The sequence below is a fragment of the Lactuca saligna genome, chromosome 7 (assembly GCF_052625555.1).
Source record: "Lactuca saligna cultivar CGN05327 chromosome 7, ASM5262555v1, whole genome shotgun sequence".
Taxonomy (NCBI): Eukaryota; Viridiplantae; Streptophyta; class Magnoliopsida; order Asterales; family Asteraceae; genus Lactuca; species Lactuca saligna.
In genome coordinates, this window is record NC_136423.1 from 121,164,360 (window position 1) to 121,236,448 (window position 72,089).

At 40.5% G+C, this 72,089-nt stretch overlaps 1 protein-coding gene across 1 annotated transcript; it reads left to right on the forward strand.

Annotated features, from left to right (window-relative positions):
* The first annotated feature begins 32,597 nt into the window (after positions 1-32,597).
* On the forward strand, positions 32,598-36,770 carry LOC145005747 (acyl-CoA). Its single transcript, XM_078964856.1, has 12 exons — positions 32,598-32,829; positions 33,334-33,480; positions 33,601-33,783; positions 33,945-34,027; positions 34,132-34,330; positions 34,432-34,553; positions 34,638-34,704; positions 34,767-34,817; positions 34,944-34,996; positions 35,245-35,455; positions 35,605-35,775; positions 36,452-36,770. Exons 1-12 carry the CDS (start codon positions 32,767-32,769, stop codon positions 36,509-36,511), a joined length of 1,410 nt encoding a protein of 469 aa, XP_078820982.1. The 5' UTR covers positions 32,598-32,766; the 3' UTR covers positions 36,512-36,770.
* The last annotated feature ends 35,319 nt before the right edge of the window (positions 36,771-72,089 follow it).

The following is a 72,089-nucleotide window of genomic DNA, read 5'->3' on the forward strand; positions in this document are numbered from 1 at the left end:
GCTACTCCCATGCTTCCAACTACTCACAAGCAACCAATCCTCGTCGAACTTTGGATTGTCCTTTGATAGTTGTTTAATTATTTTAGTCAAAACCAATTCTAGTCCCTTTTCCCTCTAAATGCGCTAGACACTTGGAAAATTTTAGAATGGTCAAACATTAAAGCATTTGCAATCGATCCTATAGTCGAAGCATATGGGACACGATGCACAATGTTTTATTTGCTATGTTCTCAAAATTCGAATTGTGAAAAGGAATTCCGTAATCACAATCAAAATTTTAAGAACACACTATGTACCTTTGACTAAATTTATTAACATTTCTCAACCTAAGCCTTTAGATTTGAAATGAAGCATAATATTCTCTCCCTTAATTATAGCAAAACAACTTTACAACCCTTACGACTCTGCAAGGTATAACTCTTATTTTTCTATAATTAATATTGCCAACTTGCAATACTTTCCATAATAATCATACAATCATAACTTTTATGCTCCCACTATCATGATGATTACTATAAAACATAACACTTATGCTTCCACTAGCTTCGACATGTATTCATAAACATCTTAACTTTCAGAAAGACAATACCTATTGAATTTCTTAAGTCCATGTTTCTAATACTTAGTGCTTTGATAATCTTTTATCAAGGCTTCTTGAACTTATACACCTTTGCCTTAGATAGTTCATATGTGTGTCTTAACAATTAAGACTAATTGCCAAACCTCACAATTCAAATTATGGAAAGGGATACCGTAACCATAATCGAATTCGAGAATGCAATTTTACAATCACTATCTTCTTAAAATCTTTCTTAGTGAAAGCATTTCCTCACAATCATTTTTATGAAGGAGGAAATCTTATGACACTTAGATTTAAACGGTGTATGTGTTCCTATCCATGTGAATTTGTTAAAACCAAAGTTTACGACAAATTCAAACTCATATGGACCAAACTTTCTTAATCTTGATTTCTTGCCTTATGATAGTACAGCTGCCCACCATGTCTTCCAAGTAGTTAAGCATCTCACCTTTTCCTATCAATGTACCTTTCATTGATTAAGGTGCCTTGCCTTTTATGTGTTCAAAATGAGAACTCATAGGACTCACATGCATAATTAACTCAATTGGAACAACACAGAATCAAAATATTCTCAACACGATAGGTTGTAAACCTCAACTCGTGTGCTAGTGATGATCGATAAGGTTTATTTGATTTGTTCTTGAAACCTTTCAAGACCATTAAGACTCCCACTGACTCCTTGACATATAAGATTCTCTTGTCAGTAAACATTTGTTGACAACCAAATATTCAAGAGTTATTGTAGCTTTTATCAGAACACTTCATAAATTGGTCCAAGTTGGTCTTTGTCTTATTCAAGACATCACAACTTTCCACATTTTATCAATGTTATAAACCTTTAATACTTTTCACTCATTGCCACAATCTTAACTTTAAGACTTGTTATTGGAACGAAGTATGATAGACTTCTTGATTTCTCCATTTCTTCAATTCTTGATTCCTCTTCTCAAACATACAATTGTACTAAGACTTACTTAGAGGATCAATTGAGATATGGTTCTTAATCATAAAGACCTATCATAAAGCATAAAAGGTACTCTCCCTTCTTCTTAGAATGGAGAAACTTTTATCTTTCTGCCTACTTGATTCTTATTCATTTTTCTATTGATTTAAACCCTTATAATCAATTCCGAATCATACTTAATCTTGTAAGTGTAATCATATTTACTAAGCCTTTAGTAAATCATGATGAATATCTTTGTTACTCTTATGGTGAACTTGATCAACACACAACTTTGTGTACTTGATCTCCTAGTCCTTCACTAGACACTTTGTCAACGAATTTGTCTAATTTCCAAATATGAAATTTCTCATTCATCATGTAACCAAGTTGCGTGATTCCAAATTTCTGTTCAATTGAAACTTTGGGCGATGAGAAACTCTCCCTATTTGGTATATTCTCGACATTTCCATAAATAGCATAACTAAGAATCATATCCATTCGTTGTAGAAATATGCAAACATCAATTTTCATAACGATTTCATTGCAAGGAAGTAAACAAATAAATAAGTCAAAATTTATATTATTTATACAAGCAGCGGAAAAACATTTGTCCTTACATTGCAAAATCTATTGAAAACTATGTAAAAGGAAAATTTCTAACAACTCTATCATAACTATCTAAGCTCAAAATCCAATCTTCAAGTCCATGCGATCGAGATCCATCTCTTGTGATTAGATTCATCTTGCTCTCTTATCAAGCTTCCTTTCTTTTCACCGATCCTTCAAAACATTCAAATGCAATCTTATCACATCATGTATTAAGATTCAATGAATAGGAACTTAACGGAGTTAGATAGTGGATTTTACCTGAAGCGTAGTCATACTTTTGACTCTCCCATCTCTTAGATCTCTTAGGTAAATAGGGTAACTTCGTCTCCAATGCCCCTTCTCTTGGCAATAAAGCAAATTGACTCTTTTAGAACAACACATGGAACTACTTTAGACATCGCCTTTCTCTTGTGATTAAACTTTTCGATCATTGCATGTCTTTCATTGCCATTGTCTATATCCATAGAGGTCTTGAAGGCAGATTCACCAATCAACTTTGCTTTTCTATTGCGCCAAACCATTGCTGATTCAGCAGCAATAAGCATATAGGTGAGATCAATAACGGTCACGTCATGGTTCATCATATAGTACTCTCTTACGAACTCACTATACGAGTTAGGAAGTGACTGAAGAACCCAATCAAGAGCCATCTCTTCACCGACAACGAATCCCATCATTGTTAACCTATCAATGTGTGACTTCATCCCTAAGACGTGTGCAAACACCGACCTTCCTTCCTTATGTTTACTTGCCAAAAGGGCTTGAGTGATATTGAACCTTTCAATTTTACAATCTTGTGGGTTAGGGAGAATAATTGGAGGAGGAGGAGGAAGTGAAGCATGATTTCTTGTTCCTCGATCGAATCGTGGAATATCATCTTCATGTGGAATGCTTGTTCCACGGGATTTGGGAAGACCATAGTTGTCAAACTTTGACATCTACAAAACGGGAGAAAACAAATTCAAGTTAATTGATCGATTGAGTCCTTAGTAAATCACCCAAATGAGATACTAAGGCTAGAACCCAACACAATACGCTACAACCTAGAAGAGGGATGCCGTAATCTAGTTGCAGAATATGTGAAGGTAAGTGAATGACGATTCACTAATTTCCACCATGAAAAACGAAAAAGAAATTTAAGTTTTAAATCTATGAAAACTCCTAGATCCTTTGAGATTCATTGAACATTTCAATGGCATATTTAAATCTCGATATGCCCCTCTTGTTTGTGACTTGGATGCCGAGGATCACAAAGCGGGTGTGAATAACCATGCAAACTTACATGGTGCCCTCACATGTTACAATCACCTATTCGATGTGCCGGTAAACCACACACGCTCCACCGAACTATGACAAACATTGAGTCACCCTTTGCAATCTTTGCTTAAAACCATTTAGTGTGCCGGTAAACCACACACGCTCCACTAACGTCTTCGCAAGGGCACAAGTGTAATTTCATGGAATTGCATCAATTCACTTTTGCCAAAGTAACTAAGATTGGGAATTAGAAAAACATTTAGTTACTTTAGTAATTCATTATACTTATAATGGAAGGTTTCGTCCTATCCTACCCGTTCGGCTAATGACCCTCCACTAGTCAAGAGTGCGGTGGGTAAGAGTGGATACCCATTCAATCGCCATTTTATAGGCAATTTCCTTAAACAACCCTTATAGACCAGCTTCGTGAATGAGGCCTACTAACGGTAAGACTGACTTTTACTCATACATATATATAATGTTAGACTTTTAATGTTATATATAGTATAGGGTGCATTTTACACTTTTAAAATACTATGTGGTTAACTTTAACAATTACACTTTTAATTCAATTAAATGGTTAACCTAAAATTTTATGGATTTATTAAATCTCTTTTAATTATACTCCTTAATTAATTAATAAAACCATAAGGGTGTATTTGAACTTTTCAAAACATTACTAGGGTTTTAGAATTTAACATTCCTAATTAACTCTTAATCAACTTTAAATTCCAAAACTTGAGGGCAAGTTTTGAAACATTTCAAAAACATTAGGGTTTCAATTATTTAAATTTCAAAACAACAAAACCTTTGTGTTCAAATTTAAACTATAAAACCTAAAGGGTAAAATATGAAACTTTTCATAACAACAAGGATCAAATAACAAATAATCTAAACTAACATTTAATTACATAATTATCCATATTTGATTTGTTTAATGATTTCTTGCAAAACAATTTATCAATTTACTCAAAATAATTAATCAATTATCTTATAAGGAAACAATTATCTTATTAATTGATAAATATCTTCAATTAGATCAAAAATATAGTCAAATATATCATATAATCGGATTAATATTGATCTAACATGATAAGTTAACTATCCATATGCAAAAACAACAAGAAATCCCGAGATAAGTACTATCTGACGAGTTGACTCGTCGAGTCACCCTGGACTCGGCGAGTTCAGTTGTGGACTCGGCGAGTCCAGCCTCTAGAACACCAAAAAATCGAATTTTTTAGATATACAATGCATCAATACAATTGAAACCATCCTAGGCTTTGATACCACTGATGGGTTTTGGTCATAAGACATCCTATGTGCTCATACAAACCCTAATGCTTGGATCTAGGTTTCTCTATTGTACATGCTTTGAATCCAAGACTATAAACCCTATTTCTAGCATTCAAGTAATCATATTAATATGTAATTAGGTTTAAGATCATACCTTGATTGTTATGTAACAATAGCAATCCCAATTCCTCCTTGAATTGACTTTGGAATGCTTAGAGTCACAAGTGTCACTCCTCTAAAGGCTTACAAACACCAAGAGCAAATGGAGAAGGTATAAAGAGAGAGGAAAGAGGTTAGAATTCGTCCTTGGGACTCCTTGGGAAGGGATACACGAATTCATGAGCCTTAGGGTCTTTATATAGGTGTAGAGATAGGGTTTCAGTCATTTTCCTTATCTAGTTGCTTATCATAGTCGAATTCTAAGGCATTATCTCCTTAAATTCGTTCACCCTATATATAAGATAATCCTTACCTTATTTTGTAACTATCACATAATTACAAATCAGCCCCTCTAGTTTAATAAATTACACTTGATCACAAACTTAATTCCTAATTAATTATTGACCAATATTAATTAAAAAAATATGATTTATCCTTTAATATATTATTCTTATAACATATTAATAAATCATATTATCCTCTATCTCTCTCTATATATTTCTCCAATCAAGTTGCTTTGGTGAAGGAAACCCAAAAGGACCATGCACCATCGGGTCAAGTACATACCAAAATAGTTATGGACTTAGACACTAATCCAACACACATAACATGTATCACATAATCTATTTAGCATGGTTGGGCATGACTGCCCCTTCGGCCCTACCGACCGGTAACCTGGGGACTATCTCCCCTACTATCACTAGCACGTAGCATCACATCATACAAACACATAAACATAACACAGGTAGGAGCAACCCTAAATATATATCACATAGAAAATCATCTAATCATACAATTCCTACTAGCGGGACGGCATTGTGGCCTTAAACCCACTGCTACTAGAAGGTAACTCACCTCGAAGTAGCTGCTGAAAGTCTGCTTGTTGAGCGCCTGACTGCTGAACCGGAACTCCCCGGCTACAATTTCCATAAACACTAAGTCAAATACTGATAACTAATCTTAGGGTAAAATAACTATTTTACCCCAGGATCGAAGTCAACTTTCTGGTTGACCGGACTCGCCGAGTTGGCTCGCCAACTCGCCGAGTCCCTTCCATCTGTTCTAGTTTTATACTCGTTTCTACTCGTCGAGCTTAGCGAAGACTCGACGCGTTCTTCTTCGATACACACATACTGAGTCCAAGTTCATCCGACTTGTCGAGTTGAAGAACAACTCGTCGAGTCTAAGGCAATCTTCATCGGACTCGCCGAGTTGCTCATTCAACTCGCCGAGTTCACTACTATCTTCATAGGACTCGCCGAGTCCAACGTTCTACTCGGCGAGTTCATTCAGTACTTTTTCCATATAGACCTGATTTGAGCCATGCAGTGGCTCCAAACCACAGATCCAGGCTTCTAGGGCATGCTAATCACGTAAAGTTGCAAACTTTACGTGCATGCATGTCTTTAGGAGCTTCAAATGTCCAAACTAAGCTCTTAATGGGGTTCTAAGCTCAAGAGGGACCTTAATCACAAATATGACTGAAACTTAACACTTCTAGAAGGTAATGAGAGTCCATATATGAAGTATAACCCAACCATAAGGTTTCTCTACAAAGGATTTGGGGTTTTAGGGCTTAAAAGCAACAATTTAGGGACAAACAAGATCTAATAGATCAATAATCAAGATGGAAACTTTATTACCAGAATGGATGACCACAAACAAATGTGTTATGGATCTAAGTCCCCTTTCTTTGACCTCTTCAACCTCTCCCTTCTTCCACTTGCTCCAGTGTGCACCAAAAGTCCCTTCACAAGGCAACAATCACTCAAACTTACCAATGGAGGCTAGGGTTTCGATAAGGAATGATGTGAGGGTGATAGGGGTTGAGATGGGGCTATAAGGACATTTAAATAGGGTGCAAACCCTAAGGATTAGGGTCTCCTCCTGATTGGCCTACTCGCCGAGTCCAGGCGTGGACTCGCCGTGTAGATCACTTAAAGCTCGCATCTAACTCGACATCTACTCGGCGAGTTAGGGCTACAACTCGCCGAGTAGCTCTTCCAAAAAGAAACATTTAATCAAAATAAATACGTACCAGGAACGGGGTGTTACATTACGCGTCATGGAGCAGGAGGTTCATGGTCTGGATCAGGATCAGGATCAGGATCAGGCTTGGGTGTGGGATCCAAGCTGGTTGATGATAGGCTACGCGACTTAATCGCATCTGAGATCACGAGAGGTATCCTTGAGGAGACCCTAGTCATTTTCGGGTCGAACAAGGAGGGGATCATTGATCTGATGTAGAATCGCCTCCGGACATTCAGGAGTGACTTGGCATCTAGTCAGTCAGGGATGTGTACACTGTCGTTCAATAAGTTCAGGGGGAATGGTGAGCCAAAATTTCATGGGGTGGATGATCCTATTGCTGCTAGGAGATGGATCGTAGACATCAAGTTTGCACAGTTTATGAGCTTCTAACTGAAAGCTTTGACGGTTCGATTTGATGCGGGTTGTTTTAGAGACAAAGCTAGGGATTGGTGGGATTCGTTTGGTGACTCACTGGGAGCCCCAACTATCGAGGCTATGATTTGGTCGGACTTCGTGACCAGGTTTTAGGTTGAGTTTGCGCTAGCTGTGGAGCTTCAGTAGTTGGTCAGGGAGTTTCTTGACATAAGAGAGACCACACAGTCAGTAGAGGATATCACCACCAAGCTCCGAGAGAGGACCTTGTTGGCACCTCGGTATGCAGGGGATAAGGAGATGCGGAAGACTCGCTATCCTGACATGTTGATGGCTGATATTCAGGAGCATGTCAACTACTCTGCTTGTCCGAACCTGGAGTCCATGTTTGCTAGAGTGAGGGATAAGGAGATTGATTTAGAGCACCTCTGGAAGAGGAAGGCAGAGACGGAACAAGTTACTGGGGTTTTGGGGAAGAAACCCAAAGGATCCGATGCTAGGTCGAAGGGCAAGCCGGGCCAGAGCCGCTGCAGGAAATGCAGCAGGCCACACGAGCGAGCTTGTAGAGCGGGATCATCGGGTTGCTACAAGTGGAGCAAGATGGGGCACTTTAGCAGGGATTGTACTTCCTCCGCCCCCACTATTCAGACATCAGACCTGATTTGCTTTCATTGCAATCATAGGATCATAAAAAGGCCAATTGCCCTAGGTTGACAGCAACAACAATACCAGTGATGGCGCCAAATCCATTGACTACTCTGGTTACGGATGGCCAGTAGGTCCAGTCAAAGGCTCCAGTGGTGAGGAGCCGAGCTTTCCAGTTGACAGCCGAGGAGGCACGCATCGCACCCTATGTGGTGACGGGTATGATTTCTTCTCTCTAGCTTTTATTATATGTCTTTTGTGATATTTATGTATATGTTTCATGTGTGGTTTAAGATCGTTCCATTTGAACAAAATCTCAGTGCAGGTGTTGTTTGATTCGGGGGCTACCCGATCATTTGTCTCTCTTGCACTTAGCAAGAGGTTCACAAAGTCTTCGGGCATGTTGGATTTCCCTCTAGAGGTTGAGATTGCGGACGACCAATCAATGCGAGCATCAGAGGTTTTCATGGATTGTGTTTTGAGGTTGTTCGAAGAGCGCTACTTGGTAGACCTGGTTCTCATACCATTGCGATGAAACAAGGTTATTATAGACACAGATTGGTTGAGCCCCAATGGGGCAGGGATCAACTGTGCGCAACAGTTGGTCCGGGCTAGGACCTTAAGTGGGGGAGAGCTAGTGATTCAGGGCGGTGTATGTGGTTCGTGTTTCCTGCACTTTCTCTCTTATCCTAATTGACCAATAATTTTTTTTTCTAGTTTTTTATTAAATTGTATATAAACTAAAAGTTATTAGAAGATATTAAACTTTATGGTTTTTAATTCCTTACTAAATAGTATAATATTTATATAAAACATATTTTTAAAATTCAAAAAAAATGAAAGATAGTAATTTCCTAGGTTTTAAAGAGCAATATAAAAATAAAATGATGCCACATAAAAATAAAAATTAGATGATATATAAGCCTTTGGTCTTAAAAGGTAGACTAAATTGAAAAAATGGTTCATGTGTTATGTCGAAAATTGTATGGGGGCTATTTTCAGATGGAAGAGAGAGAGAGAGAGAGAGAGAGAGAGAGATAGAAAGAGAGAGAGAGAGAGAGAGAGAGGTAGAACACGAGATTGTGGGGGTAGAGAAGAGGATAGGGTTAGTTTTTACCTCAAGACCTATTGAAGCAAGAACTAGGTTGAATGCCAAGACCTATTGACACACAACACAACATGCGATAAGAGACCTGTCTTACGTGAGAAATAGAGCAAATTACAACAAGTTCAAGTGATATTTTATTCATAGAAATTAGCCATATATTTAGTTGATAGGATCCATGAGTTACAAAGGTGAAAAAGCTCATCATTTAAAGCCAAGAGTCACAAAAAGTGAAAAGGCTCATCATCAAGAGCCATGAGTTACAAAAGTGAAAAAGCTCATCATTAAGAGCTTTTAGTTAACTAGTTCATTAACTACTAGCTAATAACTACTAGAAACTCGCAAAAACTTTTCAATTTTCGTCCATGCTACACACAAGACTATGAAATGGTTCAAATTTCTTCCATGATCACCAACAAGTCCAAAAAAACATGGTTACAACTTCCATTTAGCCAAAACAAATCGGCTCACCCATTTCAAGCCCAAATCCATGAAATCAAGCACACTCCAAAGCCCAAATTAGTAAAGACCACCTCCTTGGCAAGTAATCCATTTTTAATTGGGCTATATAGTTCCAAACATATATCATCTCCTCCCCTTTTGAAGGAATTGACCTCAATTCCGCAAGGCCGTCATCATCAAGATACGGGGAGAGATCTCCGACGTTGAAAGTTGCGTGCACTCCGTATTCTGCCGGTAGTTCCACCTTGTAGGCATTATCGTTCACACATGCGACTATCTTGTAAGGACTGTCTGCTCGGGGCATTAACTTGTTCTTGCACTTTTTGAGGAACCGTTATTTCATCAGATGAACCCAAACCAAATCGCATTCCGAAAATATATGAGCCTTTCTATTCTTAATTGACTCCTGCTTGTAAGAGGCATTAATGGCTTCGATACGATCACAAACCTGAGCGTGTAGCTTCATCATGGACTTCAGTGATAGTTTCGTTTTTATTACTTATTTTCATAGTTTATTTTTAGTTAAAACCATCTCATTTTAGTTAATCTTCATGCATATTTTCTCTTTTTATTATTTTTCTCCTTTACCGGGTGCTTTCCAGTCTTTTGAGCTTATTTGCAGGATTTATCAAAAACTTTTTATTATTAGGGGCATGGAAGGAGTGCAGGAATGCTGAAGGCTTGCAATTTGTTTATGGACTAGAAGTGGTGCATTGGGCTTGGTGTCAACATAAACAAGAAAGCGCGTTAGACTTCAATTTCGGGCGGGACGACGAGAATTCGAGTTATAGAAGATTAAAGGAGCATTGGAGCATCTTGTAAAAGCTTTGGAATAGCAAACTTGGGCTATCAAGAACTTGTACAAATAGGTTGGAGCATAAATTAGAATATTGGATTGGATGGTATTTGTAATGGGCCAATGAATGATTTCAGCATGACCCACGCAGTCCACATGAAGAGTAAAAAAGTGATTCGGGTTTCGACTTTTTGACTCTATTTGTGGAAAGTTGGTGGGTGGCTTTTAGCAACTTTTTGAATCTAGAAATGACCTCCTTTTACTGTAGATTTGAAGCATTTTTGCATTATGAACACTTGGAAGAAAAACCCATTTTTGCTCTCAAGAAGGCTGTGGAAGAATTGGATGATTTAGAAGATTGGTGTAATTTCTTTCCATCTTGCAACTAGAATAATCTTTGATACCATTAAACTACATTGTATTTCTTTTATCTTGGCCATGCTTGGCTAAATTCTCATTTGGTTGATTAGGGTTTAACCCATGGATGATTAGTTGCTTTGAAGACTCATTATTATCTTATGTTTGAAGTTTATGGAAATGTTATCTAGTTAAACATCTTTCTGTGTTTATTTATCTTTGATCATGAGCTTAGATGAGTGAATGTTTATTTTTGTTGACTAATTTATTGGTTAAGTGATGGACCCTCAAATCAGTAAGCAACGAATGGTTTATATGCTTGTTTTCATTTCATTTAGACCATGGAAATGTTTCCTCCGTAATGATAATGTAAGCATTTGATTATCTTTTGGACTTGGTGACTCTTAGAACTTAAATCTAATTGATTTTCACAATATTATATGCTTCATTGATTTTGTGACTTAAATTAAGGGAATGTGTCAGAGCTCCTATAACCATTTTAACATCAAAGAAGGGTTGAGGCAATTTGTGCTTATAAATTGCTATAGCCAAGCTAAACACATTTACAAGATTTACTCTATTTAGTCTAATGATAAGTCAACCTTATCATCCATGTGGTGTATCCCAAAATCAACAAGTTTCACTTTAGTGAATTTAATCAAATCTTTTACTAGTTTACTTTTCATATTTATATTCTAGCTAGTTTTAATTTTGTCAAACAATCAAAAAGATTTAACCCCCCTTTTTTTGCACCTTTACTTTTGTTTTATAAGTACTTGAACAAGTGATATATATAGGGATTGAAATTGAACCAATCTCCGTGGATACGATCCCTTTACCACTATACACTATTTTAGTGTGTAATATTTAGGGTATTAATTTTGTTGGCCTCGACAACCACCATTCAGTTTGGCATCTGCATCTTTATGGACTAACTCTTCCTTGGACAAAGGGATTAGATTCAATGGTAAGTAAGGATTCACACCATAAACAACCTCGAAGGGAGAATGACATGTTGCGTAGGTAGGCGAACGGTTGTAAGCAAACTCAGTGTGCGCTAATTTCACATCTCAATCTTTCTGCGTCTTGTTCACCAACCCGTGCAATAAAGTGCCTAAGGTTCAGTTCGTGACGTTGGTCTGGCCGTCCGTCTGTGGGTGGTGTGATGTGATGAATAAAAGCTTTGTCCCGACTTTCCTCCATAATTTGTTTCAAAAGTAACTCAAGAATTTGGAGTCACGATAAAAAACTATTGTTTTAGGAATCCCATGCAGCCAGACGATCTCCCGGTGGTATAAATCAACAACCATACTTGCATCATCAGTTATGTAACAAGCAATAAAATGGGCTATTTTCGAGAATCGGTCCACTACTACCATAATTACATCTTTACCCCTTTTGAGTTCGGGGCAGGGCCACAATAAAGTCCATGGATACGTCCTCCCAGAGATGAACTGGGACGGTAAGGGAGTATATAAGCCCGATTTGAATGGACTTTTAGCCAAGCGACACATCACACACTTGCTCACGATATTAGTTACATCTCTCAACATCTTGGGCCAAAATAAGTGTTCTTTCAGCACCTCTAAAGTCCCGACTACTCCAAAGTGCCCTGCTAATCCACCCCCGTGCGCCTCACGAATCAACAACTCCCTGATAAGGTGTTTCGGGATGCAAATACGGTTCCCTTTAAATAGGAATCCATCCTGCACCAAGTATTCTCCATGTGAACCGCTAATACATTTTACAAATACATCACCAAAAGTTGCATCGTTTACATAATAGTCTTTCAACGCTTCGAAGCCTAGCAAACAAACATCAACTATAGCTTGTAAATCGTAACGTTGAGATAGTGCAACCACCACCACGTTACTTTTGCCATTTTTGTACTTTGAGGAAAAGTGGAAGGACTGTAAGAACTCAACTTACTTGGCATGTCTCAGGCTCAACTTTTGCTGACTATTGATATACTTCAGTGACTCGTGATTTGAATGCAAAACAAAATGGTTAGCACATAAACAATGGCTCTAATGCTCCAGAGCCCGCATAATGGCATAAAACTCCTTATCGTAGGTGCAATAGTTCAAACGAGCTCCCCCCAATTTCTCCGAGAAGTAAGGAATGGGTTGCTTGGCCTGGATCAACACGACACCGATACCCACCCTGCTTATGTCACACTCTACTTCAAAAGGTTGGGAAAAACCGGGTAGGGCCAAAATAGGAGCAGAACAAAATCGCTCTATAATCGCCTCGGATGCCTTTTGGGCATCTGCTCCCCACACGAAGGAACCTTTCTTCAAATAATTGGTAATTGAACTCGTCATCATACTAAAGTTATGAATGAAACGATGGTAAAAGGATGCCAAACTATGGAATGATCAAACGTCGCTGATGGTTTTGGGGACCAGTCACGTCTTGATGGCGTTGATCTTGGCTTGTTCCACCTATACGCCCGCTTTGAACACCACATACCTCAAGAACATCACCTCGTCCACGAAGAATGAGCATTTCTCCATTTTTCCATAGAGTTTTGGGCTTTTAGGGTCTCGAAAACTTGTTTTAAATGACTCCCATGCTCCTCACGACTCGTGCTATACACCAATATGTCATCTAGATAAACCACCACAAACCTGCCAATAAAACATTTAAAAACTTCATTCATTAGTCTCATAAAACGTGCTCGGGGCGTTCGTGAGGCTAAAAGGCATCACGGTCCATTCGTAAAGGCTATGCTTTGTTTTGAACGTCGGCTTCCATTCGTCCCCTTTACATACTCGGATTTGATGGTACCCACTTCGTAAGTTGATTTTCGAAAATACAACCGACCTGTGAAATTCATCTAACATGTCGTCGAGTCGGGGAATCGGGAAACGATACTTGATGGTGATGTTGTTGACCGCCCTACTGTCCATACACATCCTCCACGTTCCATCTTTATTGGGTACAAGCAATACCGGTACGACACATGGACTAAGGTTTTCTCGAACATATCCTCGGGCCACGAGCTCATCAACTTGACTTTGCAACTCCTTCGTCTCTTTGGGATTGCACCAATAGGCCACCTTGTTTAGTAATGGAGCTCCTGGGATGAGATCGATCTGGTGTTCGATGCCACGAATCGGCGGCATGCTCGGTGGTAAATCGTTAGGGAACATGTCTTTAAGCCCTTGTAAGAATTTAGCCTCATCATCATAGAGAGAAGTTCCCACCTCACCATCTTTAGCTACCATTAGGTCCACCATGCCACTATCATCAATCGTCTTTTCAACCTCCCGTTCAGTGGCGAAAATCGCAAGATTCAGTTTCTTTCCTTTAGTATTTACCGACCGGATGTCTTGCGATGACATGGGTTTTAGTATGATTTTTTTGTTGTTATGTTTCAATTCATATTCATTGCTCCGCCCTCTATGAGTCACATCTCGATCGTATTGCCAAGGACGACCCAAAAGTACGTGGCGAGAATCCATAGGAACCACGTCACAAAGGATATAATCTTTATACAAGCCCATCGTTAATCCTACCATTATCTGCTTTGTTACTTTTATATTTTTATTGTCATCTAGCCAATAGAGTGCATAAGGTTTAGGATGGTTCATTGTGACCAGTCCCAGTTTTGCCACCATTTCGCTTGATGCCACATTAGTACAACTACCACCATCCACTATTACACTGCACCATTTGTCATTTACAATACATTTAGTATGAAACAATTGAGTTCTTTTGTCGGTCTCTTCGTGTGTCACCTTTGCTTGTAATGCCCGAAGGACCAACAACGTGTCATAGACGGGACTTTGTAGCTTTCATTCTCACCTTCAACTTTGTCTTTTTTCATTCTTCTAGCAACTGGTCCTGGAATTCCATCGCTTCTCGTAACGTCACGACTCGTTCATTTGGGCATGAACTTTGGAAATGCCCGAAACCTTTGCCCTTGTAGCACCGCAACTTGGACAAACTAGTCTCATTGGAATCTTTAGAAGGAGTCGTGGTTTTGGGAACTCCGGAAGAACTACCCCCGACAAAAGGATTGACGGTTGCATTCTCGGGTTTAGCCCAAGACTTAGATTTCCCGAAGTCGGATCGAGGGCTGTCGGTTTTTGTAACAACATAAGTTTTCAAAACAAAATTTTCATTTCATAAAACATGCTTCAACCAAATGAAGCCATAAAAATCCAATGTATCATATCATAATACAAAACATCTCAAATCCCAAGATCATAAAATAAATCCTCCGTCAGTGTGTATAGATCACGCCGGTGCCTTCCCACGGTCCTTGCTAGTACCTGAAACACATAACACAACAACTGTAAGCATAAATGCTTAGTGAGTTCCCCAAATAACTAACTACACGCACATACGCCCTTCCAGGCCATGACCTTCCGGTCCTACCAACGTCGACCTTCCGGTCCACATCACAATGCCTTTCGGCCCATAACATAACGCCTTCCGGCCCATATCAAGCATAACATACATAGCACATACAAACAGTTAACTTAATCATATACAATGCATACTTCTAATAACATACCCGACCTTCCGGTCACACATAAATACCCTTCTGGGTACAGTATAGTGAGAAGACTCACCTCTGATATCTCGGTAACTCACTGACTCGGTAGGAATGCGATCTAGCCTCCGCGTAAACACATAAGGCAAATATTCCCATAAATATAATTGTACTCTGACCTTTCTTAACATCCTCAGAAGGGTAAAAGACCATTTTACCCATCTTCTAACTCAAAGGCATCGCTACTGAGCAAACCCAAAAAGTCAACCAAAGTCAACTTTGACCCAACTCGACGAGTGCACTTGGGCAACTCGGCGAGTCCACCTATCTCCACTTAACTCCTTAGTCCCAATTAACACGCTGAGTCCCTCCCTCTACTTGATGAGTCCCCAGGCATGAATCGCGGGGCTACCTTACTCAACTCGCCGAGTCCCAAGAACAACTCGGCGAGTACATGCCACGCACAGATTCTTTTAACCTCCTGAGGTCAGATCTGTTCCTCCATTCCATAGATCTGACCTTTTCAATCAATATAATCACATAAATCTCGAAACTTGATGCTTATATACATACATAATGGCACCAAATGGTGATTTAGTCCCAAAAATGGCAACCTAAGTCAAATCACCCCTCAAGGACCCATAAAGCATACAGGATTGAAGTCTCTGAACCTCTTTGACTCCAGATCCAAAGCATAGACTCGATAAGGGAACAATTGCTCCACATAAAAATCCTCACAAGAGGTTAGAAAACCCTAATCTCTAGGTTCAATACCAAAACCGAAGAAAGGTCGCATGAATACCTCAACTTGGAATCTCTGGACTCTGAAACCACTTGAACCACACCTCCTTCAGCCTCCTCTTGCTCTTGATCACCTCCTTTTTGCCAAGACAAGGAAATAAAGATCAATAAAGGCTTCTCCTTCCTTTCAAACGATATAGATCACTAAGGGTGCTCTCAAGGGACTCGTGGCCGCAATGGGAGGCTAAGAGTACCCTTAAATAGGCTCCAACCCCGGAGGATTTAGGGTTTCATTAAACAGCATGCACTCGCCGAGTCCACTCATGGACTCGCCGAGTCCAATGTGAATCCGGATGAACAATCACGACCTAGTCGGAGAGTCTACGCATAAACTCGTCGAGTTCCTTCTCATAATTTTAAAAAATAAATACTAGATAATATACCTGGGATTTCGGGTGTTACAATTCTCCCCCACTAGAATCAAACTTCGTCCTCGAAGTCTCATTCTACAAACAATTCCGGATGTTGCTCCTGTTGGATAAGGTGTCTAAGTCCATAACTATTTCTGGTATGTACTTGACCCGAACCGGCATGGTCCATTTGGGTTGCATGGCACCGTGCAATTGGATAGACTAAATGAGAGAAATAACACTTGGAGATTATTAATATATTATAACTTATAATATATTAATAATATTATTTGATTAGTTTGATCAAGAATTAATTTAGAATTAATTAAGTGATCAAAAAGATAACTAATTAAATATATGGGTTGATTGTGTAAATCATCCATATCTTGTATAGTGGGCTAAGAGGCTCCATGGATTATCAAGTTGGGTTCCACCCATAGGATGATCCATGGGAGTTACAAACCCATGGGTCATGGAAATGAAGAGTCATGACACATTAGGGTTTACATGGTGTAACCCTAGATGTGTCAACACTATATAAGGATCCCATTCTCCACCAAAATTGGCTACACTAGTGAAACAAGAGGGCTAGGCCGATTTCAAGAAGTGTGTATTCTCTCAAAAGTCTTTCCAAGAGCATTTGGTGTTGTGTGAAGCATTTGAGGCATCACACTTGGGGTGCTAGGCTCATAAGGTTTCAAGGAACATAAGCAACAACAAGGTAAGTTATTCTATCTATCATTCAAGTTAAAAATTGTTCCCCATGTAAAGGGTGACTTAAGGTTTATTATAGTATCGGTGGAGCGTGTGTGGTTTACCGGCACATCGATTGAGTGATAAACTTTAAGGGTACCAAGTGATTTTCATGGTTACTTCACACCTCGTTTTGTGATCCTTGGTATCCCAGTCACAAAACTTGGAGGGCACACTCGAGATTGAAACATGCCTTTGAAAAGTTCATTGAATCTCAAAGAATCTAGGAATTTCTAAGAACCAATCAAAAACCTAATATTTAATATTTCAGTTTTCGTGGTGGAAATTGGTGAATCGTCATTCACCTACCTTTCAAATATGTTATAGCTTGGATTACGACATACCTCTTCTAAGTTATAATATATTGTGATTGGATCCTAGCCTTAATGTTACATTTGGGTGTATTATTAAGGACTCTCTTAATATCTAAACTAATCTTGTTCTCTTCCATCAGATGTCTTCAAACAATGCTGCTTCTGGCTCTAATCCTAATGGCTCCTTTACCATTCTGAACTTGTGTGGGAAAGTCACCTTTAATGGATCCAACTTCAATGAGTGGATCAGAAACATCAGGATGATTACCCGCTACGAGGAAAAAGAATATATCCTTGACAAGGAGCTTAAGGAGATTGATGAGACCACTACAACTCCTCAGGAGATCGTTGACTTTCAGGCACATGAAAGGGATGCTACGAAAGTAGCATGCATCATGATGGCCACAATGACAGAAGAACCTCCAAAAGTCCTATGAGTATTTCTACAATTATGAAATGCACCAAGATTTGATGGAAAGATACCATCAAAGTGCACGACAAGAGAGGTATGAAATCATCTGCTCCATGATAACAACCATGATGAAGGACGGGGATTCCATCACGAGCCACATGCAGAAAATGCAAAGGTATGTGGATCGATTGAAGCTTAATGTGAACTTCCCTGAGGAGCTTGAAATAGATATAGTTTTGCGCTCCTTACTATCGTGCTATGATCAATTCCGCATGACATATCACATGAATAAGGAAGAGGTCACACTCAGCAAACTTCAGGGACTTCTCAAGACCGTAGAATCAAGTCTTAAGGGGAAGTAGGTTGTTAACACTCCTACTCCAAACTCCACTCCAGTTTTGGCAATCGGGAAAAGTCGAGGGAAGAATAGAAAGAGTTCTTCGAAGGTTACCAAGGTTAGGACCCTTGATGGTTCTTCTTCAAGTGGAACCAAGAAAGGTTTCGTCACTCCTTCTTCTGACCCAAAAGAGGCTGAATGCTTCTATTGCCATGAAAAATCACATTGGAAGCGGAACTGCCCAAAATACCAGCAAGATGTGAAGGATGGGAAAGTTAAACCCAACCATGCAGGTATTTACACTATCATTTCTAATAACTCACCCCATTCTAAGTCTTGGGTCCTTGATACCGGTTGTGGTATTCACATTTGTTGTGACTTGCAGGGACTAAGAAGAAGTGAGAATGTGGAGCAAGGAAGAATAAACTTAATCATGAGGAATAGGAAAGTTACACCTGTCACCAAGATTGGAGTTTATACTTTATCGCTAAGTAGTGGGTTAAATTTAGATTTGAATAAATGTTGTTATTCGCCAGAAATGGCAAGAAATATTATTTCCTTTCATGCATTGTATAAACAAGGTTTCACCTTTTCATTTGATAATGAAGTTGGTTCGATTAATGCTTTCTTTAATAATGTTCTTTATTTTAAAGCATTACCTTGTGATGGTGTGTATGAAGCTGTATCTATTATAGATAACTTAGGAAATAATGTTTTGTGTATTGATTCTCTTAATAATAATAACTTGGATAAAGCATCATTATGGCATTGTCGTCTTGGACATATAAGCAAGAAACGCATAGGCCAACTCCAAAAGGATGGAATCTTGGAGTCGTTTGACCTAAAGTCAAATGATAGTTACGAATCATGCTTACTTGGAAAAATGACGAAGTCACCCTTCACAGGCTCGTGTGAGAGGGGTGAAGGTTTGTTGGACCTTGTACACACGGATGTGTGTGGACCATTCAAACATGCCACAAGGGATGCTAATCGTTATTATTTGACTTTTTATGATGATTACAGTAGATATGGATATGTCTACTTAATCGAGCATAAGTCAGAGACTTTCGAAAGGTTTAAGGAATTTAAACAGGAAGTTGAGAATCAATTGGGCAGGAACATTAAGATGCTTCGATCCGATCGAGGTGGTGACTATCTTAGTTCAGAGTTCCTCGACTATCTAAGGGAATGTGGGATTGTCTCACAATTGACACCTCCCAGGACATCGCAGCTGAGTGGTGTGGCTGAGAGGCGTAATCGAACCTTGTTAGACATGGTTCGTTCCATGATGAGTCGAGCTTTGCTACCAATCTCATTATGGGGGTATGCCTTAGAGACTGCCACCCATATCCTTAATCTAGTCCCTACAAAGAAAATTGCCAAAACTCCTCACGAGATGTGGACTGTTAAAGTACCCAAACTAGACCACATCAAGATTTGGGGTTGCGAGGCTTTCGTGAGACGCGAGACTCATGATAAGCTCGAACCTCGAAGCGAGAGGTGTATTTTCATCGGCTACCCACAGCAATCCTTTGGTTACCTCTTCTACAGACCTAGTGATAATGTGGTCTTTGTAGCAAGAAGAGGAGTCTTTCGAGAAAGAGAGTTTATAAGCCAAGGAGATAGTGGGAGGCAAATTGATCTTGAAGAAATTCAAGAATCAAGTGGTGAAGGAACTTCAAACTCTAGCCTTCAACTTGAGGAGGAAACTCTTGTTGAGCCAATTGACGAATCTATACCTCTGAGGCGTTCCATGAGAGTTAGGAGTGCACCTGAGCATTACTATGGATTCCATATTACTGCAGAAGGTGAGACACTTCTTAGTGATGGGACACTAGTAATTCAAGATGACCCTAACAGCTACGAGGAAGCCATGGCAGGCCCCGAGTCTGCTAAATGGAAAGAGGCTATGGATAGCGAGATACAATCCATGTATGACAATCAAGTTTGGAACTTGGTTGAGAATGTACCAGGTCGTAAGACTGTAGGGTGCAAATGGATCTTCAAGAAGAAGACCGACATGGATGGTAATGTACACACTTATAAGGCTCGACTGGTCGCAAAGGGCTCTCTCAAATTCCTGGAGTGGATTATGATGAGACCTTTTCTCTAGTAGCCAAGATTAAGTCTATTAGGGTTATGTTAGCCATAGCCGCATTTCATGACTATGAAATTTGGCAAATGGATGTCAAAACCACTTTCCTTAATGGAAAGTTGGCTGAAGATGTTTACATGAGTCAGCCAAAAGGTTTTTTCAGCAACGAGTACCCTAATAGAGTGTGTAAGCTTGAGAAATCCATTTATGGATTAAAGCAAACACCTCGCAGATGGAATATTTGCTTTGATGAAAAGGTCAAGGAATTTGGCTTTTCTAGGAGTGAAGATGAATCTTGTGTGTATGTTAAGGCTAGTGGGAGTATAGTTAGCTTTTTGGTATTGTATGTGGATGACATACTACTCATAGGAAATGACATCCCAACCCTACAGGAAGTAAAGTCCTGGCTTGGGAAGTGTTTCGCTATGAAGGACCTTGGTGAAGCTGCCTATATTCTAGGGATAAGGATCTTGAGAGATCGGAGTAAAAGACTAATTGGACTTAGTCAGAGTACCTACTTGGATAAGGTGCTGAAGAGATTCAGCATGCAGGACTCCACGAAAGGAGAGTTACCCATCCACAGTAACGCCAAATTGAGTAAGACACAAAGCCCTAGCACTGAGGCTGAGATAGAAGAAATGAGTCGAATACCTTATGCTTCGGCTGTAGGATCGATCATGTATGCTATGACGTGTACTCGACCTGATGTAGCCTTTTCCCTGAGCATGGTTAGCAGGTTTCAGGGGAACCCTGACAAGGCACACTGGACTGCAGTAAAGAATATCCTCAAGTACCTACGAAGGACTAAGGACTGGGTCCTTACCCTCGGTGGGAGTGATGACTTGAGAGTTGTAGGGTATAGTGATGCTAGCTTCCAGACTGATAGGGATAATTTTCGCTCTCAGTCGGGTTGGGTCTTTACCCTAAACGGAGGAGAAATTTCTTGGAAGAGTTCCAAGCAAGAGATAGTAGCTGATTCAACTTGCGAATCAGAGTATATTGCAACAAGCGAGGCGGCAAAGGAGGCTATATGGCTAAAGAACTTCATCGAAAACCTTGGAGTTGTACCAACTATTAAAGAGCCAATGGAAATTTTCAGTGATAGTGAAAGTGTTGTTGCCTTAGCCAAGGAACCAAGGGATCACGGGAGATCCACGCACATCGACAGAAAATACCATTTTATTAGACATCGAATATAAGAAGGACTCCTCGTGGCAAAGAGGGTATCATCGGATGAGAACTCAACAGATCCCCTCACGAAGGCACTGACTCGGGTTAAGCATCTCCAGCATGATTGGAGCATAGGGCTGAAGGATGATATTAGATTTAGTAGTTAGATAATCTCGAAATTTGTAAAGTATAATTGACATTAGATGATGAATAAAAGGTGTTTTATTTATGAGTAAAGTGTTGCCATCTCTTGTCAATTGTTTACTATATTTCTTTTGCATGTTTTGACTTCCAGAATAATTTTGTCAGTTATAACATATTATTCAAACCTCCACAGTCGGTCATATGTCGGAAGTAGGTATGAATCAAGACTGTCATGATTGGTTGCATAGGTCTAAGGTGTTAGACAAGGCTACAACAATCATGAGTACTCATAAGTTCTGAGCATTGGACTCAAACCACGCTCACTGGAATCACTTCATGGAATTCTATCTCGAGTGATCATGAGACGGTAATATCAAATAAGTCTTCAAACCTAGACATATGATTTGTTACTTACAAGTTGGTTATGCATTGATTGTACGAAAATGCATTGGTAACTCGATGTTATAAAACATTCTTTTGTGTGTAATTCAATGAGTGGTAGAACAAACATATGAGTCGAAGTTTATCTGTTCCTTCTTGGATTAGAAGCTGATATCTGGGCCCCTCGATGATTTTGTTTTGACCTATGTACCGGGCCCGGTCAGAACTAAGTTGATGTGTTCAATTAAGTTCTTTGTCAAACAAATCAGAAATCGGGAAACAAACTGATGGACAATAAGTAAGACATTGTTCCATGTATTTGTGTGGCTGATATCTAGAACAGAGGATTATATGATCACTTATCTTAAATGGCGTACCATCATCTTCTCAGTTCCGAGAAACCTTGAAAAGAGCTACGATTGCCAATCGGTTCCTAAAGTCATACTTGCAGTAATAGTTATTAGACTTATCCAAGTGGGAGACTGTTGGATAAGGTGTCTAAGTCCATAACTATTTCTGGTATGTACTTGACCCGACCCGGCATGGTCCATTTGGGTTGCATGGCACCATGCAATTGGATAGACTAAATGAGAGAAATAACACTTGGAGATTATTAATATATTATAACTTATAATATATTAATAATATTATTTGATTAGTTTGATCAAGAATTAATTTAGAATTAATTAAGTGATCAAAAAGATAACTAATTAAATATATGGGTTGATTATGTAAATCATCCATATCTTGTATAGTGGGCTAAGAGGCTCCATGGATTATCAAGTTGGGTTCCACCCATAGGATGATCCATGGGAGTTACAAACCCATGGGTCATGGAAATGAAGAGTCATGACACATTAGGGTTTACATGGTGTAACCCTATATGTGTCAACACTATATAAGGATCCCATTCTCCACCAAAATTGGCTACACTAGTGAAACAAGAGGGCTAGGCCGATTTCAAGAAGTGTGTATTCTCTCAAAAGTCTTTCCAAGAGCATTTGGTGTTGTGTGAAGCATTTGAGGCATCACACTTGGGGTGCTAGGCTCATAAGGTTTCAAGGAACATAAGCAACAACAAGGTAAGTTATTCTATCTATCATTCAAGTTAAAAATTGTTCCCCATGTATGCTAGATAGGAATATAGCCTTGGAATTCAACTTTGCATGATAATTAGACAAACATAGATCCAAGGTTATTAGGGTTGCATGTACACTTAGGAAGTGTTAGAATGCTCAAAACCCATCAGCTCCCGCATCTCGCGCTCCGGCTCCCAAGTCAGCTCTAACCCCTTCCTGTGCTGCCACTGCACTTGCACCAAAGGCACTTCCTTGTTCCTCAGAACCTTGATCTTCCGATCCCTAATTGCCACCGGTCTCTCCACATAGTTCAGGCCTGCATCCACCTGAATGTCCTCTAATGGTACTACTGCCGACTCGTCAACAATACACTTCCTCAACTGCGACACATGAAAAGTGTCGTGAATCTGACCCAGCTTCGCAGGTAGATCCAAACGGTAGGCTACCCTGCCTACTCTCGTGATTACGCTGAAAGGTCCAATATATCAAGGCCCCAACTTACCCCTCTTCCTGAATCAGATCACTCCTTTCCAAGGAGAGACCTTTAAGAGTACAAGGTCGCCAACCTAAAACTCGAGTTCGGACCGGCGCCTGTCCGCATAACTCTTATGGCGACTCTGAGCGGTCAACAATCTCTGCCTGACCTGCTATATCTACTCTGTCGTCTGAAGTACAATCTCCGTACTACCCATTACCCGTTGCCCCACCTCTCCCCAGCAGATGGGGGTCCGACACCTCCTCCCATACAACAGCTCAAAGGGTGGCATACCAATGCTCGAGTGATGGTTGTTTTTGTACGAAAATTCAGCCAAGGGTAGATAGGTGTCCCAACTCCCTCCAAAATCCAAACACAAGCTCGAAGCATATCCTCAAGCATCTGAATCGTTCGCTCACTCTGCCCATCCGTCTGTGGGTGGTATGCGGTACTGAAATGCAGTTTCGTTCCCAAATCTTCGTGAAACTTCTTCCAAAATCTGGAAGTAAATCTTACATCCCGATCTGAAACAATCTACATCAGGACCCCATGCCGCGATACCACCTCCCTCACATACAACTCTGCCAACCTCTCAGCAGAAGAGCTCTCACTGATAGCAAGAAAATGAGCGCTCTTCATCAACCTATCCACAATCACCCAAATTGCATCGACCCCTCTCGCAGTCCTTGGCAATTTGGTGATAAAATGCACGGTAATTTGTTCCCACTTCCACTCGGGAATCTCCAGCGGCTGCAGCTTACCATGCGGACGCTGGTGCTCGGCCTTTACCTGGTGACAAGTCAGGCACCTCTCGACGAACCATGCAATATCCCTCTTCATACAGGGCCACCAATACTCCCTCTTTAGATCCAAATACATATTAGTAGCCCCGGGATGGATCGAGAACTTCAATCGATGTGCTTCTTCCATCAAAATGGTATGCGTCTCGCCCACAAATGGTACCCAAATCTGTCCCTAAAATGTCATAGGTCCCCGATTATCGGTAATGAACTCCGATACCTACCCAACAACCCGCTCCCTCTTTTGGTTTTATGGTCTCGCAGCCTCAGCCTGGGCCCATCGGATGGTGTCCAATACCGGAGTCATCACTGTCAACCTCATACAAACGTCTCGAATCGGGGTGCTCTCCACCCTACGGCTCAAAGCATCGACTACGACATTAGCCTTACCTGGGTGGTACAAGATCTCGCAATCATAATCCTTCACCACATCCAACCATCTCCTCTGGTACATATTCAGGTTTGGCTAATCCATCAAGTACTTCGGACTCTTGTGGTCCGTGTATATGGTACACCGGACCCCATACAGATAGTGCCGCCAAATCTTGAGGGCAAACACCACAACCCCCAGCTCCAGATCGTGGGTGGGATATCTCGACTCATGAGGCTTCAGCTGCCTCGACGCATATGCTATAACGTGCCCCCTCTGCATAAGCACTGCCCCTAACCCAAATATTGATGCATCACAATATACTACAAAATCCTCCATCCCTTCCGGGAGTGCGAGCACTGGGGCTTCGCACAACTTCTGGTGAAGTGTCTTAAATGAGGACTGCTGCTCCGGTCCCTATGAAAATGCAACACCCTTCCGGGTCAGCTTGGTAAGTGGCACGACAATCTTGGAGAAATCCCTAATAAACCTCCGATAATAGCCGGCCAATCCCAGAAAGCTCCTGATCTCAGTGGGTGATCTCGACACCTCCCATCTCATCATCGCCTCGATCTTGGCCGGGTCGACCAATATCCCCTTATGGTTAACGAGATGCCCTAGGAATTGGACCTCTCGTAACCAGAAATCGCACTTGGAGAATTTGGCATACAACCTCTCCGATCTTAGAACTCCAAGGATCTCCCTCAAATGCTCCTCATGCTGCTCTCTAGATCTCGAATATACCAAAATATCATCAATGAATATGATCACCGACCGATCCAGCATCGGCGTGCACACTCTGTTCATGAGATCCATGAACGCAACTGGGGCATTGGTGAGCCCAAAAGGCATCACCACAAACTCGTAATGTCCATAACGAGTTCTGAATGCAGTCTTCTGGATATCTTCATCCTGAACCCTCATCTGATGATAACCCGACCTCAAGTCTATCTTGGAGAACCAAGATGCCCCCTGCAATTGATTGAACATATCATCGATCCTAGGTAACGGATACCGGTTCTTGACCGTCAACTTGCTCAAATCACGGTAATCAATACACATCCGGTGTGAACCATCCTTCTTTTTGACAAACAGAATCGGCGCTCCCCAAGGTGAGCTACTCGGTCGAATAAACCCCTTTCCCAACAACTCCTGAAGCTGTGAGGATAACTCTAGCATCTCTGGTGGAGCGAGGCGATAGGTGCTGATCCCGAAACCAAATCGATACGGAACTCCACTTGTCTTTCCGGAGGCACGCCCGACAGTTCCTCGAGAAAAACATCTGGAAACTCACACATTACCGGAACCTCTTCAACCGAACTTGGCCTCCCCGCGGCCACTCATGTGTCCATCACATAGGCTATGAATCCACTGCAGCCCTACTGCAAACTCTGTCTCGCTCTGGCAGCCGAGCAAAACGTTGACCCACACCGGGTCCCTTCGCCATACACAGTAAGCACTCCCCCACTAGGGTCTCGTATGGTCACCAACTGTCTCTCGCAGTCAATGACCGCTCCAAACTTACTCAACCAGTCCATGCCCACGATGGCACATACATCTCCCATCACGATAGGAACTAGATCTATAGGAAACTTGACACCAAAAATATCGAGCACACATCCTCGAATCACATCGGTGGCATATACCGCTTTCTCATCAGCTATGGAAACCTTCAGGGGTCGACTCATCACCTCCCGATCAATACCGATGTGCTGACTAAAAGCCAAAGATACAAAAGACCGACTCACACCCGAGTCAAATAATACCAAGGCAGGTACATAATTCACAAGAAAAGTACCTACGCATATCATAATATAAGCATAATATCTCAGCATAAAAGTAAATACACGAAAGAATACATACCAGCCACGACATCGGGCACCGCGCGGACCTCCTCCGCAGTCAACTGAAAAGCTCTCCCACGAGCCTTCGGAGCCTCGGCCTTCGCCGATCGAGTCTCAGTAACCCTAGCAGTAGGCGCAGATCCCTGCGCGGATCCTTGGTGAAGCTGAGGACACTCGGCCTTCCGATGGCCGGTCTGGTTGCAATGGAAACAAACCATAAATCCCTTGGGGCAATCCCTGATGTGTGCCCCTCCTTGCCACATTTGTAGCAAGCACCTGATCGACAGGCCCCCGCATGACCCCTACTGCACTTTCTGCAAGTGCGGCCCTTCTGACCTCCCGTCCTCAAATCGGTGGACTTGGTCCGCTTGGCTGCCGGCTGAGACTGAGTCGGCCGCCGATCCACCCGCTGAGACTCGGCCTCCTCCCTGGCCCGAGTCTCCAACTCGATCTCCCTCTTCCGGGTATTTGCCTAGAGCTCAGTAAATGTCCGGTATGTCGAGTTCGATACGAACTCCCGAATATCTCTCCTCAGAATACCCAAATATCGGCTCATCCGTGCCTGCTCAAAAGACACCTGCTCAAGGTAAAACATCGCCCTCTCATGAAACTTCCGGGTGACGACAACAACTGAATCATTACCCTGCTTGAGGGTCGAGAACTCCTGAATCAACCGTTCCTTCTCCACCGGGGGAACATACTCGTCTCTGAACATGGTAGTGAATCTCTCCTAAGTCACTGCTGAAATCTCTGCAAGAGTGAAGTTTGTCGTCACGAACTTCCACCAATCCTTCGCTCCCAGGCGGAGCTGGTTCAAAGCGAACCGTACCCTCAGATGCTTCGGACATGAACACGTATAGAAGCATTCCTCAATGTCAGCAATCCATATCATCGCAACGATCAGATCCTGCGTCCCATCAAACTTAAGTGGCTTCGTGTTGCTAAACTCCCGGAATAGCAATGAGTCACCTCCCTGAGGTCTGGCAGCAGCCACAGCTGTTGTAGCTGCAGCGACTGTAGCCTCAGTCATTGTGGCGTACTGTTCATCGAAAGTCTCCAACAGCGTGGTCTTGATAGACCCAAACATCTCTGGAATCTCAGCCCGAATCGCCGCAGCCACCTCATTGTGGATCATCTAACGAAGCTCCTCGTTACTCACACCGCTCGTCCCAGGTCTGTGGCGTGTTCCAATCATAATGCCTCTCTGAAATACAACACAAAAATATCAGAGACTCCATCGAGCATACTCACACTCGATAACGCAACCTTACTCGACCTCCGATACCCAAAGGATTCTTACTTGGGTTACCCACTGATCCGATGTCTTCAGTAGTACGGACCCTATACTACTGACTACACCACATCAACATTCACCCCAAGTTCTCCTCCTTGGACCCCGGATCACGAGTACTCTATTCTTGCTATGCATTGGCTACCTACTCGCTCTCAAGACATCTCATAGCAGCAGGATTCCCTAGACTAAGGTATCACAAATCAGGCCACTCTAGTCCTAATATGAATACCTAGTCTACTTTAGCATGCATAACGTATCATAACATATCTCATTGCACATATTGTAAGGGTATTTTGGGGATTTTACCGTTCGGGCGCTAGCTGACCGTACACACTGCTTCTTTTCTGGTTATCACAAATCTCTTATGAAATTTTATGCTTTTATTATTAATTTTTTTTCTCAAATCCTCGGTTTGAGTTCAGTTACGCCCGAAGGTGCACCCGAATCCCTCAAACCAAGGCTCTGATACCAACTTGTAACAATGTAAATTTTCAAAACAAAATTTTCATTTCTTAAAACATGTTTCAACCAAATCAAGCCATAAAAATCCAATGTATCATATCATAATACAAAACATCTCAAATCCCAAGATCATAAAATAAATCCTCCGTCAGTGTGTACAGATCACGTCGGCGCCTTCCCACGGTCCTCGCTAGTACCTGAAACACATAACACAACAACTGTAAGCATAAATGCTTAGTGAGTTCCCCAAAATACTACTTACACGCACATACGCCCTTCCAGGCCATGACCTTCCGGTCCATCTATCTCAGGGGACTTCCGTCCCAAACCGGTAAACCTTCCGGTCCTACCAGCGTCGACCTTCCGGTCCACATCACAATGCCTTTCGGCCCATAACATAACGCCTTCCGGCCCATATCAAGCATAAAATACATAGCACATACAAACAGTTAACTTAATCACATACAATGCATACTTCTCATAACATATCTGACCTTTCGGTCACACATAAATACCCTTCCGGGTACAATATAGTGAGAAGACTCACCTCTGATATCTCGGTAACTCACTGACTCGGTAGGAATGCGATCTAGCCTCCGCGTAAACACATAAGGCAAATATTCCCATAAATATGACTATACTCCGACCTTTCTTAACATCCTCAGAAGGGTAAAAGACCATTTTACCCAACTTCTGACTCAAAGGCATCGCTGCTGACCAAACCCTAAAAGTCAACCAAAGTCAACTGTCAACTTTGACCCGACTCGGCGAGTGCACTTGGGCAACTCGGCGAGTCCACCTGTCTCTACTTAACTCCTTAGTCCCAATTAACACGTCGAGTCCCTCCCTCTACTCGACGAGTCCCCAGGCATGAATCGCGGGGCTACCTTAACTCAACTCGCTGAGTCCCAAGAACAACTCGGCGAGTACATGCCATGCACAGATTCTTTTGACCTCCTGAGGTCAGATCTGTTCCTCCATTCCATAGATCTGACCTTTTCAATCAATATAATCACGTAAAGCTCGAAACTTGATGCTTATATACATACATAATGGCATCAAATGGTGATTTAGTCCCAAAAATGGCAACCTAAGTCCAATCACCCCTCAAGGACCCATAAAGCATACATGATTGAAGTCTCTGAACCTCTTTGAGTCCAGATCCAAAGCATAGACTCGATAAGGGACCAATTGCTCCACATAAACATCCTCACAAGAGGTTAGAAAGCCCTAATCTCTAGGTTTAATACCAAAACCGAAGAAAGGTCGAATAAATACCTCAAGTTGGAATCTTTGGACTCTGAAACCACTTGAACCACACCTCCTTTAGCCTACTCTTGCTCTTGATCACCTCCTTTTTGCCAAGCCAAGGAAAGAAAGATCAATAAAGGCTTCTCCTTCCTTCCAAACGATATAGATCACTAAGGGTGATCTCAAGGGACTGGTAGCCGCAATGGGAGGCTAAGAGTACCCTTAAATAGGCTCCAACCCTAGAGGATTTAGGGTTTCATTAAACAACGTGGATTCACCGAGTCCACTCATGGACTCGCCGAGTCCAATGCAAATCCGAATGAACAATCACGACCCTAATCGACGAGTCTACGCATCAACTCGCTGAGTTCCTTCTCATAATTTTACAAAATAAATATTAAATAATATACCTGGGATTCCGGGTGTTACAGTTTTCCTGTATTTTTCTTGATTTTCCAATTTTAAACACAAGCCACAAAGAGTGTCAAAATCAGAATATGGATACAGATCAACAATCTTAGCAATATTCAAGTTCAACCTACGTAGAAACCAAGACATTTTCTGCTCTTTGACTTCATCAATATCACCCATAAGTGACAATTTTTCAAATCATCTATATATTCAGCCACATTCGTTTTACCTTGTTTCAACTCGACTATTTTTCTATAGGTTGTCATGCGGTGATTAATTTGTACATATATTTTTCTTAACTTTCTTCTTAATGATTCCCACGATGCAATTTTATCTTTACCCTCTCGTGTTCTCTTGGCTTTAAGCCTTTCGAACCACAAAGAGGCACCACCACAAAGTTTCAAGATGGCAAACTTACATGCATTTTCTTCATCTACATCTTTGAACTCGAACACATGTTCAATTTTTCTTTCCCACTCCAAGTATTTTTCCGGGTCCGTACCACTCGCGAATTTCGGCAACTTGTTGAATTTGAATTCTTCACTTGACCTAAGTTCACACCTTGCTTGTCTTAGAGGTTGGCCATATTGGATGTTCCTTAGTGCTTCTTGAAGATTGTAGAGAAAATTGGGATCATTAAAATCAATAGTGACTGCATGATTGTTTCATCTCTAATACCGCTATGATGCGTGTATGGGGGCTATTTTTGGATGGAAGAGAGAGAAAGAGAGGTAGAACATGAGATTGTGAGGGTAAAGAAGAAGATAGGGTTATTTCTTACCTCAAGACCTATTGAAGCAAGAACTAGGTTGAATGTCAATACCTATTGACACACAACACAACACACGATAAGAGACTTATCTTATGTGAGAAATAGAGCAAATTGCAACAAGTTCAACTGATATTTTATTCATAGAAATCAACCCTATATATAGTTGATAGGATCCATGAGTTACAAAAGAGAAAATGCTCATCATTAAGATCCAAGAGTTACAAAAGTGAAAATGCTCACCATTAAGAGCTTTTATTTAACTAGTTCATTAACTACTAGCCAATAACTAATAGAAACTCTCAAAAACTCTTCAATTTTCATCCATGCTACACATAAGACTAGGAAATGGTTCAAATTTCTTCCATGATCACCAACAAGTCCAAAAAAAAACCATGGTCACAACTTCCATGTAGCCAAAACAAATCGCCCCACCCCATTTCAAGACCAAATCCATGAAATCAAGCACACTCCAAAGCCCAAATTAGTAAAGCCCACCTCCTTGGCAAGTAATCCATTTTTAATTGGGCTATCTAGGTCCAAACATATATAAAAAAAGTTTTGGACTAGCACCACTAGTAAAAAACTTATTATGAGTTTGCCCTTTTTATGTTATTGTTTTTATTGTTTTATTAATTTGTTATTTAAATAAATATAAAAATAAAAAGAAAATGTAAACACCCCTCCCCAGTTGTTTGCCATTTTTATTTTTGTAAACACCCACTTAACAATACATCACCGGTCAAAACACAATCACCACGAACGGAAGCCGCTGCTGGTAGCATAACCACCAAAGTTGGTATAAGGGGAATGAAAAGACACCATTAGAGGCGAAGAAAGACTGATACGTAGATTAGAGATCGGAGCTAGAAACTCAAGCCACAGACGAAGATGAAGTGCCATAGACGAAGATGAAGAGACACAATTAGTGATGAGGAGACACCGTCCGATCTTGCTTCAACCATTCACAAACGTAGATTAGAGCTGGACATTTGAGCCACAAACGTCGATGGAGGAGGGTTTTCGACAAAGAACAAGGACAAAGGTGACATAGGGTTTTTGCCGAAGAAGAAGGACGGCGGCGTTGCTCCGATATGCAACTAAGAAAGAGGTGACAACTCCATTCATGTTCTTTTCCTCCGAATGATATAATGGCGGTAAGATTAAGGTTTCTTATACCTAAGATATTGCGAAGCCTGAAGTGTAATTGAGGTTCTATTCGTCGATGTGCATGTAGATTGGAGATGCTAAGAGCTGAAGATGAAAACCCTCCAGAAAATCGATGGTGGTGGTGGCTTAACGATGGTTTCCAAAGGGTTTGCACGGGTCTGAAAACAAAATCGTTGATCTTGTATCCCGATGTTTTTCCAGCGAAAACCATAAATCTGAAAACAAATATGGAAAATCTTGAATCTTAAAAGTTTTTCCGGTGAAATCAAATAAACCATGTACGTGGGAGAAGGAGAGAGATGAAGTAGAGGAAGAATGATGGTTGTAGCGGTGGCTTACGACTAGTGGCGGTGGTTTCCGATAGGCGGCTGTTGTTTCCGCCAGATCGCAGTTGTTTCCGATGACACATGGAGTGAGAGAGAGAGATGAGTGTTATGTATGTTAAAGAGATAGTGATTGAGTTTGATAGTATGGGTGATTTTTTTTAAAATATTTTTTTTAATTTGAAAATTAGAAAAATAATTAAGAAAAAAGAGAAAATTAGGAGCAAATTCGTTATTATAAAAAGTTTCAAAATTTTAAACCAAACTCGAAACAAAATCAAAATTTTGAATAACCAGTGTGCTAATCCAAACTTTTTTATATGGATAGTTTTAACCATACACACTATTTTTGTAATCTTGTTTAAAATATACAGACACTTGGCCTTAAAAGAAAAAGGAATTTATTATTATTATTATTATTATTAGTTTTTCATACCAAAATTTTGGTTTCTCAAAAAATAACCAAAAAGGAGATAGAAAAAATTGTAGTTTCGAGGGAGGGACTCGAAGATTGAAATTCGGGAGTAGACAGGGGAAGCTTTGGTGTCGCAAGATAACCCACACACAAGTGGCTTTGGTTCGCTGAAAGAGACTCCGAAAACCACAGTTGGCACCTTCAACTTCAGCTTCGGCTTCTTCTCGGCCATGGCAATGTCCATGGCTGTGGTTCGCCCTTCACCATTTCTCGGCGACATCGATTTTGGCCTTGTAAGCCTTATCCCTTCCCAATTTATTATGGAATTAACGATTTATATCTCTATTCAGATCATACAGATTCTCGAGTTTGTAATTGTAAGCTTCATGTTTATAGTTACTTCAGTTGCCATGCCATCGAATTGAGTGACCAGTGATATGCTATCTGAATTGAACTAGTTTTCAACTTGGGGATTGATGTGTGTTCATCAGTAACAAAAGATCGACGACTGAATTCACTTTCAACAAATACATCTCGATTTTTTCTCTAGACCTAAACTTAATTCTTTTCTTTTGTTACCTTCGTTTGAACTGTAATTACTATATTAAACTCTGCTACCAACCTCCATTGTCTCCTCTCCTCGCTTTTAATTTTTGTCCTCCAACACTGAAATGTTCAGATTATCATGTCGGACTCTCAACTCTCAAGTCCTTACTGATTAATAGAAGTTAGCAATACGAACCTTCGATGTAGAAAATGCTTTTGGTATTTCATTTCACTGAAACTTATTTTTCCAGGGAGGCTTATCATGTAGAAAACACTTTCTAATTCCCAATCACACATCAAGAATAAAAGCACTCTTTTGGCAACCTAAGAAGCCTGTGGAACCTCCTGAAATGTATCTCTCCTTAAACAACTTCACATTGACCAAAATCCATACCAAGGTGTGTAATCAAATCATGTATTCATGTCTACAACAAATTGACATGAGACACCTCTGTTTTCTATTTCTATTTTCTATAACTACCCTTGTAATGTATGCTGCTATATTGTTTATAATTTAGGAAGAATCATCAGAAACTGAGAAAGCTAAAAAGATATCAGTTTCTGTAGTCTCTTCAATTTTAGAAGTTCCTTCTAGTGATTGGGATGCATGCAGTCTTGATGCTACTGGTGTACAACAATTTAATCCTTTTCTTTCTCATGGATTTCTTTCAAGCCTAGAGGAATCAGGCTCTGCAATTAAGGTTAGAAATTTTACATCAAGCAAAGTTTTGTACTATTTGCATGAATTTATATCTTTATTCCCTCTTTACCTTCATTAGCATGTTATAAATCATAACATACACATTCTTTTTTGTGATTACATAAATTGTCTTCATTCCATTTATTTTTAATTCTAAATTAGGAAACAGGATGGCTGCCACGTCACATAGTTGCATACGATGAAGATAAAAATATCATGGGCGTGATCCCATTGTATCTAAAAAGGTTATTCATTCAATAGTCAATAGTCAATACCCTTTGAGATTTATAAAGACATACACTTATCTCATTCTGATATCTATTTTTTTTTTTTTATTTTTAAATTGCAGTCATTCATATGGTGAATATGTTTTTGACCACTCATGGGCTGATGCTTATTATCGTTATGGTTCAAGGTATTATCCAAAATTGCAGTGTTGTGTGCCTTTTACTCCAGTACCTGGTCCAAGGATCTTATTGAGAAACACTTCATACAAAGATCAAGTGTTTGACATTTTAGTATCTGCTATGAAGGATTTGGCAATTAAGGTGTTTATTATCTTTCATTCTAAATTCTAAATTCTAAATTCTATCAATTTTTATATTATTGCCTGGTTAAATTTAAAGTTTGGTATTTTGCATTTTGGTAGTTTGAAGTTTCATCATTACACATAACCTTTTCCTCTGAACAAGAATGGAATGCATTGAAGGGTAAAGGATTCCTGCAAAGGACTGGAATGCAATATCACTGGAAAAACCGCAACTACAAAAAGTCAGCAGAATTTTGACTTTTGAATCTTGACTTTATTACCCATTTTAAGCAATATATTAACTTTTTTTCTTTTCACATCAATAGTTTTGATGATTTCTTGATGGACATGAAGCAAAGCAAAAGAAAAAATATTCGACAAGAACGCAAGAAGGTACATTTGCTTAATGTGTACGTCACATTCGAGGGCGTTTTCGTAATTTCATCTTTTTGCAGATACCTGCGCAAAATCTGACAATGAAACGTCTGCGGGGTTACGAAATTAAGGTGTACTTATGGATTATTCCATTTAGTCTCTTTTTTTATATATACATAAATTATGTTTAGTTTTTGTATTTAAAGTTTTTTTTTAAAAGAAAATTTAATCTTACTTGGTTTATTTTAAACTAACAGGCTAAGCATTGGGATACATTTTATACATTCTACAGGAACACCACAGACAACAAGTTGAGTGCATATGACACTTTCTTCATGCATTGGTTTTTTTGTAATTATATATTCCACTCTAAATTTTCTTTCCCAAAGAGAATCATATCTCACAATTGAGCATGAAGATAATTTTTGTAGCTCTTTGTATTTGGATGAAATTGCTATAATTTTTTTAAAGTAGAAACAAATGGAAGTAATTAGGTTGCTAATTTTTTTTTTTTACTTATAATATATTAAATGGTGTTGATGTGCATTGATTGCATAGGTGGGGTACTCCTTATCTAACAAGAGAATTTTTCCATATGATGGGATCAAAAATGGAGGATCATGTAATGCTAATTGTGGCTGAGGAAGGGGAGGAGGTGGTGGCCGGAGCTCTTAATCTTATTGGCGGAGATACAATTTATGGGCGGCTGTGGGGGTGTCTGCCACGTGTCTATTATCCAAGTTTGCATTTTGAAGCATGCTACTATCAGGTTGTTACCCTTTTATCATATGAAAAAAAAAATACGTAAATTTTAGTAAGCATTTCGTTTTGTTTGACTAATGGTTAAATGTCTAAAATACCCTTCAAATTGAGAGAATCGGTTCAAAAACATCTAATTTTTTTAATTATTGATATTAGGCAATTGAGGCTGCGATTGAGCTAAATTTGGAGAAAGTAGAGGCAGGAGCTCAAGGGGAGCATAAAATCCAACGTGGCTATCTACCTGTCACCACGTACAGCTGTCATTATTTACTAGATGAAGGTTTTAGACAAGTCATTGGCAACTTTTTGTCTCGAGAAACAGATCAGGTAACATTTTTATTTATTTTTATTTTTATTCTTCATCTCTGACTATTTTTTTTTTTCTATATTGATTAAATCATTATACTTTTTTATTTTTTCGTTTAAGAAAACCATTTTTCCTAGTTACCCAAGAGGACAAAATATAATAAAGTACAATGAACTTACACCTTTTTATTAGTTTATTTATTTATTTTTTTTATTGATTTAGTCACTGAATTATTTTAATAATCATAAAAGATAATAGTTGAGTGGCTAAATCAATAAAGTGGTGGTTTTTTGTAGTATTTTCATTTTCATCTTTTTTAAAACTGTCGTAACAGCAAAAAGGATTAACTTATAGGGTAAAAAAGAATAGAGTAAATTACACTTTTGGTCCCTGAGTATAGTTAATTAAGGCAACTTTGGTCCTAATAAGTTTTCCTTTGAAAATTTGGTTCTTATTTGAGGTTTTTGTAAGGTTCATTGTTTAAGTTCCAAGTAAAATGATTACTTCTGGTCCTGAGTATAGTTGATTTTTTCAATTCTTGTCCCAAAAGTATAGTTATATTACTGAACAAAAACGTTTCAAAAACCTCAAATAAGGACCAAAATTGCAAAAATTGATTATACTCAAGGACCAAAATGTAGTTTACTGAAAATAACATAATTTTTTTTTTTATTTTTTATTTTTTATTTTTAACAGGTGAAGCTTGTTACAGAACTGATCAAGGATTCTGGTCCTTTCAAAGATGGGATAATTTAAGGCAAAAAACATGAAATGAAATGATTTGGAATTTATATAATGTTAGGTAGAATGTTGGGTGGAATTTGTTGAGCAAGAAATAGGAAAAATATAAAAAAAGTTAAAAGGGCAAAAAGGTAAATTGACTTCATTCCTGGTAAAACAATTGTATATATAGTGCTATTGTAGATATAATTTAACTTGTATAGTAATGGGGTAAACGATGGACTTCCCTTGAGGCCGGACCCATGATTATATTTAATTGCTTTTTTCATTCTCATTATTATATATATTCTCATAAAATATTCATTATTTAAATAAATAAAAGACTAATAACCTTTATTTAACAAAAACACATGATCACAAACCCTTTTAAATGCATAAACTTTTTCAAATGTTTTTTTAATTGACTAATTTGCTCTCAAACACATATGGCTATTAAAATTAAAAATTATATATATTATGTGCCTCCTATCTTTTTAGGAAAAACTGTAAAAAAAATCATTATATATTAATCTCAAAATCAATTTAGTCCTTATATATATTTTTTATTCAATTAAGTCTCTAAAACTGGTAATCGTATTCAAAATTTACACTTTTTGTCCAGTTTTCAAGTTTTATTATAAATTTTGTCCAAAATTTACCATTTGACCCAAATTTTAAAATTTTGTTATGAATTCATCATAATTTTTTTTAATAAATATTTATTTTTCAAAAAATTATGAATATATTTTTTCTTTATAAAATCATATTTATACAAAAAAACATTTTCACATAAAAAATATTATATTTTCGATATAAAACTTAAAAACAAAACTTTTCTGTATACAAAATACTTATTTATAAAAATAGGTATTTATTAAGTATTTAAATATATACAAATCCATTTTTTTATAAAAAAAATATATAGAAACATATATTTTACAAGAAAAAATATATACAAACATCTATTTTATTGTAATACATTTTGTAAAAACATATTTATATGCACCCAAATAAGTGTTTGTATACATTCCTTTTATAAAAACATATTTCTATATTTTTTTATAAACACCTATTTTATAATAAATGCATTTGTATTCAAACATGTTTATATATAAAATATATATACACACACATATACACACATATTTTATAAAAAATATATTAAAACACGTTTTTATTAACAAATATATACAAACATGTTTTTTATAAAAAAAATATATACATACATGTTTTCGATAAAAATCATCATTTGAGATGTAAATTATCGACAATTAAATTATCTTTTTAAATGTATACTCTAAATAATAATTATAATAAGAAGTAATACCACAAAATAATAACTCATATTCAAAATTTAAAAGGAATTTTGATCACTGATAAAAAATGTATGTCTTCAAATTAAAAAAAAATGTGCGTTTTCAAATTAAAAATGTATTCAAACAAAAGGAACCCACACAACATTATAATTTTGTTTTAAACCCAAAATAATATATCAAAATGGCTTAATTTCCAAGTTATAAGTTACCATCTTCAAAATTAAATTAGATTTAACTGTTAGGAGTTTACCTTTTATGTGAAACTATATATATATAGTATAATTATGATTTTTTTTAAAGAAAAAACATATTCGGAAATTTTTTTGAGAAAAAAAGTTGTAAAAAAACTAAAGTTAGGATGAATTCATAACAAAATTTTGAAATCTAGGCCAAAAGGGTAAATTTTTGACCAAATATGTAATAAAATTTAAAATATGGGTCAAAAGGTAATCTAACTTTCAAAAATTACACTTTTAGCCCATATTTTAAATTTTATTACAAATTTAGTAAAAAATTTACACTTTTGACCTAGATTTTAATTTTTATTACAAATTTGGTAAAAAAATTACCCTATTGGTCTGGATTTCAGAATTTTGTAACATTCGAAAAATTCTTGAAATATTTTAAACTTTTAAAATAGACCACAAATCATCATTGTTTACAAATTGTTTTCAAAATAAGTTCAACATCAGAGAAATCCCAAAGTCGTGAAATAAAAACATGAGGAGGTGCACGATCATGCATTCGCCTTCCCACGATCCTCGAAAGTACTTGAAACATAATCCAAAACTGTAAGCCCAAAGCTTAGTGAGTTTCCTCCAAAATACAAGCACACAACAAAATCAGAATAATATAATAAACAACATGCATATAAAGCCTTCAGCCTGACCGGAACGCCCCACTGGCCTTCAGTCTAACTGGTACGCTCTCCGGGCCTTCGGTCTGACTGGTATGCCACCTTCAGTCTTCAGTCTATCCGGGAAGCGCTGGGTTTGTTGGCCTTCAGCACAAAGCAGGACCGCCTCAACCTAACCACACATAAGATAACAACAGATATCATATCAAGTACTAGCTAGCATGCACAGTCAGTCAAACAGATCTAACAGATCACTAAGCATCAGTGTTGCAAAACTTGGCCTACTCGACCGATTACTCGGAATCGGCCCTCCACCGAGGCGAGTAATGTCAACTCGGCCAAAAAACTCGGATTTAGTCAAAATCGGCCAAAAATCGGTCAAACTTGTTCAAAAATCGGACAAACACGGTCAAACTCGGCCAATTCGGTCAAAATCGGTTAAACTTGGTCAAAGGGTCAAAATTGTCATAAAAAGAAAAAAAATCAAGAATTTCAAGATTAATATGTATAATGCACTTAATGATTTATTATTTAACACAAACATGAGATTATTACTATATACATATCTTAAATTTTCAGTAATTATCCACGTAGTGAGATAATTATGTGTATTTCAGTTTTTATGTATTTAGATGTATCTAATTTTGGTTATATATTTCAATCAAATTATGATTTTAACTTATGATTTTGACATGTATAATTTTCCAAAAAATATTTCTACATGAATTACCAAATCCGAGTACTCCCGAGTACTCGCTACTCCCCAGTCGGCCGAGCAGGTACCGAGTAGCGAGTTCTACAACCTTGCTAAGAATATCATGTTGGATTAGTGTCTAAGTCCACAACTATTTTGGTATGTACTTGACCCGATGGTGCATGGTCATTTTGGGTTGTCTTCACCAAAGCAACTTGATAGGATGAATTATGGAGAGAGAGGATTAATTATGATTTATTAATATATAATGAGAATAGTATATTAAAGGAGAAATCATATTGTTTAATTAATATTAGTCAATAATTAATTAAGAATTGATTTTGTGGCTAAAAGATATTAATTAAACTTAAGGGACTAGAACTGTCAATTGTGTGATAGTTTAATATTGGGCTAATGGACTCCATAGAGGATGGAGTGGGCGAATTCTATGGGGAAATCCATTAAAAATCATCCTAGGCCTCTAAGGAGGGAGTCCATGGGTTGCTTAGGGCCTAAGCAGTCAAATTAGGGTTTCCTTGTTAGATAACCCTAATAGCCTCACTATTTAAGGATCCATAGGACACCAAAACGTAAAAAAGAGTCTTCTTAGGGTTTCTACACATTTTTTAGGGTGGCTCCTCTCTTCTCATTCTTCATCCTCTCGCTCTTGGTGTTTGTGAGCCATTAGAGGAGTGACACTTGTGACTCTAAGCTTTCTAAAGCCATTACAAAGAGGATTTGAGATTGTTATTGCTACATAACAATCAAGGTAAGATCTAAACCCCATTCTTGTGTTAATATTGATTATCACATGCTAGATCTAGGGTTTAAAGTCTTGGATGAATTGCATGTACAATAGAGAAACCTAGATCCAAGCATTAGGGTTTGCATGAGCACATAAGATGTTCTTATGGCCTAAACCCATCATATCATTATTCTATAATCAGAATACCAATCTAACAAATCCCTACACATAGCATCAGACAATAACCAGAGTGATAATCCAACGGTCCGGCCTTGGTGCCTTCGACCCAGTAAGTATAGTGAGGAAAACTCACCTCACAAACAATGCTGACTGATAAGATCCAACTCCCAAATCTCATCTCCCGAATCAAATGCCTACAACCACCATGTAACCAGTTCCACCAAACTCAGAAATACCCAAAATGCCCTCAAAAGTCAAACTTTGTCAACCATGGTCAAAGTTAAAGTCAACAGTCCATGTTGACCCAACTCCTCGAATGCACCTACCAACTCGTTGAGTTCCTTCCGTATTCAGAGAATTGGGAAAATCCTAGCCAACTTGCCGAGTTGGCTAGAAAACTCGTCGAGTTTTCCTAGCTTAACATATTCAATCCTTTTTCATCAAGTCTAACACTTTAAAATGTAGATCTGATACCCATGAGCTGGAATGCCACGTAAAGTTGCTAACTTTACGTCCATGCATGTCAAAAAGAGGCTCCAAAATTCAAAGAAGGCTTAACTAGGGACCTAAAGCATGAAGGAGGCCTAGAACTTGATAAAGCTTGAAACTTTAAGTCCAATGAGGCCACAAAACTTCTAGATCTAAAGTGATAACTTCATGAAATACTTAACCCATGAACAATCCAAAAAATAATCCAGATATGACAATAAACTTCCAAGGAAGAGATCTAAGCAATAAATAAGCAAGTTGTCGACTTTTTACCTCAAAAAAACTACAATACTTGAAGAGTTTCTTAATTTGAAGCCTTCGCTTCAATCTAGACACTTCAAACCTCAAGTTCCTTCAAAAGACCACCAAAAGGACCAACTCTTCAAGCTCACACACTCAACCTTGGGAGAGGATGCATGAAAATTAGGGTCTATGGACAGATGAGGCAATTAAGGAGGCCATACATGGGACTTAAGGCCTTTAAATAGGGTCCAACACCCTAAAAATTAGGGTTTCACAATCAGCCACCAACTCGTCAAGTTTGCCTCTCCAACTCGTCTAGTTGGTCCAAAAAGATGCGCTGTCCAAGGCCTTTTAATACATCGAGTTGAGGCCATTAATTCGATGAGTTCCAATGGAATCTTGACTTTTAAAATAATAAATCTCATACCTGGAAAATTGAATGTTACAATTCTCCCCCATTTGGACTTGGCTTCGTCCTCGAAACCTACTGCGATGAACAAATCCGGATAATGCTCCCACATCTCAGCCTCCGACTCTCAGGTCCACTCATATCCCCTCCTATGCTGCCACTGTACCTTTACTAAAGGTACCCCCTTGGCATGCATAATATTTACCTTCCTTTTTAGAATAGCTACCAGCTTATCGACATAGTTCAAGCGCTCATTAACCTGAATATCATCCAATGATACCACCGCATCCTCATCCAAAATGCACTTCTGCAATTGCGAAACGTGGAAAGTGCTATGAATCTGACTGAGCTCCTCCGGAAGATCCAATCTATAAGTAACCTTTCCAACCCTAGCAATAACCTGGAATGGTCCAATAAATCGGGGACCCAACTTATCCCTCTTCCTGAAGCGAATCACACCTTTCCAAGGTAAGACCTTCAGCAACACAATGTCACTGACCTAAAACTCCAACTCAGATCAACGTCGATCGACATAGTTGTTCTGCCGACTCTGTGCAGTCTGCAATCTCTATTTGATCTGCTGAATCATCTCAGTAGTCTGTAGAACCACCTTGGTCCGAACCATGACCCTATGACCAACCTCCCCATAATAGACTGGGGTACGCCATCTCCTCCCATATAAAAGCTCTAAGGGTGGAGTACCGATGCTGGAGTGAAAACTGTTATTGTAGGAGAACTCAGCAAGAGGTAGGTAGGAGTCCCAACTCCCACCAAAATCAATAACGCAAGCTCGTAACATATCATTGAGGGTATGAATGGTCTGCTCGCTCTGGCAGTCGGTCTGCAGTTGATAAGTTGTGCTGAAATGCAGCCTCGTGCCCAGTTCCTCATGGAACTTCTGCCAGAAACGGGAGGTGAACTGAACATCACGGTCTGAAAAAATATAGACAGGAACCCCATGGCGAGCAACGATATCGCGAATACACACATCAACTGACTTCTCAGCCGATGAGCTCTCCCGAATTGCCAGGAAGTGGGCACTCTTGGTCAATTGGTCCACGATGACCTAAATAGAATCAAAACCTTTTGCCGTCTTCGGTAACTTGATGATAAAATCCATCAATATCTACTCCCATTTCCATATGGGAACCTCCAGAGGCTGCAACTTGCCATGCGGCCTCTGATGCTCGGTCTTGACTATCCTGTAGGTCAAACATCTCTCGACGTACCAAGCTATCTCTCTCTTTATGCACAACCACCAACCACTCAAACTTAGATACCGGTACATCTTGGTGGCCCACAAGTGAATAGAGAAGAGAGACTTATGAGCCTCCTCCAGCACGATCTGTCTGACCCTACCAGACACATGAACCGATACCCGACCGCAACGGGTCAACAACACACGTCTATCCGAAACAAATATGGTAATCTGACCCCTGATCCTCTCAATCTTCTAATTATCCTATTGACCACCCTCAGTCTGAGCCTCCCTAATCAAACCTATAAGTGTAGAATCCACAGATATCCTCATACATGTCACTGGAACAGACGATCCAACCGACTTGCGGCTTTCGGAATCCGCCACCACATTTGCTTTACCCGGATGGTAAAGGATCACGTAGTCATAATCATTGACTACGTCCAGCCACCTATGCTGCCTCATGTTTAGGTTATGCTGATTCATAATATTCCTCAAACTCTTGTGGTCCATGTGGATAGTACATCAAACTCCATAGAGGTAATGTCTCCAAATCTTGAGGGTGAAAACCGCCGCCCCAACTCAAGATCATGCTTGGGATATCTCGTCTGATGCAGCTTCAACTGTCGCGAAGCATAAGCTATAACCTATCCTCTCTGCATGAGGACTGCCCCCAAGTCAGTGATGGATGCATCACAAAAAACCATAAAATCCTCAATTCCCTCCGGGAGGGTCAAAACTGGGGCCTCGCAAAGTGTCTGCCGAAGGGCTTCAAATGCGGATTGCTACTCAGGGTTCAACCAGAAATCCACCACCTTCCTCGTCAGATGGGTGAAGGGTACTGCAATATTGGACAAATCCTGAATAAATCTCCGGTAGTACCCTACCAAACCCAAAAACCTTCTTGATATTTGAGGGAGATTTTGAAACTTCCCATTGCATCACCGCCTCGATGTTAGTCGGATCGAGCAAAATCCTATCTTGGTTAACGAGGTGTCCAAGGAACTGAATCTTTCGCAACAAAAACTCAAAGTTTGAGAGCTTACCATAAAGCCGTTCTCACCTCAAAAACACCAGAAGCTCATGAAGATGCTCCTCATGCTGCTCTCTGGTCTTCGAATACACCAAGATATCATCAATGAACACAATAACTGAGCGATCGAGCATCGGCCTTCATACCCAATTCAGCGAATCTATAAATATCGCAGGTGCATTGGTAAGCCCGAATGACATCACCACAAAATCTTAATGCCCATAACGAGTCCGGAACGCAGTCTTCTCGACGTCCTCCTCCCTCGCCCCGACCTGATGGTACCCAGACCCCAGATTAATCTTGGAGATCCAAGATGATCCCTATAACTAATCAAAGAGATCATCAATCTGTAGAAGGGGATAACGATTCTTCATTGTCAACTTGATAATCTCCCTATAATCGATGCACATCCGGTGTGAATCATCCTTCTATATGACAAATAGAATCGATGCTCCCGACGGAGAACTGCTCGGACGGATGAACTGCTTGCCTAACAGCTCCTGCATCTCAGGAGGTGCGAATTAGTACGATGCCTTGACAATAGCGGTCGCACTTGGAACAAGGTCGATCCTGCACTCGAGCTACCTCTCAGTAGGCACACCGGGTAACTCCTCAGGGAATACATCGGTAAATTCCATGACAAATGGAACATCAGCAATCAACACCTGATTCCCAACCCGCATGTCCAACATATAAGCCAAGTAACCTGCACACCCATGCTGAATATACTATCGAGCCCTGGCTACCGAACAAATCCCTGAATCCAACCTGGTTTCCTCTCCATAAATAGTCAGTTCTCCCCCACTTGGGGTTCAAACTACCATGCGCTGAATTTCGCAGTCGATCATGGCATCAAAACGACTCAGCCAATCCATATCCACAATCACACAGACACCCCCCATAGGAATCAAAATCAAATCGATCATAAATGATACCCCGAAGATCTCCAGAATGCAACCCTGATAAACAAACAAAGTATAAACCCTATGTTCATTAGCAATAGAAACTCGCAACGGACACTCCAACTCCCTTATGGGCAAGGCAAGCTCCCTACTAAATGATCAAGAAGTAAAGGACCGAATCGCATCTGAGTCTAACAACACTAAAGCAGACAAGGAGTTCACTTGAAATGTACCTACCAAAGGTACAAAAAAATGGGTATAAACCAAAAATAATCAATAAGATAAAGGATAGAAACATACTAGCCACGACATCTGGAGCGACTCCGGCCTCCTTGACAATGATCTAAAAAGCGCGACCCCTAGCCTTCGGGGCTCCGCCTTCACCTAGCGTACATCTGCAATCCTCAATAGGGTTGGCACGGGGGCCTGCGCTGGCTTAGCGACGAACAAAGAATAGTTGACCTTCACATGGACAACCTTATCACAATGATTGCAAATCCTCGTACTCTGAATTGGGGTTGGCTAGCGGCAATCTCTCACATGGTGCCCCTCCCTGCCACACATGTGGCATACCCCTCTTGGTCTACAACCCCCGTCATGAACCTTTCCGCACTTCCCACATGTATGGCCTCGCTGACCCCCAGACTTAGAATTAGCGACCTCGAACCGCTTTGGCGCTGGCTGCGAGCCTGCGACTGTACCGGGTCCGACCTCTGCTCCCTCAATTGAAGCTCTTTCTCAAGCTCACGCCGCCTGGCAGCCTCCTACAACTCTAATAAAGTATCACACCGCTGGGTAGAAACAAAATACTAGATATCCGTCTTGAGCATGCTCAAGTAACAAGTCATTTGAGCTTGCTCCAAAGAAAACTCAGGGTAAAACATGGCCCTCTCAGTAAACATTAGGGAAATCTCCGTCACTAACTCCGATCTCTGCCTCAAATCCAAAAATTCCTGAGCCAACCTCTCATGCTCAACCCTCGGCACATAACGAGCATGAAACATCTCCACGAACTGATCCGAAGATACCACAGCCCTCTGCTCAGCAGAATATGATCCGGTAACAAGTCTCTACAAATCCTTTGCTTTGGACCTCAAAAGATTCAGAGCGCACCTGACATTCTGGTCAATTGGGCATGAGCATGTGAAAAGGCATCCATCAATGTCAGATATCCACCTCATGGCTATGATCAGGTCCTGAACTCCCTTGAAGGTCCGGGGTTTGGTATTATCAAAACTCCGATGCTGAAAGACTCGACCTAGTCCAACACCTGCAGCAACTACGACTATGGAGGCTGCAGCAGCAACAATCTCAATAATGGTTGTGTATCTCTCATCTAAAAGCTCCATCATCACGATCTTAATTGACCTAAACAACTCTGGTATCTGATCTCTAATGATGGCCATGACCTCCTTACGGAGGATCTCCCTGATCCTGGTATCCAACTCATTTGACCCAGTCTGCTTGCCTGCTCTCGACCCTGATCCGGATCCGATCTCAAATCGTCTCGTAGTCCTCATACTGAAAATACACCGGGAAAATATTAGATAATCCACATATCATAACAGGGAACCAACCCCCGACAAAGCTCTAGGGGTTGTGACTTCCTTGCCACGCGTACAGGTCCTGTGCTTTCAGTAGTACAGGCCCATACTAGCTTCCACACATACCAACATTTGTCTCAAGGATCATAAAAACGTCCTAAAAATACTCATAAGCATAGCCAAACACTCAATCCTCACTCCCTAAATGTAACATCCCGTTCTAGGTACGCATCTAATTTATTTAATTATGTATTTTGTAAGAGCTACTCGACGAGTTGGTAACCCTAATTCGTCGAGTAGATGCCAGTTTGGACGCGGGATTTAAGTGGTCTACTCAACGAGTCGAAAGCCTTGACTTGACGAGTAGGTCCATCAGGAGGAAACCCTAATCGTTAGCGTTTGCACCTTATGTAAGCATCATATCAAGCCTCCACCCCAACCTCCATCACCTCTACAGCCCACTCTCGAAATCGTAATCAACCTTGTGTGTTATTGAGCTAGTTTCTTGCCATTTTGTGTGATTTGAAGCTAGGAGAAGGAAAGATACCCTTGGTGATTCAAGCAGAAGCAGTAGATCTAGAGCTTGTGTTGCATTTCAGACCCTTTGGAGCTATAAAGCTTATACCTTGGCTTCTTTTCACTTAGATCTTCTTCTAGGGTTGCATGTTGTCATTTTTGGGCCATTTCCAAGGCTATTTCCGAGTTATGAGCTTATGGGTACATAAGGACTTCATATATGGGAATTCTTGAGCTCTAGAAGCTCAAAGTTGCCACCTTTATTCATCCATGAGCTCATTCCATGCATTAGGTCTTCATTTTAGCTTAGTTTTGGTGTTTTAGCTTCATAACACCATGCATACACGTAAAGTTAGCAACTTTACATGTTATGCTAACCTAGGAAGTCAAAATCTGTGAGTTGGAAGCATTGGAAGTGATTAGAATCGACTGTATGAATTTGGAATTCAAGGGACTCGACGAGTTGTTCATATGACTCGGCGAGTCGATTTGTGGTCCCCAAACCTTTTTTGTTTTCGAGTGAGCTTGTTGATTTAGTAACTCAGCTAGATGGACGAGATCTATACTAAGAAGCTGAAAACTCAACGAGTCTGTGAAGGGACTCGATGAGTTTACTCGTTTTGTTATGAGTCTGTACTAGATAGAACTCGACGAGTTTGCGAATGGACTTGATAAGTTAAATAAGTTATCGCGGGTCTGATAGCATAGAACTCAACGAGTTAGCAGATAACTCAGCGAGTTGAGTTGACTGGGAGTTGAACTTGACTTTGACCTTGACCAGAGCGTTGACTTTGACCAAGGGTAAAATGGTCATTTTACCCTGAGAAGGATTTTTAGATATTGACTAGGTATTATTGTGATTTTGATAGTCGGGGAGACGTTGGAACAGCTGTCAGATATTCCTCACCGTGAGATTTCATAGACACCTTTTCGAGGTGAGTTTTCCTCCAGTAGGAACGGGTCGAAGACACCAATCCTGGCCTGTTTATGTATGTTAGTATATGTTGGGCTTAGGTCCGATGCCGGGGTTAGCCCGATGTATCTTATATGTTCTGGACTTCGGTCCGATGTTGGGGCAAGCCTAAGGAATATCCATATGCTTGATGTCGTCGTGATTCTTGCATGTACTTGTTTATGTGTTTCGGACTTCAGTCTGATGCCGGGGCAAGCATGATGAATATTTAGGTTATATGTTATGTGTTTCGGACATTGATATGATGCCGGGGCAAGCCCGAGGAAGCTTACCTATTATATGTCATATGTTTATGTGTTATGCGTTGTTGTTATGATATATGTATACCAAATTTTGTTTCGATGCCGGACTTCGGTCTGATGCCGGGTGGGGACTGACGTAGTGGGAAAGGCCCATTATATGCTATTATGTGTTATTGTATGGTATGTGATAGTTTAGTGGAGCTCACTAAGCTTCGTGCTTACAGTTTTTAGTTTGGTTTCAGGTACTTCAACTAGCAAAGGGAAGGGCTCGAGGTGATCGCATGGCACACACCACTATTTCCAGCCTGGGATATTTACTCTGATATTTGATACATGTCTTGATACATTGACAAAAGTTTATGATGTTTCGCATTGCATGACTTATGTTTTGATGTGAAGTTTGTTATTCCTGGTTTTTGGTAATGATTTTAAACAAAATTTTTGGGTTGTATTTTGGGATGTTTCAAGTTGGTATCAGAGCATTGGTTTGAGGGATTCGGGCACATTTTCGGGTGCATTTGAACTCAAACTAAGGAAGTGGTATAAATTTTTTAAAAGAAAAACCATTTTTATAAAAGGATTTTTGAGAAAAGAAAAGTGTTTTAGAAAAATCAATTTTTTTTGAAAAGGAGATTAGGGTGTGGTGCATGTAATTAGTCGAGCTCAAGTAAGTACTCCCAGATTACCCATACAAGTTTATGCTATGATATGATTATCAGCTTTATGAGTACTGCATGCTAGATTAGGACTAAGGATCTTGTAACACCCGGTTCCTGGTACGTAATTTAATTATAAAATCTTGCACTTTTGTCCTGGGACTTGGCGAGTTGGAGGCCCTAACTCGTCGATTAGATGTTAAAATGGAACGCAGGAAGGAGAACCTACTCGCCGAGTCGGATGCCCAGAATCGACGAGTAGGCATGTCTGGAGGAAACCCTAATATTTAGGGTTTGCACCCTATTTAAATGCCATATCTTGTTCCAACCCAGCCTCCATCGTCCCTCTTAGTCCAGAAAAGCCCCAACTCCAAACCCTAAACCATTTGGAGTGTTCTTGAGCCATTTTTGTGTGTTTTTGGTTGTTTTAAGCTTGAGGAAGGAAGTAGAAACTTAGGGGTTCCAGAATAAGCAAGTAGATCCAAAGGTTTTGCTTCATTTCCAGTTCATTCAAGGTAAAAAGCTTCAACCTTGACCATCTATCTCTTAGATCTCTAGTTAGGGTTCATTTCCACCTTTTCTAAGCTTTTATAGACTCATAGTCGGGATTTTGTGGTTCTATAAATGTATAACTTTAGATCTAGAACCATTGAGGGTTCTTATGACATAAAGGTGCCAACTCTATTGCCATAAGCACCCAATGCATATTGTAGACTCAATTTTAGGGCCTTTTGAGCAAAAAAAACCCATTCATGGATGTCAAGTTTGGAACTTTACGTGTATTGTGGACCCTAGGAGGTCAGATCTATGTTTTGAATGCATCAAGACCCACTGAAATCAAGTGTATAGTTTTGGACATAGAGGGACTCGGCGAGTCACTCATGTGACTCGGTGAGTTGGGTCGAGTTTCCCACCAAAACGTTTCTGATAATGGACCATGAGTTGAGTTAGAAGAACACGCAGTCAGTTGGAATCATTGAGGACATGGAAACCATGAAACTCGTTTAGTGTATGAACTAACTCGGCGAGTTCAAGGTTATGTCCCAATAACATGAAGATAGACTCGACGAGTCAAGGATGAACCCAACGAGTCCAACACTAAGAGCATCACCTTGCATGAAGATGAACTCGACAAGTCAAGGAATAAACGTCCCAGCTAACATGAAGAGGGGATCAGCGAGTCGAAGGATGAACTCGCCGAGTCACATGCAAAGGGTCCCGAATTTGTATCATGGAACTTGGCGAGTTGGTGGACCAACTCGGCGAGTTGACCAAAAGTTGACTTTGACCATGGTGTTGACTTTGACATTGACCTATGTTGACCACAAAATGGAAATTTAGGAAAATGGTTATGTGTAGGATTGAGAGAAGTTGATCCCGACAGTGAGGACAGTTTCGAAACTTAGCTTTACGAGGTGAGTTACCTTCCAGTAGAAGCGGGTCGAAGGCACCAAGGCTGGCCCACTAGTAAGTGTTATAGTAAAGATGATCGTCTTTGTGATAATTTTTTGGTATGTTGTTATCTGTTATGATTATGTGTTAGCCTGATATGATTTTATGTGGTAGTAGTAGGGGGTGAAATAGTCCCCATAGTCGATTAAGATAAGCCAGAAGGGTAGGTCGGACACCCCGGTATGTCCGACATGGGTAGGTTGATAACCCCGGTATGCTCAATAGGGTAGGTCGGGCACCCAGATATGCCTGGTAGTATGTGTTATGTATGGTATGTGGTATGATGGGGGAACTCACTAAGTTTTGTGCTTACAGTTTTCAGTTTTGTTTTTAGTACCTCCTCATCGAAGGGGAAGGAGTCGGCACGGTAGCAACGCATCACACACATGATTTCCACATTATGATGTCCTGGGAATTGTAATTTGATATACTATTATTATTTCTTGACATGTTTAATGACTTTTGACTTATGAGCTATGGATTGTTATGTTATTGATGGTGTTTTTATTAAATAGTTTTATAAATAATATAATTAAAAACAAAATTTTCGGTCATGATTTTTGGGGTGTTACAGATCTAGGAAGGATGCCTTATGTGCATGTTATATGTGTATCAACTTTATGAGAACTGCATGCTAGTACAGATTAGTCAGTATGACGGCCTGATTAGTATATGCTTGATCAATGCTCGAATGTTGCTTGATTTGTGCTTTTAGGAGTTTCAATTGTGTTTTACTAACTAGTAAATGAATATGTTTAGTTACATATTTCGAGGACTAAATAATTTGAGAAGGTTAGGTTTAGCCTTATTTCGTAGCTCTCGTTTGAGTCTAACCGTTGTAGGGTAGAACCTCTCATTCGAAGAATTATCTAGTCTGAGTGATATGTAATCGTATTCACGAGCTAGTTAGGGGAGGATACCATGGACTTCTTATGCAGCTGATGGCGGAGAGCGGGATGGTGATTACCCTAGGGCAATCCTAGGATGAGAGTAGCGTGTGAAGCATTAGTAGTAGAAGGGACTTGGTGAAGTCAAGACAGTTCTTGAGGAATGTACGGAAAGATGTGGAAGGTAGTATGGGCTCGTACTATTGAAACAGAGGATCGGTACTCGAGTCAAGGAAGGCTGAGATAAATCCACAAAACTTGTAGTGTATATGATCCCTCTAGTTATGTTAGTATCTTGATGTTTGTTATGATATGGTTTTTCAGAATGGTGGTTTTACGCCGTAGACCAGCAGCTGGTAGTTCAGGTGAGGGATCAGGCTCAGGTTCTGCTGAGTAGTTAGACGAGCAAACTAAGGAGTTCATCTCCTCAGAGATCACGCACAACATACTAGACCAGACTCTTGTGATCTTCGACACGATCAAGGAGGGCATTCTTGAGATTTTAGACGAGAGATTAGGTGCTTACCGCACTGAGGTAGCGGCCATGATGGGGTCCCGTACATTGACCTTCAAGGAGTTCAAAGCTTGTGGAGCTCCCGACTACCATGGGGCTCGGGACCCCATTACGAGCACCAGGTGGTTGGCGGATGTCGCCAATGCATTCCACACTAGCAGATGTACCGAGGGGGACAAGGTTCGACTTGCATCCTGTCATCTGAAGGACATGACACGTGACTGGTGGGAGGAGGTCGGACATGCCATTGGTGATGATGCATCTCTTGATGCGATGACTTGGAGTGATTTTACCACCAGATTCAGGGCCGAATTTTCACCCCTGATAGAGGTGCAACAGCTGGCCAAGGAGTTCCAGGATCTATGACAGACGATCAAGACGGTGACTGAGATCATGCGATGTTTAGGGAGAGAGCCCTCTTCGTTTTGCAGTATGTGGTGGACGAGGAGATGAAAAAGGCCTGATACCACGAGATGTTGCTTAGTGATATCTGCCACTTTGTGAGCCATTCAAGCTGCAAGACACTGGAGGACATGATTGTTAGGGCTCGAGAGAGGGAGTTAGATTTAGAGATGGAGAGAAAGAGGAAACCCGAGGGGGTTTAGTTAGGGAGCTCGGGCAAGATGCCCAAGGTATCAGACCACAAACCCAGGAGCCAGCAGAATCGCAGCCATTGTGGCAAATGTGGCAAGTTGCACAATGGGACGTGCAAGGCAGGGAGTTCAGGCTGTTTCAAGTGCGGCCGAACTGGGTATATGAGCAGGGATTTTACAGCTACTACCACCACCACGGCAACATCAGATCTGATTTGCATTCTATACAATCAGAGGGGACACAAGCGGTCCCAGTACCCAAGTTTAGCAGCTGCAGGGCAAGTGGCAGCACCCACCCTTGCAACATTGAGGATTACGGACAACCGTCAGGGCCGGGGTGAGACACCTGTGACATCCCCAAAATCACGGTTAGAAAAGACCGATTTTGTTTATGCTTTATAAAAATCAAAGTACTTCTTTTCGTAAAAATGTTGCGGAATTTGTTCCCAGAAAAATATGATAAATACGTTATCAAAACATTTTTGAAGAAACGTATTTTATTTATGTTAAAACGTTTGGGATGTCATCGTCAATACAGAAACATAAGCATAAAAGGAACTTACATATATTTACACTAGTGATCTACATCTCTTTAATCTCTCAGTGTAATGTGACTTCATATCAACACCTGTGATGTAAATAAACTGAGTGGGTCAGGTTGGGAAACTTGGTGAGTACATAGGGTTTTCAACCCACAATAATATAATTATTATATTTAAACAGTCAAACAATCAACCCAATTACCCATACCCATTATCTTCTTTTAGTCTTCCCTAAAGATATTATCTCAAGGGTCATCTCCTATATCATATTTACTTCTCATCTCCTTACATCGTATTTCCTTATATGATTGTTCCTACAAACTTTACCTAAGGATCATCGCCTACATTGCATAGACAATACTAATTCGGGGATTACTCCCTCAATATGTGTCTAGCAAGGGTTAGGGTGTCATCGCATGATTACGAAGCCACAACGTCGCCTGGACTTGTAAATCATGATAAGGGTTAGTCTATCATCGCATGAATACGTAGCCACAACATCGCCTGGACTCGTAATTCATAATAAGGGTTAGACTATCATCGCATGAATACGTAGCCACAACATCGCCTCGACTTGTACTTCATAAGGGTTAGACTATCATCGCATGAATACGTAGTTACAACATCACCTGAATTCGTAATTCATCACCCACAGGTTATGAGCTTGCTGGTATTTCCACGGGGTTGTATATAATAGTCCGAGGTCGCCATCTATACTCTGGTAGATGACTACATCTCCAAATTGTCAGACAAGGTTGTAGTACCCTACATCACCGATTCATAATCATATATCTATCCTCACCTAATTATCATCACCTATCTCTCATTATTTTATTTCATCACACACCAACTATTTCATCTACCCATATTTTATCCCAACATATTTGTAGATATAAAATAAACATACAGTTTAAATCATTTAAAACATGTATACATCATTCATCCAGCATAGACAACAAGTATTCAGATAATATGCACACATAGCACGTAATTTATGTAAAATACTTCATATCTATGTGTAAGATGAAAGTAACTATGCACTCAATTGATTAGGTGGTGAGTCGGCACTCGGACAACACTTCGTTGCTCTTAAAACAACTTCCTTGACAAAACCTAGTATCAATATGACTAGGGTTTAGTTTGACGTTAAGCGTGACTAATTAATAGTCTAGATATTATTATTATTATATAAGCATTAAATAACACTCAATATAACTCGTAATAATAGCCGAAACAATTATTTTAAGGTCCTAATAATGTTACTATAATTAATTAGAAGCTATATTAAAACTAGCGTAGGCGTAGCTCACTTACAGCGGGTTTTTTGCAAAACCGGGCTTCGCTGGAGCAGCGTTTCCTGAGCCAAAAGGCTCTTTTCTTGGAGCCGTCGGGCGCTCCGGGGCTACCGCCTCGTGCTAGGGAGTTACCCTAGGCTTTGGGGGGGTTAGGGAGGCTTAGAGAGAGAGTTTAGAGAGAGAAAGAAGAGGGTTGAGGGGTGAGGAAATGAGAGAACCTGGCCCCTCTATTTATAAGGGTGCTGACTGGACTACTCGCCGAGTAGGAGGACATACTCGCCGAGTTGGTGCATGTGGAAACCTTCTGGTGGTGCCACGTGTCCAATTCTGGTGGTGCCACGTCACCCCTATCGCGTATCAGCCTTCAAACTTAGAAAAATCATAAATTTCAAATACGAGCTCCATTTTTGACGTTATTTATATCCACATGTAGGTAAAATCAAGATCTACAACTTCCGTTTAGACTCCGTCGGCTAATTCTCGACCGATCTCAAATTTAACAGTAGGAGGCGTTTAGATTGTTAAATGACCGCGAAAAATTCATAACTCCTTCATACGGACTCCGTTTTTGTCTGTATTTTTACTGTTGAGTTCCTATTAATGAGATCTTTAAATCTCATTTAGGTCGCGTAAGCCAAAAATCACTCGAACTAAAATTCGAGTTTCGGGCTGTACATTACTAAGCCGAATCTTAGAAAAATCATAACTTCTTCATACGAAGTCAGATTTGGGCGCTCTTTTTATGGATTTTCTCAGTTTAACATATTCTACGACTTTTGTTTAGATCAATAAGGCTAAAAAGTCCTCCATCGTAAATTCATTATTTACGTCTCCCGATGCCGTGCCAGTTTTACCGTAAAACTTCGGCGGACCATAACTTCTTCGTTATAACTTGGATTTTAGTGTTCTTTATATGTACGGAAACCTTGTGACATATTATACAAATTGGTTAAGATCATTTATTCTAAATAATATTTTGTCGAGAAGTCATTTTCGACCCCTTATTGCCTCTAAATTGACTAGCCCGAATCTACGGGCGTTACAACACCCGTGGCGAAGAGCAAGGCTTTCCAGTTGACAGCTGAAGAGGCACGAGTAGCTCCAGATGTGGTGACATGTATGTATCTTTCTCTTATCTCTTATTTGATATTGATTGTTACTTATGTTTATATGTTTCGTTATAGGATCGTTATATGTGAACGATATATCAGCTTTGGTATTGTTTGATTCGGGTGCCACCCGATCCTTTGTGTCACTTGTGCTCAGAAAGAAACCCTAACCACCACCGTGAGGTGGTGGCTTCCGCCTTCTGCCACCACCGGCCGCTGTGTCGGGTGGCGGTGTGCCTCGTTTGAGTTGTGATACGCTTGGGATGTTTGGACTGATTGGTCCTAGTGCAACCCTAATGGGCCCAATAAAGCTAATGGGCCTAAAAGCCCAAATATGTTATTAATGAACCCTAATTGATTTAAGGACTTGGTATTGGGCCTATTGGGTTGGGTTTGGGTTGGAAACCCTAATTAGGGTTTAGAAAACCCTAATTTTGGACTATAATAATTTAATGGGCTTTAGGGTAAGGTCCATGTGAAGGTTTGGGCCAAAATTTGAAAATTGGGCCATAGATAGGCCATATTTAGGCCTTAATGATTATTAGATATTTGGCTATTAGAAATGTCAAATTTTTGGACTGGACTAAATGTTTGGGCCTTTGAACGAGACCATGTAAAGGTTGGGCCCAATTTGGAAAATTAGCCTAGATGTTGGGCTTTGGTTCATAGTTTAACTTTTGGGCCTTTGGATTGGGCCTTGAGTTTAATCAAGCTAAGATAGGGGTAAAGCAGTCTTTTACCCCAAGCTTGGACTTATGATTTTTGTGTTGGAACCTAATTATTAATTGGGTGATGTTTTGATATTGAAAGTTCGGGAATCTGTCATCCAACAACTGGGATTGTGTCTACGGGACTTCAACAGTGGGAGGTGAGTCTTCTCACCATACCCATGCGTCTAAGGCTCCAAGGCCGGCCCATTATGTGATTATGGTATATGTGTTAGTCATTCTATGATTTGATATGCTATGTGATTGTGTGTTATTGCATGGAAGACCCCGGGGGGAGCCCATGGTATTGGATGTAAGACCATGTGGGGTAGCCCATGACATTCCTAGGTAAAGACCATGTGGGGTAGCCCATGACACAATGGTGTAAGATCCTGGTGGGAGCCCACTGCATCCTTATAGGTTTATTTATGTTATGTGTAGATATTTCTGTGATATATGATATTTTTATGTGATATGTGTTATGCAAGTTGTCTTTGTGATATTTGCATGGAAAACCCCGGGGGGAGATCATGGCAATTAGATATAAGACCATGTGGGGTAGCCCATGGCACAATGGTGTAAGACCCTGGGGGATCCCACAACATCCTTACATGTTTTGGTATGCATGGCTTATATGTTATATGTAACTTCTATAGCTAGCTGGAATTGTGATACGGGTAGCTTTTATAGCTAGCAGGATATGTGATATGTGGATTGTGTGTATGGTATGCTCTAGGAAAATCACTAAGCTTCGTGATTGCAGGTTTTGTTTATGGTTTCCGGTATCATCGTTTTAGAAAGGAAGGGCTCGGATTGATCGTAGCGCACACACCTACGATTTCCGTGATGAATGATTTTGGGATAAACTCTGATAGATGATTTACTTGACTATGATTTGAAATGTTTGGATTAAATGGTATTAATGTTTTAGTTATTTTAAAAATGAAATTTTTACCCTTGATTTTTGGGTCATTACAAGTTGGTGTTAGAGCCTTGGTTTGAGGGATTCAGACATACTTTTGGTTATGCCTGAACTCAAACTGAGGATCTGTAAAGTTTTCAAAAGAAAAATGTTTTAAGTAAAGAATTTATAAGACAAGAAAGGGTGTGGTGCATGAAATCAGCCGAGCTCAAGCAAGTTTTCCAGAATACCCACATATGTTGTCTGTTATTATTTGATTATGAATCTGTGAATTGCATGCTAGTTAGGGCTAGGGGAGATGCCTGTGTTTGTTTAATGAGCTGGTGGACTTGCATGTTAGTGCTGAGTAGTCAACAACAGGTGATGCTTGTAGCCGCGAGAATATTGGATGCCATGCTGGAATGAGAATGATAATTGTTATTTGTAACTGTTATGTGTATGCTCTCAAAATTATATACGGTTAGGATCTTATAGCCTTAGCATAATTGATTTGACATTATTTCCTATTCCTTGTTTGGTTGTGGTCCTAGGGTAGAGTCTATTATTCGATAGTCTATTAGATCCTGTTCTGTGTATAATTTGCATGCATAAGGCATCGTACAGTGAGGATGGATGGATGTAGAGAGCGCGAGTCACGACATGTGGGTAGAATGTTCTACGATATTTTTTTGGATCAGAGTGCTACTGCATGAATGCTGCTTGCTTTGTGCTTTGTGGGACTCTTGAGTGATGGGGGTAAACTACTAAGTGGATATGACGATATCCTGGAGGTGGATGGCTGGCATCATGAGGAGTCCTCAGAATCTGATGGCAAGGCGAGGTTGGGAACCTAGGAAAGCCTAGGATATGCTCCAGTGACTTAGTTAGGGCTGTTCAGTGAGGTTGGGAGCCTAGTAGGTACTTCGATGGATATTGTGTTGCTGTTTGGCAGATATTTGGTGCATAAGTGGGATAGGCGACTTAGAGGATTCGGGATGATTGTTGAGGAAAGTATGGATAGGTGTGGAAGGTAGTATGGGCCCGTACTATTGAAAGCACATGATCCATACTCGAATTAGTGAGAGTCTTGGAGAATCTAAGAAGCTGATAGGAAAGGGTAATTCTTGGTTATGTTTGATAGTAGGGATAGCTGCTTTTCCAGATAAGGATGAGCACACGTGAGGGAGGACCAGGGTTTAGTCTCGGCTCTGGTGGTGAGCTGGTTAGCGGAAGGACTGTCAGGATTTTGAGACCGTCATGGATATCTTGTATCGGACAACACGGGCTGATTATGTGTTCTATTGCAAACTTTCGGATTTGGAGACTATGTCTTGGGGATGGTTAGTAGCCCGATATAGAGTAGAGGTTGCTCCAATTATTGTTGTTCAGCCGTTGACAATTGAGCGGGTGAGTGCACCAGGGTGCGAAACCCTAAATGATATGATATCCAGAGCTCGAGAGCAGGGAATGATTTGGAGCACATTGGAAATACGGGATTAGATTAGGTACATATGTTAGAGGGTTCTGGAGGGGCCCAAGGATTCGAGTCAGTTGTGAGAGGCCAACAGGGTCGGGTTTAGTGCGGTACTCGCAGGAAACTGCACGAGGGAGTTTTCGTTTCGAGGGTTTTAGTAAGTGTATCTTTGGGTCTGTTGCCCTGTTTGTGTTTGGACTGTACATTCAAACATTTGTCATATGCCATTTTCATACCATGAGTTACGGGGTGGTTAGTGAAAAGTTGTTTCCCTCTTTGCTGGTTTGGAGCGTTCAATGTTATTTGGGTCTAGGGTTGAGATCGGTTCAGGGACATGATGCGGAAGGTCTAAGGACAGGATTGGTGACTCGTCCATTATGCTCGAGTCGGCTTTTGGAAGTGCCATGGGAAGTGGTTTACTGTTGAGACCATGGCCTGGACATCGGTTATTCAAACCTTAAGATATAGGTGGGGCATCATTTCAAGGCGTCTAAGATTATTAGTCTTGCTGGGATTCGGGAAGTGTTTGTCTGATCTTTAAGAGTGTGTGGTCCTTGGGGATTTGGGCCTGTAATAGAGCACTCGCACAGACAAGAAACAGGTTGTCAGCAGTTGGTTATGAAAGAGTAAGAAGGATCGGGAATCCTTCAAATCTCATGAGTTGCGAAGACTTAGTTGAATCTAAGTGCGGGAGAACTGCACAGGGATTCATGTAAGGGACATGTATGAGACCAGGATGGGCTTCTTGTCCCCCTCGAGGGGGAAATGGCAGCCCAAGTGGTTATTTGGTTTGAGGATTGTGCGGGTTTGGAGTCCTGTAAGACTCCCCATCATGTGAACCGCGTCTTCTTGGGGGATTGATAACCGAATTTAGGGAGACAGGCTAGGGCTCCAGTCATGAATGGAGTTCAGTGTGGGTATTCAGTGGAGTGCATGGTCGACTCTGTATGCCTTTCAAATCAATAGGTCAGGGGCAAGGTTTTGGGCTACGATTGTGTTAGGACAAAAGTGTTGTAAGACTACGGGGGAGCCGTAGCATTCACTAATGGTCAATTGGTATGGAAGTGCTGTAAGAGTACGAGGGAGCCATATCATTCACTAATGGTTAGTCAGGACGAAAGTGTTGTAAGACTACGGGGGAGCCGTATCATTCACTGATGGTCAGTTGGTATGGAAGTGTTGTAAGACTATGGGGGAGCCGTAGCATTCACTCATTTCCAGTAGGGTGAAAGTGTTGTAAGACAACTGGGGGGGGGGGGGAGAGCCGTAGCATTCACTAGTAGTCAGATCGTGTAGGAAGTGTTGTAAGACTACGGGGGATCCATAACAGTCACAACGGCCAGATAGTGTAGGAGATACAGACAGACTGCAGGGTAGCCGTGACATTCATGGATTCGTTTAGATGACTTAGGCCAATGTGGGCCAGTTCGCAAGGTTGTGAGTAGGTCACAACATAACTAAAATCAGGGAACGGTAGGTCAAAGGAGACCAGGTATGATGTAAGACTATAGTTATTCTGGTAGCATTCACCTTTTTGCGTCGGATTCAACAGCAACAGATTGTCATCCTATTATTATCAGATAGATCAAAAGGATTAGATGAGCCATGAGTGGTGGTATAATTAGAGCAGTTATTGTCAGAAAAAGGATCCTTTAGAGGTCGCATGGGACTGCTGAGTGTGTTTTGGCTCAACAATCGGTTAGTCCCTTGTATTGAGGGATTATCTGAGCTTCGTTCATATATAAGTATACTGCAGGGAAATTCGGTTTGTGACTCTATTTTCTAGTGAGAACCTCAGGTTATCAGGAGTTGTGTAGTTAGTTAAGGGATAAACAGACTGGATTCAATGATAACGATTCAATATGAGGAGTCTGTCAAGGATTCAGACCATCTTGAGGCAGCAGATTTCAGATGAAGTAAATATGCTCTCGCTGTGAAGATTTCATTCACTTGCAAACTTAGGGCTTTGCGAAGATTGAGCACGGCCACCCTGGGAAGGCTAGGGTGTGCCCATGATGGTGACCATGTTACTTGAGTGATTTGGCACATAGGAAATGGTAAGGAATGATTTTGAGGAAGAAATCTAACTTAAGTGGGGGAGAGTTGTAACATTCTGTTTTTTAATAAATAAATAGATAAAATTTGATGAACGAATAGTCACAATAAATTCATATGATTTAGGGGATTGTTGGTTTTGGGGAGCCGAATGTTATAAATTGGATCATTCGAGGGTTAAAGTGTAAGTTCAGGACTTGTCTCGAAAATGATTTTAGAGGTCAAGGGGGGGGGGGGTTTGGTATTATTAGGACGTATTATGTAAGTATTTTAGTAGGCAGAGGCTGATTGGTAATATTTTGGGCTAATTAGTAAAGGTTTTTAAGGGAAGGGTTTAAATGGTAAATATTAGATTAAGTTTGAAAGAAAATGTTATGAGGAGGGACTATTCTTGTCATTATGGAAAGTTTTAAGATGGAGTCGGGTATTTAAAGGTTGTGTAACCCTAACCCTAGCTAAACCCTCCAACCGTCACCCCCTTATGTCTCCCACCGACTGTCATGCTCTCCACCTTCAACCTCCAGCTTCCACTGTCTAGTCGAGTTCCACCACCGCCGCCACTACGCTCACTATTGTAGAAGACAAGAAGCCACCATTAGACATCATGGTGGTGGGAGATCGGAAGGAACTCACCCTCGGGGTGTTGCTGATGCTATTTCTGGTGGAAGCCGCCACCTCTTTGCGTCTTCTTCTGTCCACCACCACCATTGTTGAGGTCTCAACTAACCACCGGTGACTCCTCACTACTTCGAAGACGGGCATGAAGGCCGGTACTGCTGTTGCATATATTGTGTATGTGGGAGTGTTTGATGGCCGACAACCGCGAAGAACTCCATGGTCGCCATTCTTGTCACGTTGTTGCCGCCACCAACCACTGTGAAGGGTGGCTGTGGACTTTGTGGTGTTTGTGTTCGAATATGGTGACAAAATAAGGCTGCTGGAATGATTTTTTGACCGAAGATCCGAAGGAAAACCCCACTACTACCACTTGCCACCACAAGGTGGTTGTGTATGTGTGTGTTTAGCTTAGCTGTGTATGTATTATTTTGGGATTAAAGCCTTGTAAATTGTATTAGAAAGTGAAATAATGAAAAAGAAACCCTAACCACCACCGTGAGGTGGTGGCTTCTGCCTTCTGCCGCCACCGGCCGCCTTGTCGGGTGGCGGTGTGCCTCGTTTGAGTTGTGATACGCTTGGGATGTTTGGACTGATTGGGCGTAGTGAAATGAAAGACCCCAACTTTCGTATTTTTGAAAGACCCAAACTTTCATACTTCACAATATCATTACTCCAAACCATGCTATTTGCATATTCATAAAAGCAATATTTTACATTGATAAAGGGAATTACAAACTTTTGGATACAAACCTTCTATTACAAAGTGTGATATATATTACATAACTATCCAGGATATTGTAATTTATACAAACATAAAATGTAGTACAAAAGTACTATTACAAACTATTCTACATCTTTCAATAGTATGTAAACATACTAGTTACTTATCACATGCAATTGTTAAACATTGATAGGGTAAGCGATGATGCTTAGAGAGTTCAAAAATAGATACAATATAATGTTATGCCATATATATACTTCAATGTGGCAAAAGCAAAGAGGAACAACAAGATGTATATGAGATCATGTGACAAGCGTTCATATCAATCAAAGACTTTATTCAAAGATATACTTTTCAATTCTTGATATACATCAATAAAACTTTGGCCCAAATGGCATAGAAGATATGCAATTTCTGATTAACATCTTGTTAGATTTCAGGCTTATAGTCCTATCTAACCATTTGCCAATGCCATAGAATAGAAGTCATTCTCTTACGGAGACATGCTCTACATGGCCACAGGATACGTACCAGTACCAATGTGAATCTAATTCCTTTCACTGATCACATGGTCAAAGGTATTACAATTGCTATAAACATAGCGAATAACACGAGAAAATAATTCAGAATAATAACACTGAAAAGCACATAGCACATATAACACATAACATACAATTGTTCCTACATATTGAACTCACCTTAAGTTAACCGGGGATTAAAATAGTAATTTGGACAACACTTCGGCTTTAAATATGTCTTTCTATGTTGAAAACCGAGAGCTTAATTGAAAACCGGGCTCTGCGAAGGTAGGGCTTCAAAACCGAAAAGATAAAATTTTCGGGCTTCTCGGGGGTCTCGGGGCGTGTTTCGGGTGCTGAAATTGATACCAGAGCTTCAGGAAATGTTAAAATATTGAAGATATGGAAAGAAGGGTTAAAATTGTCAAATTTGGAATTTTAGTCGGAAGGTCTCGCAGCCCCCTTTATATAGGGCCGAGGTTCGGAGTCGGTTAAGCAGCGAAGGGCTCGGTGGCAGCAGCAGCGAAGGCCACGCAGCAATCGAAGCGAGGTTCGGTGGCCAGGTGCGAGGCTCGGAGTGGTGACACGAAGCGAGACGCGTCGGAAGGCGATTGGGCCGCAGCTTCGGACCAATCAGCGGCGGACACGACTCGGTGACGCGACTTCCTCGTGCGAAGGACGGGGCAGCAACGAGGGTCTCCGGTGGCTTCGCATGTTTCGGACACCTGTGCGACAAGTGGCATCGCGAGGCGAGGCCACATCTCCGGTGACGTACCTGCTTCGTGCGAGGTGACGTGGCCGGTTACTATTCATGCGAGATTTCTTGGTTTTTGAGCCCCGAACTTCTAAAATCGATAACTTTCACATACGAACTCCGTTTTTGACATTCTTTATATGCACACGTAGCTAAATTTACGCTCTACAACTTTCGTTTAGACTTTGTCGGCTAACTTTGACTTTATTTTTAATATTATTATTTTTAACAGAACGGGACAGGTAAATCCGTTAAAAATTCATAACTTTTTCATCCGACATCCGTTTTCGTCAGACTTTTTACCGTTGTCCTAAAAATGATGAGACCTTTGATTCTTGTTTAGGATGTATCAGTAAAATATCGCTCGATCTAAAATTCGAGTTTTTAGCTGTGTACTGTTAAGTTGAAACTTCGAAAAATCATAACTTCCTCATATGAAGTCAGATTTTGACGTTCTTTTTATCGAATTTCTCGGTTTAACGAATACTATGACTTTCATTTAGATTACTAAGGCTAAAAAATAGTTTATCAAAAACTCACTTTTTACGTCATTCGGTGTCGTGCCAGTTTTGTCGCGGATCTTCGGTTGGTCATAACTTCTTCGTTATAACTCGGATTTTGACGAGGTTTTCACCTAGAAGTTTCTAACGAGATTCTCTACAACATCAAATAATAAAATTTTACTTATTTAAAATTTTATATTTTCCCTAAATTTCACTATTTGGCTTTTAATTGGAATCTCATAAGACTTCCAATATTTTCTGAGTGATTCTAAACATAGTTTTACTTTATTTCTAGTAAAAACCATCTGTTAGAACTCAACACTCAAATTTTACATAATATTTCACAATTTTATTCATTACAAAACACGATTTCAAAACGTGTATGTTACATGAAACCCTAATGGGCTTAATGAAGATAATTGGCCTAAAAGCCTAAACATGTGACTAATTGGCCTAATGAACCCTAATTCATCTAAGGACTTGGTATTGGGCATATTGGGTTGGGATTGGGTTGGAAACCATTAATTAGGGTTTAGAAACCCTAATTTTGGATATATGGGCCTTGGACTTAGCGGGACCCACATTTAGGCCATTGGAATAGAATTGTAAATTTCACCAATCACACCATATGATTTATTTAGAAGAGTGATGGACTTAATAGATTAAGTACTTAAAGGGTTAAATAATAAACACTTAACCATAATTGTCATTTGATGTGAAACCCTAATTCCACTTGGGCTTTATGTTGGGCCTTCCTATTGGGCTTTGGTAGTTGGATTATTAATGGGCCATCCAAGAATAATCATATGTACTATAATAATTTATTGGGATTTAGGGTAAGGCCCATGTGAAGGTTTAGGCCAAAATTTGAAAATTGGGCCATAGATAGGCCATATTTGGGCCTTTATGATTATTAGATATTTGGCCATTAGAAATGTCAAATTTTTGGACTGGACTAAATGTTTGGGCCTTTGAATGAGACCATGTAAAGGTTGGGCCCAATTTGGAAAATTGGCCCATATGTTGGGCTTTGGTTCATAGTTTAACTTTTGGGCCTTTGGATTGGGCATTGAGTTAAATCAAGCTAAGATAGGGGTAAAGCAGTATTTTACCCCGAGCTTGGACTTATGATTTTTGTGTTATAACCTAATTATTAATTGGGTGATGTTTTGATATTGAAAGTTTGGGAATCTGTCATCCAACAACTGGGATTGTGTCTACGAGACTTCAGCAGTGGGAGGTGAGTCTTCTCACCATACCCATGGGTCTAAGGCTCCAAGGCCAACCCATTATGTGATTATAGTATATGTGTTAGTCATTCTGTGATTTGATATGCTATGTGATTGTGTGTTATTGCATGGAAGAACCCAGGGGGAGCCCGTGGTATTGGATGTAAGACCATGTGGGGTAGCCCATGGTATTCCTAGGTAAAGACCATGTGGGTTAGCCCATGACACAATGGTGTAAGATCCTGGTGGGAGCCCACTGCATCCTTATAGGTTTATTTATGTTATGTGATATATGATATGTGTTATGTAAGTTGTCTTTGTGATACTTGCATGGAAAACCCCAGGGGGAGCCCATGGTAATTAGATATAAGACCATGTGGGGTAGCCTATGGTATTCTCAGGTTAATACCATGTGGGGTAGCCCATGGCACAATGGTGTAAGACCCTACGGGGTGCCCACGACATCCTTACAGGGTTTGGTATGCATGGCTTATGTGTTATATGTAGCTTCTATATCTAGCAGAAATTGTGATACATGTAGCTTTTATAGCTAAAAGGATATCTGTGTATGATATGCTCCGGGAAATTCACTAAGCTTCATGCTTACAAGTTTTGTTTATGGTTGCATGTATCATCATTTTGGAAAGGAAGGGTTCGGATTGATCGCAACGCACACACCTACGATTTCCGCAATGCATGAATTTAGGATAAACTATGATAGATGATTTAGTTGACTATGATTTGAAATGTTTGAATTAAATGGTATTAATGTTTTAGTTATATTAAAAACAAAATTTTTACCCTTGTTTTTTGGGTCATTACATAAGATCTGCTAGACAAGGGTTTTATCAGGCCAAGCAGTTCACCATGGGGAGCCCCGATCCTGTTTGTGAAGAAGAAGGACTAGTCACATTGTATGTGCATAGACTACCGAGAGCTGAACAAGGTAACGGTGAAGAACCGTTACCTACTTCCGAGGATAGATGATTCGTTTGACCAGCTTCAGGGAGCATCTTGGTTCTCCAAGATTAATTTATAGCCAGGGTATCACCAGATGTGAGTCAGGACCGATGATGTGCAGAAGACCGCTTTTAGGACTTGCTATGGTCATTATGAGTTTGTGGTGATGTCGTTTGGGCTCACCAATGCTCCAGCTGCGTTCATGGACCTCATGAACCGCGTGTGCAGATTGATGCTAGATCGGTCTATAATAGTCTTCATTGATAACATCTTGGTTTACTCCAAGACTCAGGAGCAGCATGAGGAGCACCCGAGGGAGGTGCTGGAGACACTGAAGAGGTAGATACTTTTTGCGAAGTTCTACAAGTGTGAGTTCTGGTTGCGCGAGGTGCAGTTCCTTGGGCCCCTCGTCAATCAGAAGGGTATTCTGGTCGATCCGGCCAAGATAGAGGCCGTGATGTAGTGGGAGATTCCGAGGTATCCAATTGAGATTCAGAGTTTCCTGGGTCTGGTAGGGTATTATAGGATATTTATTCAAGAATTCCCCATGATTGCAGTTCCGTTGACCCGATTGACCAAGAAGTCGGTGATTTTTCGCTGGGGAGCTGAGTAGCAGGCAACTTTTGAGACGCTCAGGCAGCGATTGTGCGAGGCACCGATTCTCACTCTGCCAGAGGGTGTAGATGACTTCATAGTCTATTGTGATGCTTTGATCACAGGTATAGGAGCAGTGTTGATGCAACGGGGTCATGTGATAACTTATGCTTCGAGATAGCTGAAGCCTCACGAGGCTAACTATCCGACGCATGATTTAGAGCTGGGGGTTGTGGCATTCGCCCTCAAGATTTGGCGACACTACCTCTACGGAGTCCATTGTACCATTTACACAGATCACAAGAGTTTGAGGTACCTCATGGATCAGCCAAATCTGAACCTGAGGCAGCGTTGGTGGTTAGATGTGGTGAAGGACTACGATTGTGAGATCCTTTACCACCCGGGAAAGGCCTACGTAGTGGTTGACTCCGTGAGCCGCAAGGTGGTAGCGGCCCCGATCTGAGATATCTGTCTGAGGATGACAATGATTACTCCATTGCTGAAGCAGATCTGAGAAGCGCAGGTCGAGGGCCTGGAGGAGGAGCATTGGAAGTGAAAACATATTATAGGCCATGTGGCCTCCTTTGATTATGACAGCCATGGGTTGTTGACCCTGCATAGGAGGGTCTGGGTACTATACTGGGAAAGAGTATGAAATATACTAATGGATGAGGCCAACATGTCTAGGTTCTCTATCCATCCAGGGGCGAAGAAGATATACAAAGATCTTCGACCCGATTACTGGTGGACCTGCATGAAGCGGGATGTCGCATGGTACGTAGAGAGATGCCTGACCTGCAGGAAGGTCAAGGCAAAGCACTAGAGTCCTCACGGAATGATGCAGTTGTTAGACATCCTCAGGTGGAAATGGGAGGACATTACTATGGATTTCATCACTAAGCTTCCCAGGACTGCACGTAGGGTTGATGCGATTTGGGTCATCGTGGATCGGTTGACCAAGAGCACCCACTTCATACCGATCCAGGAGAGCATCTTGGCCAAAAAGTTGGCCGAAATTTACATGCGAGAGGTAGTGGCACAACATGGAGTGCTTGTCTCAGTGGTGTCAGACCGAGATGTCTGTTTTACTTCCAGATTTTGGATGCGGTTTCACGATGAGATGGGTACTTATCTCCATTTCAGCACCGCTTTCCACCCCCAGATGGACGGATAGAGTGAGAGGATGATTCAGAATCTCTAGGTTAATGCTTCGAGCATGCGTTTTGGATTTCGGTGGCAGTTGGGATACGTATCTTCCGTTAGCGGATTTTTCATATAACAACAGTAACCACACCGATATAGACCGGCCTCCCTTCGATATGCTCTATGGGAGGAAGTGTAGGAGCCTAATTTGTTGGGGAGAATTCGGTTAGAGGGTCATGGGGAGTACGGAGGTAGTACTCATGACCACAGAGCGATCCAACAGGTCCGAAGTAGGCTTCACCCTGGAAGGGTGTCATATGGTTTTGGAAATGGGGCAAGCTGGGCCCCAGGTATATCAGCCCCTTCAGAGTCATAGATCGAGTGGGCAAGGTAGCGTACAGACTGTATCTTCCCATCGAGCTCATCCAGATCCACAACACCTTCCATGTTTCTCAGCTACGGAAGTTCTTAGTGGATGACACATTGATTGTAACCTTAGAGGATATTCAGGTTAATGATATCTTGAATTACATTGAGAGACCAGTGGCGATTCTGGATCGCAAGACGAAGGAGCTAAGGAACAAAAGGGTCGAGCTAGTGAAGGTGTAGTGGCAGCACCGTAAGGGGTCGGAGCGGAATTTGGAGCCCGATGAGGAAATGAGGGAGAACTACCCAGAGTTTTTTTTAGACACAACAGACTTCAACAACGAAGTCTAAGACAAATGGAGGAGAATTGTAAGTTCCCGTTCTAGGTACAAATCTAATTTATTTACGTATGTATTTTGTAAGAGCTACTCAACGAGTTGGTAGCCCTAACTCGTCGAGTAGATGCCAGTTTGGACGCGGGATTCAAGTGGTCTACTCGACGAGTCGAAAGCCTTCACTCGACGAGTAGGTTCGTCAGGAGGAAACCCTAATCTTTAGGGTTTGCACCCTATTTAAGAATCATATCAGGCCTCTACCCCAACCACCATCACCTCCATAGTCCAATCTCGAAACCCTAATCAACCTTGTGTGTTATTGAGCTAGTTTCTTTCCCTTTCATGTGATTTGAAGCTAGGAGAAGGAAGGAGACCCTTGGTGATTCAAGAAGAAGTAGTAGATCCAGAGCATGTGTTGCATTTCAGACCCTTTGGAGGCATAAAGCTTATACCTTGGATTCTTTTCACTTAGATCTTCTTCTAGGGTTGCATGTTGTCATTTTTGGGCCATTTCCAAGGCCATTTCCGAGTTATGAGCTTTTGGGGACGTAAGGACTTCAGATCTGGGCATTATTGAGCTCCAGAAGCTCAAAGTAGCCGCCTTTATTCATCTATGACTTCATTCCACGCATTAGGTCTTCATTTTAGCATGGTTTTGGTGTTTAGCTTCATAACACCATGTATGCACGTAAAGTTAGCAACTTTATGGGTTATGCTAACCTAGGAGTCCAGATTTGTGAGTTGGAAGCATTAGAAGTGATTAGAATCGACCATATGGATATGTCATTCAAGGGACTCGACGAGTTGTTCATATGACTCGGCGAGTCGAGTTGTGGTCCCCAAACTATTTCTGTATTCGAGTGAGCTCATTGAGTTAGTAAGTAACCCAGCTAGATGGAGGAGATCTAGACTAAGAAGCTGAAGAACTCAGCAAGTCTGTGAAGGGACTCGACGGGTTGACTCATTTTGTCCCGAGTCTGTACTAGATTGAACTCGGCGAGTCTGCAAAGAGACTTGACCAGTTGAATCAGTTATCATGGGTCTGATAGCATAGAACTCGACGAGTTAGCAAATAACTCGGCGAGTTGGTTTGATTGGGAGTTTACATTGACTTTGACCTTGATCAGATCGTTGAGTTTGAGCAAGGATAAACGGTCATTTTATCCTAAGAAGGATTTTTAGATCTTGACTAAGTATTATTGTGATTTTGATAGCTGGGGAGACGTTGGAGCAACTATCGGATATTCCTCACTGCGAGATTTCATAGACAACTTTGTGAGGTGAGTTTTCCTCCCGTAGGAACGGGTCAAAGGAACCAATTCCGACCCATTTATGTATGTTAGTATATGCTGGGCTTAGGCCCGATGCCTGGGTTAGCCTGATGTAGCTTATATGTTCTGGACTTCGGTCCGATGTCGGGGAAAGCCCGAGGAATGTTCGTATGCTTGATGTCTTCGTGATTCTTGCATATACTTGTTTATGTGTTCTAGACTTTGGTCTGATGCCGGGGCAAACCCGATGAAGATTTAGCTTATATGATGTTATGTGTTCTGGACTTCGGTCTAATGTCGGGGCAAGCCTGAGGACGCTTACCTGTTATATGTCATATGTTTATGTGTCATGCGTTGTTGTTATGATTTATGTATACCAGACTTCGGTTCGATGCCGGGTGGGGCTCAATGTCGGACTTTGGTCTGATGCTAGGCGGGGCCCGATGCAGTGGGCAAGGCCCAATATGTGCTATTATGTGTTATTGTATGATATGTGATAGTTTAAGGGAGCTCACTAAGTTTCGTGCTTACAGTTTTCAGTTTGGTTTCAGGTACTTCAGCTAGCAAAAGGAAGGCTCGGGGTGATTGCATGATACACACCACAGTTTCCAGCCTGGGATATTTACTTTGCTGTTTGATACATGTCTTGATACATTGATAGATTTTTATGATGTTTCGCATTACATGACTTATGTTTTTATGTGAAGTTTGATATTGCTGGTTTTTGGTAATGATTTTAAACAAACTTTTTAGGTTGTATTTTGGGATGTTTCACTAGAGAGAAGGCTAACCCTCTCACGACTGGCCGATTGACCCTACATATCCCATCCTACCACCAACTGCCATACAAACCTCCATTGGTGCCAAATAGTTATTGCATGAACACTATCACATACCACATGACTTAAACAACCTTAGGATAAAGGGTCCAATCTCATAACGGTTGGACTCAAACAAGAGCTGCGTAGCAGGACCAAATCCTCTAACCTAAGACCCTTTAACCCATGCAGTATGTGACTTAACACATTCATTCAATAACTAGTTCACTCACGAATGAGTCACATAACAATCAAGGAGTTACTCTACACAAGATAAGGTATCAAATATAATGCAATTATATCATACGATTCCTAAGGATCCCTATCCTATCACTAGCATGTTGTTCTAACATATCGTAATATCAAATAACAATATGGTATTTTGGGGTTTACTTACTAGCTCCCACTGATCATACACACCGCACCCTCCTTGTTTATTTTGAAAACATTTTGAAAATCATTAAATTTTTTTTTGCCTTAGTTTGAGACTAGATTCACATAAGTGTTTCTATAATTCAATCAAACAAAGACTCTAATACCAACTTGTAAGAATCGAAAAATTCTTGAAAATTTTAAACTTTGAAAATAAACTACAAACCATCATTTCTTACAAATTGTTTTCAAAATAAGTTCAACATCAGAGAAATCCCAAAACCGTGAAATAAAAATATGAGGAGGTGCACGATTACGCCTTCGCCTTCCCATGATCGTCAGAAGTACCTGAAACATAATCCAAATCTGTAAGCTCATAGCTTAGTGAGTTTCCCCTAAAATAGCATCACACAACGAAACAAGAATAATACAATAAACAACATGCATATAGAGCCTTCAGCCTGACCGAAACGCCACACTGGCCTTCAGTCTATTTGGTACACTCTTCGGGCCATCGGTTTGATTGGTATGCCACCTTCGGCCTTCAGTCTAGCCGGGACTCCCTGGTTCTGTTGGCCTTCAGCACAAAGTAGGACTGCCTCAACCCAACTACACATAAGATAACAACAAATATCATATCAAGTACTAGCTAGCATGCACAGTCAGTCAAACAGATCACTAAGCATATCATTATTATATAATCGGAATACATATCTAACAGATCCCTACACATAACATCAGTCAGTAAACATGTTAACAATCCAATGGGCCGACCTTAGTGCCTTCGACCCAATAAGTATAGTGAGGAAACCTCACCTCACAAGCAGCGCTGACTGATAAGACCCAACTCCCAAACCCAAATGCCTATAATCATCATGTGACCAGTTCCATCAAACTCCGAAATACCCAAAATGTCATCAAAAGTCAAACTTGGTCAACCATGGTCAAAGTCAATAGTTAAGGTTAACAATCCATGTTGACCCAACTCGTCGAGTGCACCTACCAACTCGTCGAGTTCCTACCGTATTCAGAGAATCGGGAAAACCCTAGCCAACTCGCGGAGTTTTCCCAACTTAACACATTTAATCCTTTTTCATCTAGTATAATGCTTGAAAATGTATATCTGATACCCAAGAGTCGAAAAACCATGTAGAGTTGCTAACTTTACGTCCGTGCATGTCACAAAGAGGCTCCAAAACTCAAAGAATGCTTAATAAGGGACCTAAAGCATGAAGGAGGCCTAGAACTTGATAAAGCTAGAAACTTTAAGTCCAATGAGTCCAGATGTAACGTCTGTGTTTCTGGGCCTGTCATTAATGATGATATAATAGTCTAGGTTAACCTTTGTAACCTGTATTGAAATAATAGAAGTGTATTATTTGAGTATTATGTGTTTTGTGCTTAATTGCTTAAGTATGTGGTTTGATTAATTAGGAATAAAAATAAGCATAAAAATTTAAGTGTAAATTAAACTTGATATCTTTGGATAATGTTGTAGTAGTTGAAACGAGGTTTTCGAAGATATAAAGAATGCCGAAATCCGAGTTATAACAAAGAAGTTATGACCTGTCGAAGTTTCGCGACAGAACCGGCAACGCTGAATGACATAAAAAGTGAAATTTACGTTAGAGCGATATTTAGCCTTAGTGATCTAAACGAAAGTCGTAGAATTCGTTAAATCGAGAGCGTGCATAAAAAGAAAGCCAAAATCTGACTTTGCATGAGGAAGGTATGATTTATTGAAGTTTCGACTTAGCGGTATGCAGCTCGAAATACTCGATTTGAGATCGAGCGGTTTTTAGCCGAAGCAATCTCAACGAGAATCGAAGATCTCGTTGTTAGTATCAAAGAGATGAAAAGTTAGGCGAGAACGGACGTCGTATGAAG

Coding starts and splice junctions, on each gene's coding strand:
- LOC145005747 (XM_078964856.1), top strand. CDS start 32,767: ATGGCAATGTCCATGGCTGTGGTTCGCCCTTCACCATTTCTCGGCGAC. Junction 33,481..33,600: donor TGACCAAAATCCATACCAAG/GTGTGTAATCAA, acceptor TTTATAATTTAG/GAAGAATCATCAGAAACTGA. Junction 34,818..34,943: donor TGCGGGGTTACGAAATTAAG/GTGTACTTATGG, acceptor TTAAACTAACAG/GCTAAGCATTGGGATACATT.